The sequence below is a fragment of the Oryzias latipes genome, chromosome 20 (genome assembly GCF_002234675.1).
Source record: "Oryzias latipes chromosome 20, ASM223467v1".
NCBI lineage: Eukaryota > Metazoa > Chordata > Actinopteri > Beloniformes > Adrianichthyidae > Oryzias > Oryzias latipes.
The window spans coordinates 4,359,156-4,431,244 of record NC_019878.2 but is presented as its reverse complement, the minus strand read 5'-3'; the positions used below and the strand labels follow the sequence as shown (position 1 = coordinate 4,431,244).

General features: G+C 41.4%; 1 protein-coding gene across 1 annotated transcript; it reads right to left on the bottom strand.

Annotated features, from left to right (window-relative positions):
- Positions 1 to 22,690: 22,690 nt before the first annotated feature.
- LOC101169984 (melanoma receptor tyrosine-protein kinase) lies at positions 22,691 to 65,057 on the bottom strand. The gene is made up of 27 exons (XM_023950106.1): positions 64,850 to 65,057; positions 43,773 to 43,924; positions 42,031 to 42,235; positions 40,690 to 40,824; positions 40,544 to 40,612; positions 38,558 to 38,679; positions 38,233 to 38,374; positions 37,894 to 38,007; positions 37,702 to 37,828; positions 36,734 to 36,807; positions 36,255 to 36,348; positions 35,558 to 35,751; positions 35,356 to 35,488; positions 34,991 to 35,081; positions 33,491 to 33,648; positions 33,370 to 33,402; positions 29,884 to 30,028; positions 29,660 to 29,782; positions 29,489 to 29,587; positions 28,869 to 29,054; positions 28,371 to 28,526; positions 26,628 to 26,703; positions 26,295 to 26,441; positions 26,096 to 26,193; positions 24,706 to 24,849; positions 24,385 to 24,478; positions 22,691 to 24,150 (listed from the first exon to the last, which is right to left on the bottom strand). Exons 1-27 carry the CDS (start codon positions 64,980 to 64,982, stop codon positions 23,819 to 23,821), a joined length of 3,576 nt encoding a protein of 1,191 aa, XP_023805874.1. The 5' UTR covers positions 64,983 to 65,057; the 3' UTR covers positions 22,691 to 23,818.
- Between the last annotated feature and the right edge of the window lie 7,032 nt (positions 65,058 to 72,089).

Here is a 72,089-nt window from a genome sequence, read left to right as displayed (position 1 = left end):
CACGAAACACAACTGCGATTCACGAAACACAACAGCAAATCATGAAACACAACAGCAAATCACGAAACACAACAGCAAATCACGAAACAACAGCAAATCACGAAACACAACAGCAAATCATGAAACACAACAGCAAATCACGAAACACAACAGCAAATCACGAAACACAACAGCAAATCACGAAACACAACAGCAAATCACGAAACACAACAGCAAACTACGGAACAAATGACAGAGTCCTGAAACACAAAAGCAATTTTGGGTGAAAACTAACAAATACTGAATTACAAAAACAATCTCGATACAAATGAACAAATCCAGAAACACAACAAGGAAAGTGGAGAAACGGCGTCTAACTGAAACGGAACATCCTGAATCCCGGAAGTGACGTAATATAAAACTAATTGTGTATTATTTTTTACATTTCCTTATTACTGTCTTTTTTATGTGGACATTTTCAATACATGAGACAATCCAAAAGCATTTCTTCAATTGTATTAGTACAATAACACTTCTGCTATCCTAGGCACTTTAACATTGGGAGTTGGGTCATCTAGACCCACTAGACAGTCCTCTGAACCTTTTTTCTTCAACGATTTGTGATCTTCACTGGTGTCCATGGATTATATGAAATCTTTCCGTCTTTATCCACCTTTGACATGGTAGGAATAACGCATCAATGTAAGGGTGGGGTCATCTAAGACAGTGTTTTTCAACCTTTTTTGAGCCACGGCACACTTTAACCTTGACAAAAATCCCGCGGCACACCAGCATCCCAAAAAAAAAAAAAAAGCAGAAACTCATAGTCTGTTTTGATCTACAGCCCCCCCCCCCCCCCCCCCCCCGACAATCTGACGTGCATTTTTGTGATAATTGTGGCAGAAAAAGCAGGAAGTTGCAGATGTTTTTCTAAAAGATGTAATAAAAGTTAAGTTACATACAAACTGTATGTTCGTTGTGTTTTCAAGACGCTGTCCCTTTAAGCCAATGCATCATGGGAGATGTAGTGTGAAAACTGCGAGAAAACGGCAGAAAGACTCGCGTCTCTGAGCTTCATGGTTTTGTTCACTTGTTCCACGGTCTGATACCGGATTCTGTGGAAAGTTACACCGCTAAAGACGAGCTTTAGCTGGTATTTTTGTCGGAACTGACTGAGTTATGAGCTAAATTGGAACAAGGAAGTGGAGACTTTAACCACTTCTGATTGGTCAGACTGATGACATGTGATTAAGCCTTCAAGAATGATTGGTGGAGTCGTGGAGACAGTAAAAGCTGCGGGACTTTTCCTTACACAGTTATAGCTGCAGCTATTTCGCGTTACCGTCATTCTTATCAAAATGTCTTTAATAGAATCAAATAAACACAACGAAAAAAGTATTTTATGATCGTTTATATTCCTAACTACTCAGTGTTTTATCAGGACCTGTTTGGATGAACAAAGAGCTGATTTCCTGGAGATGGGAAATGTTTTTAGATCAGTTAATGAGGGCAATTTTCCACGGCACACTTGACCATCTCCCACGGCACACTAGTGTGCCGCGGCACACTGGTTGAAAAACACTGATCTAAGATAGCACAAGGGATAAAAATTACAACAACTTTTAAGAAGGTAAAGTTTTTGCTTTTCCGGTATTAAGGGTATTCCCTCTCCGTTAAGACCACTCTAGCAAGAATGCTTCAGGACTGTTTCATGTATTTAAAATGTCCACAGAAAGAAAACAGTAATTAATAACATTTAAAAAATCATACACAATTGATTTGCTGTTGTGTTTCATGATTTGCTGTTGTGTTTCGTGATTTGCTGTTGTGTCTCAGTTCTTGCTGTTGTGTTTCATGATTTGCTGTTGTGTTTCCGTATTTGCTGTTGTGTTTCCGTATTTGCTGTTGTGTTTCATGATTTGCTGTTGTGTTTCATGATTTGCTGTTGTGTTTCATGATTTGCTGTTGTGTTTCATGATTTGCTATTGTGTTTCAGTATTTGCTGTTGTGTTCCGTGATTTGCTGTTGTGTTTCAGTATTTGCTGTTGTGTTTCAGTATTTGCTGTTGTGTTTCAGTATTTGCTGTTGTGTTTCGTGATTTGTTCATTTGTACTGGGATTTGCTGTTGCTGTATCTTAAATGTAAGCGGGTCTTGCACCTCTCGGCCACCGTACTTTGCGGACCACTTCAGGTTGTAAAGTCAATGCTATTAGATTTAACCGATACATAACAGTAATCATAGCAGGTCAGTGACATTGTCTTTACCTGAGGAAACAGTGGAGCGTTTTTTCCTGGTTGATAAGAAGAAGCTTGGTTGAGTTTTTTTCCCAAGCAAACATCACAACCTGCCTTTTAGACCCAATTTCCACTTCTGTTTTAAAAATGGATTCTTTGAGCCTGAGGCTCTAAACATAGTTAACTGCTCTCTACAGACGGCTGTCTTCCCTTCTGCCTGTAAGATGGCGGTGGTGAGGCCCCTTCTGAAGAAGAGTAGCCTGGATCCAAATATTATGGACAATTACAGACCTGTATCCAACTTACCCTTTTTAGGTGAAATTATTGAAAAACTTGTTTTTACTCAATTACATGACTTTTTAAATGAGCATAACATTCTTGAAAAGTGCTAATCTGGTTGAAGGACAAATCACAGTATTGAGATGGACCTCTTAAAGATTTTATTCTAACTGACCTCAAAAATATTTCGGACTCGCAGAAACTGTGTTCTGGTGCTACTCGATCTTTCATACGGTAGATCACCAGACTTAATTAGACAGACTTAGGAGTCGGGTCGGCCGCTCAGGAACTGCTCTTAACTGGTTTCATTCCTATCTCACAGATCAACATTTTTATGTAAGTATGAAAACATGCTCCTCAAGAATCCAAAGGTCGATTCTAGGTCCAATACTTTTTAATTTATATATGTTGCCTCTTGGGGAGGTCATCAGGAGACACGGCGTTGACTTTCACAGCTATGCTGACGATACACAGCTTTACATTGCCATGTCTCCTGATGACCTTGAACCTATAAACACTCTTTTAAACTGTATTTTAGATGTAAACTTGTGAATGGCATAAAACTTCCTACAGATCAACCGGGACAATACTGAAGTTTAATCATTGGTGCTGAAGACAAGAGAGAGATGATTCTACCCAAACTCAGGAATTTGAAATCCTTCAATGTGTGAGAAACCTGGGGGTTCTTTTTGACTCAGAGCTAAATTTTAATCCTCACATTAGAAACGTTGTGAAAACAGGATTTTATCATCTCAAAATCATTGCCAGAGTCCACCCGTTCCTCTCTCTTGCAGCACAGAGGTGCTGATGCATGCTTTTATTTTCAGTCGTTTAGATTATTGTAATGCCCTGCTCTCTGGTTTACCCAAAAAGTCTCTTTTAAATCTACAACTATTGCAGAACTCAGCGGCACAAGTTCTGGCGAGGAACAGAGGGCGGGAACATATTACACCGGTTTTAAAATCATTGCATTGGCTGCCTGTGTGTTTCAGGATTGATTTTAAAATTCTTTTAATGGTTTGTAAATGTTTTTATGGTCTTGGGCCTTCTTATTTAAATGATATTCTTTTAAAGTATGAGCCCTCGCGGACCCTGAGGTCCTCCGGTGCTGGCCTCTTGGTTGTCCCTAAGGTGAGGACCAAGACTTATGGTGAGGCTTCATTCTGCCATTACGGTCCTCGCCTGTGGAACAGTCTGCCGGAGAACCTCAGAGCCGCAGAAACTCTAGCGGATTTTAAGAAGAGGCTTAAGACCCACCTTTTACAAGACTTTTGCAATTGCTTAATTATTTTACTCATCATCTATTTATTAATTTATCTATATTCTTTACCTAATTTTTTTTTTACTTGTATAAGGACTATTATTATTACTATTATTTTCATATACTACCCTTTTCTTATTATTATTACATTCAAAATATAACCATTTAAGGTTATGTTTTAATAATTTATAATGTTTTTTTAATGTATTTATTTGTTAATTTTTAATATTATTGCTATATTTTATTATTGTTGTTATTTTATTATTATTTATATTCTGATGTTTCTTACTCCAGTGTTTCCTCTTGGGGATCCATTGTTCTACTAGCTCCGCCCTGTAGGGGGTGCTGTTTCCGGGTCATTCTCATTAGGCCAGCCAGATCTGTGGTCTAATAGCCGAGTTGGCCCAAAGCTGCTGTGTTGGGCGGGCGCTGTGGCAATGACCCTCTTGGTCAGGATGGGCCTTGGAATGAATGGATTATATTGTTTCAGCACAGCAGTAAAGACGCAGAATGTTTCTTTAAGCTGTAAATCGCATGTTCTGTTCAGAGTTATATTGGGGGAACTGGGTGGGTGGAGGGAGGAATCTGGTGAGGAATCGGTGCCAAATGTGTGTGATTTTCCTGTGTTAATTAATTTTCATGTTTTATGACAATTTTGTTTGCTTTTATGTAAAGCGCTTTATTTAATCAACTGGTATGAAAGGCGCTAAATTAAGTTGGAGTTCAATGGAACAATGGAGCTTCAGCTCAGCTGGCTGTGTGGAGATGTTGCATGGGGGTTCTCTCATGACTAAAGGCCCGTACACACGAATATTCGCCAGGCGTTATTCGCCAGCGTTTTTCGCCACGTTTTTTGTGTTCACACCCAGGCGATTTTCGCTGACGATGAGCCGAGCGAACATGCAATTTCATTCCCTGACATTAGATGGCGCTTAATGTAAAACAGAAATACTCCTGTACACAAGGTGGCGCTGCGCAACTTTATGCTTCTTAAAGTCGCTTTTCACTCAGAAGAAGAGAGCAAGTATTTACGCGCTTGTCAGAATCAAACAAAGAAAACATGAAGATATCACGCACCAGTAGCTCCAATTGGTGCTTGGTTCGGGGATATTTTCGAATGTCCGTCATTATTTCTTCGCGGCAGTGTAGACGCTACTTGGCGTCTATCTTCTTCGCTGGTATATGTGCTCAGAAAGGCAGTTTTGTGTTTGAGCGCCCCCAAGTTGTGTTTTACTGTAACTTCAGAAGCTCCAGACGTGTGCAAAAGCGCCATTCTCATTGGTCGTACAGTTTTCGACGCTGCGCGTCAAACCAAAAAAATGAACCCGAGGCGTTTTTTAAAAAGTGATGCTTTGACGCGTGGCATTTTTTCGCATCTATGTGCACACTCACATTGGTGCCCTTTATTTAGTCACGAGGCGTTAAACGTCGACGAAAATCGCGCGCGAAATTCGTCCCGGTGTGTACGGGCCTTAAGGGCAATGGTCTGTGTAATAAAGACTGGGTCTTTGTCTTTAGAACGCAACAGACCACAGGCTTATGCTCCAGCCTGCTCTCTCCTGTGAAAATAGTGCCCTGGGGCCTCATTTATAAAACTTTGCGGATTTGCGTCAGAAGTGGCATACGGATGAAACATAGGACGTGCGTACGCAAAAAAAAGGCAAAAAGGCACTTGAGTGGCAAACGTTTGCAGACGCCGTAAATGCTGTAGCCTCACAACCTCGGACCGTGGCCGAAATAAAAAAGAAATGGTCGGACATCAAAGTCGATGCAAAAAAACGTCTGGCGCTGCATCGTCAGAGTGTGTCTGCCACGGGGGGGGGGGGGGGGGGGAGACGACACCGGAGCTGACCCCTCTTGATGAGAGACTGGCGGCAATAAGTGGGAAATCCCTTAAGTGGAGTTGTGACTGAGGCGCAGGGGGAGCACCGACGCGCTAGATGCACCGGGTGACACCCCCCCAAAAGCCCGCAACCCCCCCACAAGCCCGTCCAACAGGACGGCTCGAGGAAGTCGGAACCGGCTCATAAGCCACTCGTCCTCGTTTGCCAGCAAGTCTTCTTGCTGTCTAAAGATGCGTTCACTCCGGATTCTTCCATTTACCGCATCTTCTAAGAGCGCCGGATCAGCCATTGTGCTTCATTACGCATTGTGATGGGGCATTTTATTTCCCTCCATTTAATTACATCTGACAAGCTACAGATGTCGGTAATAATCGACTTGGAAATGGGAAATTGATCAGCGCAAATGTAATTTCTTGTTGCTTTCTGAATGGTTGAGACATATGCCATACATGGTTTTATCAAGAATAAAACAAACTAAAGGCAAATGCATGAATACCATAATTCTGTAGTTTATGAAGAAATGTTTTACTATGAAAACAACTTTCCCTAGTGGACAATTAATGCATCTCTCTCCATCTATCCATCTGTCTGTCTAATTGCACCTATATCTGCTCCGCCAGACGGACACATTGACGGGAATATCAGTTTTGTACATTATTTCGTTCTGTTAACTATATTATTTATGAAAATGAATTGCACAACATGCCAATATTGCAGAACATATTTCACTTTTCTTTTTGCAGATAAGTGTTCATTTGAATTTCTGTTGTAATTTTCGTTTGATTTTTTTTTAATTTGTTTCACTGCTGATCGATCAAACGGGTGTTCGTGTGGGCTGTTAATTGTAAGACTTTCTTTGTGAAGTCTTCATGTTATTTATGAGAGGCAGTATTGTCATTTTCACTTTCACGTGTTTCTTCCTTCTGCCGACGGTGTCGCCGTTTCTCATTTCACCCGTTTTTGTGCGTACGCCTGGGTCAGAGCTTGCGTGTTATTTTTATTTTATATTTATATTTTATTTATATATTTATATTTATATAAATATATATTTATTTATATTATTTATTTATTTATATATTTATATAAATATATATTTATATATTTATATTTATATTTTATAAATATTAACTACTGCGTAGAGAGTGGCGTACGCCTTCTTTTGTGCGTACGCAACGCTTATAAATGAGGCCCCAGATCCTTAATCTCCTCCCGCTGGTGGACTCCTGGATTCCTTCTAGTCCATAGATTGAAACAGGCAAACCAGGGTTTGAGATATTAAGTTTCTGCTGTTCATGATCCTGTCATTGTAAGGATCCAACCACAGTGTTTACAGTCTGAGTTTGGATGTCTCAGGTCCCGAAGCAGCTTTTGCTTTTATGCATCTTAAACTCTGTTTCTTCTCACGTCTGAAGGTTTCTTCAATCTCCTTTGTGAGTCACTTGGCTTTAGACGTGTTGGTTCAGGCATGTGCACCGTGTGACGGCCTGTTGGGGATGCGGCCTGATGAAGCCTGCTGACTGGCTGACAGAAGAACTCTGAGCTTGCTGAGGCATCGGAGTAGTTGTTGGATGTTCTCATCCTTTCTCCAGCCTCACAGCATTCTTCTTCTGTGGTTTCATTACCGTTTCCCACAAGGTTACGATCCTGAGCTTGTCACAGAAGCGTGCTGGCGATCAATCCGTAAAACCTGCAGAAGAAACCCAAGCCAGGCGCCTGTTTCAAACTGTTGTGACCTGAACTGAACCATCCCACTCTTACATGGGGGGAAGGGTTCAATTCAGGTCAGCTTCAGACTCTCCTCTGAGTTTCTGTTGTTTTCTTTTGGGTCCTCAGAACATTTTGTCTTAAAGCAACTCCTCTTTGTGGTGCTTCGCAGACAGTGTTTGTTTCTCCTCATCTCTCCATCATTTAGGGTTTGCGGTTGTTTTGTGTCTCTGCCGTTGTTTTGTATCACCATGAGGTCATGCAGAAAATGAGCCGCATGGCAGAGAAACCAGAAACCAGGTGAGGCTGAGGGATGTGAGCAGAAAGCAGAAGGGGGGATGCTGGAGTAAAGACAGAGGTTCTGTTTTCTCATTTTCAAACCCCTTTGAGACAACACATGGGGGCGTTCCCAACCATCAAACCACAGACTGATGGACCACGAACAACAAACACACACATAAGATTTCTTCCAAACTGTGGTCTTAAAATGATGTCCTCTAATCAAAGCCGCATTCTGCACATTTACACTCCTCTGCTTCAGCCAGGCCTTTTCCACGACTGCAGATCATCCACTCAGCAGCCTGCTTGTGTTGTAGGTTGGGATTTGTTAGGATGTTGATCACATTTCTGTAAAAGAGCTGCTGAATGTGAGTTCTATCAGATGAAGAGGATGTGGTGAAAAACTAAAACATCCAAAAGCAGACCAGAAACAGAAATGAAAGCCGTCGATTTTGATTATGTTCCTTTTAAAAACACAGCCTCCATGAAGGTAACTGCCCCTCTTTTCTGCACCTCATCTTAGTGGTTTTGTTTGATCTTGGTAATGACCGGCCCACGCATAAGTGGCTAACACATGGTCCAAGGAACTTATGCTATATGGGACATTTGAGGCACTCCATATTGAATTAACATTAATAGTCCTCAATGGTATGTTGGGGTCATGAATACAGCGGGGCGTGGCCTCACAATGGGCCTCTTAATTTGTTCCCACTTACCTAGAACAGGGTGAAGCCAGGCTAGTTCTTAAAGCAGAATGTGCCTCAGGATGGGCCCCACACATGGAGCCAACATGGTTTTCAGACACCTCTGTGGAGTCAACACAGCCATTGTGGAGTCCACAGAGACTCTCACACTGTTTTCTCATCTTCTTCACTTTTGGCAGTGGGAGAGAAGACATCTTTCTCTGTTTGGGTCTTGCTGAAGGAATGAAGAAAAGCTGGATCAGTAGATGATGGAAAGAGCTACACAGAGGAACTGCATGAAGACGCAGCTAAACCACCATTCTCTTGTTTTAAAGCTGCTGTTGGAGGTTTGCTGGTTTCTGTTGAGATACCCTGCAGAACGACACACATGTTTTATTTTTTTCTGTTTTTATAAAATGTCTTTGGCTTAGTGTTTGGAAGAAATATTGGATTTTGGTTTTTAACTCTCAAGCTATGTTCATACCGCCCTCAACAATGCTAAAGCAGCCACTTGTAAGGAAAAGTCTATATAAACGTGCCTGAATGCAGGTTTTGGGCATCCTCGTTAAAAACTCTCACCACTGTTTTCTTGCTCTAAGTACAAAACGTGCAGCCAGTGAAAGAAAACCAATTAAACCAGTTGAACTTTGGCCAATCATGGACTCAGATTAGGCAGTGACATATGAATGTGGGCCCCTTTAATTCACAGAAGTGCCAACCGTTTGAAAATTAATCATGAAGGAAACATCAATTTCGGTTTGTGCTCGGACAGAATTCTATGACACTAAGTCTTTCTTGTATCAGAATAGAGGTGTGACAGAAAAAGCCTGGAGCAAGATTCATCAGATTTGTTCTACTTTTAAATTTCACACCAAACCTCTTCCAACTGTTGCAAAAGAAAAAGAAGTCCCTCCCTGCTTGTCCTCAGTGTACACCATGGGCGAAATGCACATTTAAAGAATTTCCCCATCGTGGGATTAATACAATCTGTCTGTCTGTCTATGAACTTGAACAGGTGTCACATGTGTATAGCGTATAGCTTTAGATGTGACAATTGAAGAAAACATCGAAGTTCCATCTACAGGTACCACTGTAGTGAGACTTCTTCATACTTCAGCCTCAGGTCTTCACTAAACTCTCCGTTATTATCTCACAAAGACTCCTGGGGGTCATCTTGATAACTTTTGATGAAATTTCCAGGAATTTCAATTCTCTCCACCATTGGCTTTTAGAGTTTCATTATAATTTCATGTAAATGAGCTGTTGGCACTAAATTGTTCTCTGATTCTCAGGTGACGGTTTATCTGCATGTGGGCTTGGGCGTCGTCCAGATCTCTGCAACAGAGTATCTGTTCCACTGTCACGTGTGTTGCCGCACGCCGGCTGGCTGCATTAGGGGGTCTGAGCTGAGATTTATGTGCTGGAGGTTTGGGTCTGGAGCTTTGGGAAGAACCAGAACCAGTATTGCAAGCAGGCAGGACTTTCAGAGTTCAGGACAGCAACGTTCCTCTGACAACAGTGGAGGTGAAGTGGAGCAACTTCAATCAATCAATCAATCAAACTTTATTTATAAAATAGCGCTTCTCGTGCATTTGTGCAGCTTGAAGCGCTTTAACATTAAAAACAGGAAACACACAATATTACAGTAAAAACCCAACCCACCCTTCACCCTCTCCTCCGTTAAAACATATGACCCCTACCTACAATGAATAATGATTATGTAACTGTCAAAAATAAATAAATAAAAAATAAAAGAAAGAAAAAAGTAAATAAACAAACAAGTAAGGCTTGGCTCTGCTGTGAGGAAACAGTATTTGGGAATCTCTTCATACCAGCAGCCAACTTGGCCATGGGAGCATTGTCACAGTGCCCACCCAGACTGGGACAACAACGGGGTCCACTTCACAGCCGTGAGGCTACAAAGTTAGACTCCAGCCCCAGCAAGGGCGACAACCGCTGCAACAACCACCGACCAAGCCGGCAAGCTCTGGAGGAAAACATCCCCACAAGAAACTCTGGGGCTAAAATCATGATAAGATACTAAAATTAAAGACATAAGATGTATATAAAAACATAAAATTGAGAATCTTCTTCTTTCTCTTTCGGCTTTTCCCATCAGGGGTCGCCACAGCGAATCATCGTTTTCCACCACACACAAAAACATAAAATTGAGAATAAGATGCATAAAATGAAAATAAATACATAAAATAGCATATACTAAAACTAATAGAACAAATTAGCAGTTAAAATCAACTGAAAGCTAAATTAAAAAGGTGGGTCTTAAGCCTCTTCTTAAAAACCTCTAGACTCTGCGGCTCTGAGGTTCTCCGGCAGACTGTTCCACAGGCGAGGACCGTAATGGCAGAACGAAGCCTCACCATAAGTCTTGGTCCTCACCTTAGGGACAACTAAGAAGCCACCACCGGAGGACCTCAGGGTCCGCGAGGGCTTATATTTTAAAAGAATATCATTTGAATAAGAAGGCCCAAGACCATAAAAACATTTACAAACCATTAAAAGAATTTTAAAATCAATCCTGAAACACACAGGCAGCCAATGCAGTGATTTTAAAACCGGTGTAATATGTTCCCGCCCTCTGGTCTTCGTCAGAACTCGTGCTGCTGAGTTCTGCAATAGTTGTATATTTGAAAGAGACTTTTTGGGTAAACCAGAGAGCAGGGCATTACAATAATCTAAACGACTGAAAATAAAAGCATGCATCAGCACCTCTGTGCTGGCAAGAGAGAGGAACGGGTGGACTCTGGCAATGATTTTGAGATGATAAAATCCTGTCTCAACGACATTTTTAATGTGTGCGATAAAATTTAGCTCAGATTCAAAAAGTATGCCCAGGTTTCTCACACATTGAGAAGGTTTAAAATAATGAAGATGTGGTAAAATCATCTCTCTCTTGTCTTCAGAACCCATGATTAGAACTTCAGTTTTGTCCTGGTTGAGCTGTAAGAAGTTTTCTGCCATCCATAACTTTAAATCTAAAATACAGTTAAAAAGAGTATTAACAGGTTCAAGGTCATCAGGATACACGGCGATGTAAAGCTGTGTATCATCAGCATAGCTGTAAAAATCAACGTCGTGTCTGCTGATGACATCTCCAAGAGGCAACACATATACATTAAACAGTATTGGCCCTAAAATTGACCCTTGGGGAACCCCACAACTTATTTCATGGATTCCTGAAGAGCACATATCCATACGTACATAAAGACAAGTGTCGATCTGTAAGGTGAGAGTAAAACCACTTACAGTTTTCTCCATTGGTTTGGCTCATTTCTTGAAACAGAAATTACATTCTCAAAACAACATGGACAAACCTCCAAACCACTTTGCAATTGTTCACAACAGAATGGAATTTCTCATTAGTTTCATCAAATTGCAAATATCTTAGTACATGTCTCAATGTCTCAGTACATCTTTCAATCTCAAAAGTACAGGTAGCCTTCGTTTAGCACAATTTCCAAGTGAATAGATCTTGTTGATCTAAACTGATTGTTGATTCTCAGTCTAATGGTTGTTCACTCCAAAATGAGTCAGCATCATTTCATTGTGTAAGTCATCACATGCACAATAGTCTGTTCAATTGTCAAAATTAGGCAAGAACATATACCATGAATACGATATATGAATCCCTTGGAACATTTGATACATTTATTACAGCAATTGACAGTCAGGTGAAACTAGAACTTGACTAACGAAGGAGGATGTCCCAGGCCAGCGAGGGGGCAATATAACTATGTGTGCTGCCATATCTGAGAATGGTGAGGCCACTCACATCCCCAGTCTTGGCCCATACAATACACAGAAGCTCCTCATCTTCTTGGACCGCCTTCATTTTGATTTGATCCCTGAAACTGAGAGAGATCTCGTAGGGCCTCACCTACCATTATATGTTATTGAATGGGACAATGTGAATTTCCACCATGGCCCCGCTCATCAGGGCCTGGTTCACTACTCATCCAAGGATGGTCATAGTGTTCCTACCACCTTACTCTCCTTTTTTCAATCCTATTGAGGAGTTTTTCTCCGCTTGGAGGTGGAGAGTGTATGAGCATCGGGCTCAAGATCAGAAGTCCCTGCTCCATGCAATGGATGCTGCGTGTGATGATATTACAGGAGATCAGTGTAGGGGATGGTTGCCACATGCTGCCGTTTCTTCCCTCATTGCATCGCAAGGGAGAATATAGTCTGTGATGTGGACGAGAATCTGTGGCCAGACAGAAAGCAGCGTGAGGACGGCCAGCAGGGTGAGGATGATGGCCAGGAGAGGGAGGGCGAGGACAGCAACCAGTGAAGAACTGTTAGTTGTGAAACTTAAGCATTATTTACAGCACTGTAAGTTGCATATCATTTTCCTTGTTTTTTGTTTGTGTTTAAATTATAAAGTTACTTTATGTGTGAATGATAATGACTAGAATTTCCTTGGCAGTATGAGTGCAACGTGTGCTGTTACTGTAAACCTAAGAGGCTACTCTTATCCTAAAATCCTTTTTCTTTTTTTCAGTTTTATACAAAATTGTATATTAGCTATACAAAAACAGTACAGTTACCATTGTCAATAAAGGACTGAGCTATGACTGAAAGGTGGACATGAGGGATATTTCAATGGTCCTCTGCTATAGTGACAAAACATCTAATCATTTTAACTTGCGGTGCTTACACAATGCCAAAGGGACAAAGTATTTTGGAGGCACTGACTGTTTAAACGATAAGGAAATTTAGTTTTGACACAGGAGGGAATTGTTTTGGGAGAGATATGAGCTTTTGCAGGTGAACCATGGTGTTGTGCCGAACCATCCACATTATTTTGACAAAAGCACCAAGAGTATTGAGAACGTCCGGTCTGCTTCAAGGAATGAGCCAAAGCAATTGAGAAGGATCTTTGCCATTTTCGTGGCACTGACTCTTTACATGGGAAAGGAATTTAGTTTTGAAGCATGAGTGAACAGTTTTGGGAGATATATTAGATTTTGCAAGTGAGCTATAGTGTTTGCTAAACCGTAAGACTGTTTTGCCAAATGATCTTAGAGTTTTCAGAATGTAATTTCTGTTTCAAGAAATGAGCCCAACCAATGGAGGAAAAACTAAGAACATTTCCAGAGAGGCTCACTAGACTCCTAAGTCTGTCTAATAAAATCTGGTGATCTACTGTATCAAAAGAGGCACTAAGATCCAGTAGCACCTGAACAGAAATTTTCTGTGAGTCGTAGTTTAATCTAAGATCATTAACGATCTTTAAAAGAGCCGTCTCTGTACTATGGTTTGACCTAAAACCAGACTGATATTTCTCCAAAAAAAAATTGGTAATTAAAGACTCATGCAGTTGAGTAGCGACACTTTTTTCTATAATTTTACTTAAAAATGGTAAGTTGGATACGGGTCTGTAGTTTTCCAGAGTTTTCGGGTCTAAATGACCCTTCTTCAGAAGGGGCCTCACCACCGCCGTCTTACAGGCAGAGGGGAAGACCCCCGTCTGAAGAGAGCAGTTTACTATGTTTAAAAGCTCTGACTCAAGAATCCATAAAATCTTTTAAAAAGTGAAGTGGGAATGGGATCTAAAAGGCAGGTTGTAGTGTTTACTTGGGATACAACTCGACCAAGCATCTCCGCATCAACCAGGACAAAACTCCCCAGTGTTTCTTCTGGTAAAAACGATGCTGTTGATCTGTTCAAACCAGTGTAATGCATGGATGAAATGTTTGATTTTATAGCATTGGTTTTACCCATGAAGTGGTCTGCAAAGTCCTCACATGCAGCATCAGATGATGGCATGGAGGACTTGTTGAAGTCTTTGTTTATTAAAATATCAATTGTTTTAAAAATAAATTTGGGGTTGTTTTTATTTTCTGAAATGATTTTTGAAAAATAGGAGGTTCTGGCTCGTTTAACTGAGTTATTGTAAATTTTAAATTGTTATTTTAAAATGTCTTTATGAATTATTAATTTCGTCTTCCTGTATCTCCTCTCTGCCCTCCTGCAATTCTGCTTCAGACCCTTAATGTCAGTAGTCTTCCATGGGATTTTAGGAGTGGTTCTTAATGTTTTTGTTTTAAATGGAGCCACTGCATCTATGGAAGATTGGCAAAACTGAGAGGGACAGAGCCCCCCTGCCCAGTCTGAAGGCTCTAACATGAGCTCACATGTTGCTGGCGTCTTATATGTTACACATGTACCTTCTTGAATCTGTAAAAGTTACATCTCCTGGTTCCCAAAGCTTTTGTCGGCACAACCATCCAGCCATGTGTTTCTCATTAGCAGAGTGAGTCAGTGCTCAAGTCTGTGCTTTACAGGATGAATGAACAACAAAGTCTAGATTGGCGTCGAGTCAAGGCTGAGGGACTTATTATTGAAGCAAAGACAAAGTGAAGGAGTCATCCAACTTGGAACCAAGAAGATTGCCCTCCAAGTTACAGATTTCCCAAGTTCCTTTATGTAAAGCACGGGTGTTGAACTGCAGAGCCGCGATAGCTTGTTTTCCAAATAATTCTGCCCTTGGAGCTTCTTACTGGCAGAACGTACCTGATCCAGGCAGTAGGAAGAGGAGAGATACCTAAAAAAAAAAAAAACAGCAGGATACCTGAGGGCAGGAGTTCCACACCTCTGATGTAAAGGTTCAGTGGAAACACTGAGCGGGTTCTGGGACTCATCCAGGACTTGCTTCATTGAAGGATGAAACCATTCTTCATTATAGCTGCTTTGGTAGGATTAGGTTTAAACTTCTGTGGGTTTGCCTACTTTTTCCTGTTCTGTTATCACAATTGATTTTAGGTATTTTGGCGGTTTCTGAAGGGTATGCTGAGCCTTTATGAACCTCTATTTCTAGAACTGTGATCTGTTTTCTGTAGACTTTGTCACTTTTGTTTGTCACAACGTAAATACTTTTTCTTACTATTTTTTTCTTCTAACTGTGCACAAACCCTGTGTGTAACTAACAAGTTTGCCAGGAGATCAAGCTGCAACATGTTCACATCCCACAGGTTTGCGGTGCCATCTGCTGGTGACTTTCTGAACTACAAGCTGTCAAATCACCAATAAAACAGTAAAACCTGGGCTGGCCAGATTTGGTGACGTGAAAATGTGTGAGGGCCAATCATTTGGCCTGAATTCTTTGATCACTTATAATATTAAATGCAAATGAGCTAGTTAAAAAATGTATTACATTGGGATACTTATATTCCTTCTCATAGTGCCCAATAAAAATACATTTTTACCAAAATAATGAAGTACCATCAGCTGTAACACACCTAGGTGTGTGAAATCTGTTATCTGCATTTGACCCATCCCCTGGGGGAGTGGTGAGCTGCAGACACAGTCGAGCTCAGGAACCATTTGGTGGCTTAATCCCCAATCCAACCCCTTAATGCTGAGTGTGAAACAGGGAGGCATTGGGTCCCATTTTTAGAGTCTTTGGTATGACTTTGGCCTGGATTTGAACACCCGACCTTCCAGTCACAGGGAGGACACTCTACCACAAGGCCACTGAGCTGGCCTTGTGACTGTGAATATCATATTTAAAGACCAGATGTAAAATGAAGAAAAGGTCTGTCTAGAATTCAAAAACATTCAGTCTGGTTTCTGATGAAATGTTACTCAGTATTGAAGACCCAATCAGATGAAAATGCTGTTTTTAACATGTTCTTGTGCCATTTTCTCATAATGTATAAAATAAATGTATATTTTAAAAAAAAGTTCAAACTGCATTTCTGAGTATTTCTTTATTAATATCATTGGAAATCAGAAGCAAATGAAAAAATGCCATTTGAAAAAGATCACAGTTGTGACGTACAACCTATAATCAGCGGGCTACAAGCTCCCTCTCTGCTCTATTCTGATGCCTCCACTGTCAGACAAATATGTCCATAAACGTCTTTGTTTTCCTCGTCCTCGTCTGACCTGGAATGTGGATCAGAACTGTACAACTGTGTAGCTCCAAAATTGCTCACCATTTTTTTTGCACTGACAATGTTAGATTGGGGTTGTGAGGAGCTGTAAGCTTGTGGGAGAAAGTATAAACAGATGGATGAGAGGAAGGGAAACAGGCTTAATTCACACCAACAGTTCCGCCCACAACTCAGAGGTGAATTTTAAATTAAATCCTGCCGCTCTGCAGATACTCTGTCCTAGAAAACGACATAAGTTATTAGAGTTTGGCTAAAAACCATATTTGAAAGACCACTGGGAATGCTTTTACAATAGATAATCGGAGTGGGACTTTTAAATATTCACTGTAAACTTCCATGTTAAAGACAGCACTCAGTGCTGTCCACAGGGGAAGCTGGCTAGCGCTGCTCAGACGCTCTGCTGCCCGGTGGCTGCCCGGTTAGCAAGCCAGCCCACTGAGTTCCCACTCAAGCCAATGTGGGCAAACACAGGTGGGGCCACCATGGAAAATGCGGACAAACCCATCTGGGGCCCACATTTTCTGCCCACTTTCTAAACTATTTGGGGCCCTCTTGTCCTTGCTGATGGGACATGTCCTTCATCATCAGAAAAATGTTATAAGAACATGGTAAAAATGAGATTTTCATTGGAGTGAGTCTTTAAATTCTGTGTTCAATGTAGATCTGAAAAGCTTCTGTGTAATTTTGGTTGTTCGTACATGTTTCTTGATCATATTTGGGTTATGAAATGTTCATTTAATGACAGGAAGTCAATTTCCTGTCGCTCCTGGCAGAATGAGAATGCTGAGGTCAGATCAGGCTGTGGAAACTGCCTTTTTGAGATGTTTTTTTCTATATTTGGTGATTGCATGTACAGAATTTCAGAGTTTGGGTACTTTACAGTAGGCACCAGTTTGCTTTTGAAAGAAATATGGATTGATGAAATTAAAAAACTAAGAGGAATTTGTCAAACACTCCATAAAGAGCAGAAGCACACAAAAATCAGGATCTTTTCAAGAACAGGCGGACTCTGATTCAGATGTGACTTTTCCCCATAGAGACACCTTGTTTATCTCACCGTCAATCTCCTTCTCCACAGATGGAAATCATTTATTTTAAAATAAAGCTGCAGTTTCTTTCTGATGATGATGGGGAGTTGCATCCTTCTCTAGCAGTTTCTCCTTTTCGCTGTCGTGATTCTCTTGGTTTGAAACAAAAAAGCCACCGTTCCGCGGATTAAAATTCTGGCTTCTTCTGTAAAAAAGTTCTAGTGAATCCATTTGGGGAGCAAGCAGCTGAAAGGATTTGTAGAAAAATGTTTTGCTTTAATTTTTTCCCTTTTTGAATGCTTCAAACAAAGTTTATTGTGGAGGAGAGGCTAGATAGCTTGAGATGAGATCTTTGTGATGTTGATTGATGAAGTGAACTGGAACTTTTAGGAAAATCAATAGCAAACCTGTTAGCTGGCCTGATACAAGACCAGTGAAGGATACAGAGCTGATGGGTGATGATCCCAGGACTCACATCTTTCCTGAAGCCTTGGGTTTTGAGGTTAAGTTCTCTACAGTAAAGCGAGTTTAGAAAATTGATGGATCGATGTTCTTCACAGCTGAGGATGATCTTGGGATTCTTCATGTGGCTCTGCTTCCCAGAAAAACTGGAAGACAACATACGGAATTTGTCAGCGTCCATCTGCTGTCTGACCCTCTGTCAACAGGAAAACTGATCCAGGTCTTTGAGCCGGAGGGGGAAAAGAGTCTTCAGAAAAGCTGACAGCCTCCAGGCCTTTATTCTAAACAAAACTCCCTGAAATGAGCTGTTTTTTGTCAAAGCAGTGTTTCATGTATCTCTCTTTTGCTGAGTCACAAAGCAAATTTGCCATTTCTGACAGGGAACTAAGAAGAGAAGAACCTATTTTAGAGAGGGAAACCAAACCTCTGCCCAGAAAGAAGTGGTTGAACTTCAGAGATGAGGCCAGATCAGAACTTGGAGTCTATCAGTCTGAGCAAAAGAAGTTCATTCATTAACCAGATGTTTCATTCGGCCAGCTTTACAATTCTAATGTCAGATAAAGCAATCTTTGCACAGAAGTTTAAATAAATCGGAGAATTAACCGACCTGGGAGGAAGTCCTGAGCTGACAGACATTCATTAATTAGAAACTGCTTTTCCCCACAGCAGCACACAAGCATGTCAATCCCACCTCACCAAGGCAGCTTCCATGGGATTTTCTTTCCATAGGACATAGAGGACACAGACAGCTGTTCTTCCTGAATCTGTTTCTGCTGGATTTCTCTTCATTCTTTTCCATTAAGAGGAGGTTTTTCTCGGCACAGTTATCCACTTTCATGATCACTATGAGGGATCATTTGTACACAGAGTGCAACTATTATTTTGGATATTGACAAATTTACAACCCAAAAACACGAGTCTACCTATGACCAGCAAAGAGCCTGAGCTGCAGTTTTATGAGTGATGGAGTGAAAAGTCTCCTTAAAGAGACCTCTAAAAGGTCTCCTTATAGTGGTGTGCAAGGCTTTCTCTGCTAGTCTTTATTCACCTCTGATTCTCCAGTTAGAGGTAAACGGTTTTAGACTGAGAACTGAAAATGGAGGACAGAACTTCACAACTTTGTGTCAGTGAAGGTTCTCCTTTTTCCAGGTAATGTCTGAAGTGGATGAAAGGTAAAATGTTTAAAGGCAGTAGATGTCATTTGGTTCACAACTTCTTTTAGACAGTTTACAGAAACTCAGCCTGTAAGAAAGGCAGAAAGAGTTCAGTTAGAATGATCGTTTTAAATGAATTCTGTTTGGCCTGTGTGAGGGATCGAGCGGCCAAAGAGGAAAACAGAAGTTTATCAAAAAATGAAAGTTTTAATTTTTCTCAAAAAATGTAAAAAGATGAACAAACCAGGGGCCTCATTTATAAAACTTTGCGTAGGATTTGTGTCAGAAGTGGCGTACGGATGAAACATAGGACGTGCGTACGCACAGAAATATTCGGATTTATAAAACCGTGCGCACGCATATCCTACGCATCTTTCCCTTAATAAATCACAACCGATTCTAAATGCAGCGCAGCTTTTGCGGCTTCATGACACGCCCATAGTTGCCCATAAATAGTCCGTGAAACGCCCACAAATGAATATTCATTGATTGCGAAATCATGGCAAACACAGAGAGGAAATCAAAAAAACGTAACTTCACTTAATGTGAAGTAGAAGTTATCGTTGGCGAGGTGAAAAAGAGGAGAAAAATGTTGTTTGGAGGGCACAGTGTGGGCATTACTAATGCCAAAAAGGCACGTGAGTGGCAAACGGTGGCAGACGCCGTAAATGCTGTAGCCTCACAACCTCGGACCGTGGCCGAAATAAAAAAGAAATGGTTGGACATCAAAGTCGAGGCGAAAAAACTTCTAGCGCTCCATCGCCAGAGTGTGTCTGCCACGGGTGGGGGACAGGGGACACCGGAGCTGACCCTTGATGAGAGACTGGCGGCTATTATTGGGGAACCCCTATTAAGTGGAGTGGTGACTGAGGCGGAGGGGGGCGCCGACGCACCAGGTGACACAGGTAAGAGAAATAATTAAAATGAATGCAGTCAAGTCACATGTATGCAGGCTACACAATTACAGTTTATTATTATAGAACAATTTTATTTTAGTTGCTGGGTGTTCCAGCGGGGCCAGTGGTTACGATGCTGCAGCTGAGCAGCCGTCTGGACCCAGCGTCTCCACGGCACGCGGCTCTCAACCCTCCAGCAGTGGACATGTCCTCACCGATGCAGTCCTTGAAATGCAGAGGGAAGTCATTACGTCAATCAGAGAGGTGGCCAAGGAGTTGAAATAAACTGCACTATGACGGAATTCTTGAATAAATAATATTTTCCTCACCTCTTGTTGTTCTTTACAAGCGACGCATCACTTCCAAACGCTGGTGCACAGCAGCAGCATTTGGCTCAAATGCGTGGGGATGGGGTTCAGGGTCGGGGCCAACACAGCAATCGGCGCCAGGGGTGTAGAGGCACGTTTTTAAGCTGTGCCACATTGTGTAGCACAGCACATGCCGGCACGATTTGGCACACACTGTCACTTTCACGTGTTTCTTCCATCTGCCGACGGTGTCGCCGTTTCTCATTTCACCCGTTTTTGTGCGTACGCCTGGGTCAGAGCTTGCGTGAAGGACCGCACACCCCTTCTTTTGTGCGTACGCAAGGTTTATAAATGAGGCCCCAGGCCCTTAATAGAGGTCAACAGAAAATAGCGAACGAGTTCGCCTTTCAGGCAGCCAAACGCTGCAGCCCCCCCTTTAGGGCGGTAGTTAATTAACTTCTTTCATTCGTTCATTCTCTTTCTTATCGCAGCGCTGCATTCCTCGCCCCACCCTCCTCCCCGGCTTCCACCTGTGGGCTCCATTCGGGGTTTTTTACCCTAAAGTTTATGGAAATTATCTCATGGAATTGTACGGAGCCTCATGGCAATCAAAGTTTGTGAATGCCAACTAAGATGTAAATTAAGTATGTGAAAATAAATGTATTCTACTGCAAGAGTTTGTCTGACTGAAACATAATTAACTCAGGCAATAACTTTAACTTAACCAACTGAACAGACCAAGTAACACAAACAAACTGACCTAACCAAAGACACAACAGGGGAACATATATAGTGGCTGATCAGACCACTTGAGAAACATGGGGGGGGGGGAACTAACATGACTACACAGACATTTAACAAAGACTACAAAAGACAAGACTAAACACAAAACTTGGTCTCTTAGTGGAAAAGAAAAATCAAAAGTAGAACCAAATGAATAATAACATACAGATGCAAAGCAAATAAACATTAAATAAGTCCATTAGTTTCTCCCCTGGAGGCTTCTGTCGATGGCGGCTGCCCAATTGTCTGACTGGAGTATTTAAAGGCTGTGAAGACTTGACCTCCTTTGCCAGTCCTCACAGCACAGCTCCAGGAGCAGAACCTCGGCCACACCCGTAGCGACCGGTAGCACCCTCAGCACTGGCAACTCAAAAAACGGGTGACATTAATTACACAAACCAAAATGAGTAAACTAAACAAATGTACATGTGCTACAAATTATTGAAAACAGATGATAAATGTATATTTTAACTCAAAGAAATGTGTGCATTTATTGAAAAATAAAGAATCTGAAATAATAAAATTAAAAAGAAAGTGTGCGATGTTGGGGGGAGGTTACCACCATTTTGTTGTGGGTATGGCAGGGTATGCTGCCATCACAGCCTGGTTGATAAATCCACCTACAGAGCTTTGTTGGCTCCGCTGGCAGTGGAGTATTTTTTGGTTCACTCAGACAAACAATGAGTGAGGAGCAGAGTGTGGTTTATGATCCTGTACAGCTCCCTGCCTGCAGCACCTTCGGGTGATCAGAAACCTGCTTCCCACCTCATGGTGGCTTTTTACGCAGCGTCACCCAGCAGATTTTCCAGAGTATCTGCTAAAGGGCTATTATTCCTGTTTATGAATTCCAACCATGAAATCTTCTTGACCCCAGAGATAAAAATAAAATACAAAAACACATCTTTTGTTTTAGAAGTTCCTTTGTGTTTGTATTAAAGACGATACTTTAAATATTTGTCTAATTTTGATTTAAAATAAAATGTTTGAATGTCCTTTTCTGATGGAAATGTTGGGTTGAGGGTGGTGGGAATAAAAAACCGGGAGGTTCATGTTCAGGGCTTTGCTGGGACGCGTGTGTCAACATTCATGCCAAAGACTGTTCTTTAATTTCACAGAACTGGATGAGTTCTCTTCTCAAACTTCTATCTTTTCCATTAAGTTTTCTCTCATCAACTTCACACCCAGAGACTGAATCCAACATTCATCACTTCTTCTTGTTGTACACATCTCTAGTCTGAGACTGATGTTCTTTAACCTGCACATAACTAACAGGGGGTGCTGCTGTCTTTCTATTTCTTTCTTTTAATTAAATAGTATTCTTGTTCTTTAGCATTTTATTAATTCCTTTATTTGAATTTTTACGTCAAGTGTGGTTCTGGGGCTTACTAAGCATTTCTTCTTCTGTTTTCTGAGCTTCATCTTGGAGTGGGAGGGTTTTATTTTATCTGTTCACAAACCCCTTGAGCATTAGTGTTTTGTTTTGATATACCACAAGTGCCTTTTAAATAAAGGTTTGATTCAGTCTGGAAATCCCCAATAATCAGAAGCGTCTGAGCAGCTTGATGTTCTCATGATGGAGTCCCAGAATCTGCCACAGGATTAGGGTGGAACGTCTCCTCCGGCTTTACTCGTTCATACATGAACGAGGCTCTGGATTGTGGGCGTGGCCTCTCTGCTCTGAAGAACTAGAACCAAACCATTTTTATGAGGAAAAATCAAATATTATTGTCTGTGCCTTAGAGACAGGCTGTTTTTGCATATTTTGACTTATGAATCCTTCCGAACCTGATCCTGTTTGAAACACAAAAGCATGTGATGTGTCAGAAATGGGGGGGAGGGGTTGTCAACTGTGTACCATGAAAATGAATGACCAGCAGACAATGATGCACACACAGCTTTTATACATTCAAATCAGCAGCAAACACAAATTAGCAAGACGTTTGGCTCATTCTTGTCAAGTAAGTCGCAGTTAAAACCTGTTAGACCCCCATAAAAGTTCAACTAGGATGCTACATACGGACACACAAACCAAAGTCAGGGACCTGAAGAAGAGTCTGATGCTAGGTTCTGGTGACAGAGCTTCATAATTTACACAAACAACCAGAACACAAATGCTGTTCATCATCTTCACCTGAGGATCAGATTCATGGTTGGGGCGAGGGGTCTAGGAGGGATATTAGCAAAAACAGTGAACACTTAAAAACATTACACTGACAGTATCTTCTTTAAACATTCAAACTCAGTGCTTTTAGTTGTCTATTTACAGTGTTAAGGAGGTGCCTGTGGCATTGTGGAGGTACGAAGTCTGCACAGAACCAGCAGGGGGCGCTGCTGTCTGCTTGAACTCCTAACAGAAGAGGTCTGGCTAAACTTTAACCCCCAAAGATGAGAACCAACAGTTTTATTTTCACAGTTTGACTTGGATTACCATCCACAGTTTTCAAACATGATGCTCCAATGGATACATACGGTCTTGATTGGAGACTGGAGGTGTACAGCTTGTTGCAGTGCGACAGCTCCAGAGTAACATCTGTGGAAAGGCCGCGCTCCCCAGCATTAGCACTGTGAAACCACTTCTGTCCCTCAAACCAGATGTTTTTTCAAACGTGCCTCTGCTTTTGTGCCTTGTGTTTGTGGTAGGCAGGTGCTTTATGTGGATTCATCAAGTGAAGGACATGTTCCAGCACTGTGAGAAAGAAGCTGCAGAATGGATGGTCGAGCTGGTCCAGTATGAGCCTGCAGTCTGCATGAAACCTCCTCAAATCCGATTCCACGTTAGCAGAGACGGAACTGAGGGTCTGAGCTGGGTTCTTTGGGTCCCACCCATCAAATATCTTGATTTAATGTTATGGTTCTGGACTAAAGGCAGTCGGGTTTCCACTTCAGACTCAACAAGACAACATTTGCCTAAAATGACTGACAGAAAAAAACGTGGATTTAAATACGGAGCTGCCTGAATAAAGTAAACCATAGCTTGGCCCTGCAAACAGTTGCACACCGCTGCCCCCTAGCGTACAGGGGCACACTGTGCAGCACTAAGTCCCAAGTACTCAAGGTTCTCTGCTGCAGGAAGGAACAGACTGTTTCCCAATGATGCAGTGCCTGTGGGGGAAAGGAAGGCAGCCTGGTAGTCTGGGTTTTCAAGGCTGTCACTGGCCTGCAGGGGGCGCTGAACTTTTGTTGTGTTTAGGTATTGAGGTCCTGAGGGCTCCAAATTTTCTGGTGAGAGGTGAAGTGAGGCAGTGCTGCTAGCCAGGCTCAGATCCTCATAGTTGGGATTCAGAACCTCCGACAACCTGCTGCTCCTGCTGGTTTCACTGACACTCTGGTTCATGTATTCTGGAAGGAAAAACAAATGTTGACCTAAGTGAAGAGTTGTGTTTGACTGTCAATAATGTCTGAGAATTTGAGACCAAATTTCTGCTAAGATAGTTTTTTCATTCTCCTTTGAAGATTTCATTACAACCCGTATATTTCATTCAGCTTTCCATCTCTTTTGCTCTATTAATAGGAGATTTATTCACTCATTTATCTTGACAAACTTGTCAATATGTGTTACATGTTTGGAGTTACCATGGCCGAAAATGTCATCCTTATCCAGCCCACTCTGGGTGGGGTCAGTAATGTATCGCAGAGCCCCGCTGTTCTCTCTGACCAGATGACCATTCTGTATATGAAGAAGAGATGATGTTCAAACAAAGTCATGTGTGGCACATATATGTAAAGATCATTTTTTTTCAGTTTAAACTAATGAAGAGTTTCTCCACGAAGCACCAGTTCATACAGCGCAGACAATGTTAACATTTTACAAACAAGTTTCTGTGAATGTTGTGAAGTTGTCATAGCAGTTAAAGAAAAAAAAAAGAAAAAGATATGATAAATGAATGTTTATACCGTTGCACCGCATGGATGGCTGTCAGGGGGAATCAGGCGTTTGTTTGGTAGCAGGTATTCATCTGCATCAGCTATTTCCTCCATGTCATCTGAGCTCAGCAGGCGGGAGAAAAACCTGGAGTCTGACGGACTCGGCAAATCTCCCTACAACACACACCGAGTCACATGTCAACACACCAAGCACCCACCAGGAATGCAAATATTTGGGCCTACAACACACATCAGGTCACACTTGAACCTGTGTCCTTCTACATCACAAGTCAACATCCTTTACCACACACCAGTTCACTCTATAACACACACCATCATCCTACAAAACACACAAAGTCATCCAACAACACACACAACTTCACCAAAAGAAGAGATGCAGATGATGACCTTTTAAAGATTTTCAATGACCTTTCTAGATCAGCAACAGTTGACCACCAGGTCTTTTCATGGATAACAACAACAATTCACCAAGAAAAACCAAAAAGCACTATTGCTTTCAAATAGTTGTCAAAAATGCCAAGAACCACCAAAATCCACCAATTTCAACATCTGCCAATAGGTACTTTAACCTGTGTTAAAGCTTGTACCATCGTCATTTCAATGTTTCATGTAGAGTTTGGATTTATATGTTTATCATACTATTGCCATTATGTGAGGGATGGTTGGTACTTGTTATAGTGTCCTGTCAGACACGTCTATGTCTTTCTGGGATTAATAGAAATGTTTTAATTCCATTTTCTTTGTACTGCCTTCATATGTCCAACTCCAAACCTTGAGGTCCATTGTCATGCTGGTTTCCCAATAGCCCTTTACATGTTTATATTGTTAGAACACACCTGATCCAGGTAATCAGCAGGTAGGGCAGGAGATACAGGGAAATAAGCACACCATCAGCCCTTATGAAGCAGGAATCTGAATTACAAATCGACATTGGTGCTAAAATAATCATTTTAACCTTTTTTGTCAGTCGAAGCAGAAGGACTTATAGCATTTCTGAGTTATTTCTGTATTCATTTCCTTTTATAACAAATGTCCTGACTAACCTGCGAGTGGTTATCACTAATGCCATTAAAGAAAAAGCAAGCCATGACTCAATACTGTGAAGCATATTTCCCTGAGGTTTTCTTCTAAAAACATTTGTTTGAATTATTAGATAAGTTATACTCAGTCATTAAAAAGTGGGTTTGGATCCAAAACTTCAGAGATATTGTCAAAACGTTTCTATTAAAGCCTCACAGAAGGAAGGTTTTGCATAATCAACCTTTAAATACTATTCACAAAAGGTTCTTTTCTTCAACTGTACATGGAATTTCTTTATTTTTAGGGCTTCAACCTGTTAAAAACTCTTGAGTAGAAAATGAAATATGTTCTAATCCAGCAGCTGATCATCACTAGTTACCCTGATGACGAGGTATCTGGATGGGTCACGAGCCATTTGAGAGAACTCCATGATCAGCTCTTTAAACTTGGGACGACTAGATGGGTCAATCATCCAGCCTGTAGAAAAAAAGGACTTTAACTTCAGATGACGGTTTCTTCAGACATTAGCAGTCAATCAAACACTAAGATGGACAGTTAAGGATGCCTGGTTTTCATACATTTAACCATTATCATGTAGACGTCAATGGTGCAAATCGGTGGCTGAGGCAGACGCTCTCCCCTTTCCAGCACTGTGGCGATCTCACTGGCCGCGATGCCGTCATAGGGTTTGGAACCAAATGTCATCAGCTCCCAAACAGTCACCCCTGCAGACCATCAATGGTTACAAAAACTCCATTAGGAAAAAATAACATAGTCCAACACGACACCACTAACAGAATTGAATGAATGGAATTAGGAGCTACAACTACGCAGACGGGGAAATGAGAGCTACAGAAGTAACCTCCTCCTTGCAGAGCTAGTAAAAGTATTCTTAGTTTTAATCATCTCACCATAGCTCCACACGTCGCTCTGATGAGTGTAGGTCCACTGTAGGATTGACTCTAAGGCCATCCACTTTATGGGAACCTGAGAAGGAAACAAGATCCACACAAAGGAGCATGAAGGGCCAGAAAGTGTGTTCATTTGCAAATCCCTTAAACACCAAACAGTTGAAAAAGAAGACCTATACTTTCACCGGCCACTTTTTAAGGCACAGCTGTCAAACACATTTTTAATGGACATGGTATAGACGATCTGCTGCAGTTCAAACCAAGCATCAGAATGAGAAAGAAATATAAACTAATATAAAAGCTTCATCGAATTGGTCAGCAATGTGAAGGGCAAATGTATAAAGGGATTCATTCAATTCATTCAATTATTTATTCGATTCTTATGGTTCAAGTGGCCATAAGATTGTTTTAGCACATTTAAGGTTTACCATTTATTGCGATTTTCGCTGTCTTTTGCGATATGGATGATGCACAGCTTGAAATCGCGATAACAATAAATTTGGGATTTATTGTGCAGGCCTACCAACAACCATCTCCAGGGTTTACAGAGAATGGTCCAAAAAAGAGAAAATATCCAGTGAGCAACAAATCTGTGGGCAGAAATGCCTACTTTATGCCAGAGGTCAGTTGAAAAGGACCAGACTGGTTCCAGCTGATTGAAAGATAACAGGAACTCAAAGAACAACTGGTTCCAATTGAGGTCAGAAGAGCATCTCTTAACGCACAAGTGTAACCTTGAGGCAGATGGGCTACAGCAGGAGGAGAACAAACAGGGTGTCACTTCTGTCACCTAAAAACAGGAATTTGAGGCTATAATTCACACAGCCTCACCAAAAACTGGACAATAGAAGATTGGAAAACGTTATTGGTCTGATGAGTCTCCATTACTGCTGCCACATTCGGATGGTAGGATCAGAAATTGGCATCAACAGCATAAAGCATGGATCCATCCTGGCTTGTATCAATGGTTCAGGCTGGTAGTGGTTGTATAATAGTGTGGGTGACACTTTTGACCCCTTAGTACCAATTGAGCATAGTTCTAACACCACAGGTTACCTGAGTATTGTTGTTGACCATTTCCATCCCTGTATGACTACAGGGTACCATCTTCTGATGGCTACTTCCAGCAGGATAAGGCGCCATGTCATAAAGCTGGAATCATCTCAGACTGGTTTCTAGAACATGACAATGAGTTCACTGGACTCAATTGGCCTCCACAGTCACCAGATCTCAGCCCAAAAAAGCATCTTTGGAATGTGGTGTATAAGGGGACTGGCATCATGGATGTTCAACCAACAAATCTGCAGCAATTGTGTGATGCTGTCATGTCAATATGGACCAAACTCTCTGAGTAATGTTTCCAGTACCATGTTAAATCTATAGCACCAAGGATTAAGGCAGTTCTGAAGGCAAAAAGGGGGTCCAACCCAGTACTAGCAAGGTGGACCCAATAAAGTGGCCGGTGAGCCTAGATTCCCTAAGAAACTAAAGTGAATTTTCCTTTCTGAAGCCTCAAGGTTATAAAAGCACTATAACAGGGGTGCCCAATTCCAGGCATCGAGGGCTGGTGTCCTTCATGTTTTCCAACCAACCTGCCATTGAAGCTCCTTATTGGCTAAACACACCTGATCGATCCAGGTAATGAGCAGCAGATAAGACAGGATTTCTGGAAAACCATCAGAAGGCCTGCCTCTGAGGCCTGGATTTGGGCACCTCTGCGCTATAATTTCAAATAATGTGCACCTTTCCTCCATCTGCATGGTATTCTTTCTCATCAGCTGTCAGCAGCTTGGCCAGGCCAAAGTCTGTGATCTTAATATGGTTTGGATTTTTCAGCAGGACGTTCCTTGCTGCCAGATCTCGATGCACAAGGTGGCGCTCCTCCAGGTAGTTCATGCCCTGCAAGGACAAGATTTTTAGCAGAGGTTAAAGAATTGAAAAATAAAACAGGAAACATGAAGGAAAACTAAAAAGAACTCTTGTTTTCACTTCTGAGGACATTTTCAGCAACACTAAAGCTGCTGAACAAAGGTAATCCAGCATGAGCCTCCATGACCTTGTATTATTGGTTTTCCCAGCATTCATATGTTCTAACGAGACCTTTGAACAGACTGAGGAGATTAACTATGCTTTACCGCACACACAGCGTATACATATGTGCACACACACGCGGACACACACTGACGGGCTTTGGCTGAGCTTCTGCCTCAGGCACAGCCGTGGAGCCTGATTTTGGCTCACCTTGGCGATCTGGACACACCAGTTGAGCAGCCACTGGGCACAGATGCGGTCCTTGTGCTGCCGGACATAGTCCAGCAAACAGCCGTACGGCATCAACTGAGTCACAAGCTGAACGGAGGATGTCAGGCAGATGCCAAGCAGACGACACACGTGAGGGTGATCCACGCTCGCCATCACATACGCCTCCTGTACAGATTTATGTTAGTCATTATTAGGGGTACCTTTATGAATACGCTCAATGAGCAAATAAGTCCATCAAGTATAATCACAGAGTAGACATTAGCAGAGACGCTAGCTGTAAGAGTGACTCTGACCGGACGTTGTACTAAATGAAAATGTTGGTGGTGGGTTTAAAGCTGTCTGAGTTTGTGTCTGATAATGCTGGAGTTTTCTGAGTTGTTGCTTTGAATGTTCCAGGTGTAGTGTCTGAGACCCTGATATTACAAATCCTCCAAGTCCTTGAAGGCCACTGTCCTGCTTCTTCTTAACAAAAGAACGAATGACTGGCAAAATCAGAAGACATTTGGAGACTGAGCAGAAGGAAATCCTGGGGACCTAAGATCTACTGTTGTGAGACTTTTGTCGAAAAGAAGCTTGATCTGACTTAAAAAGTCACTCACATCTAGGACTTCTTGATTTGCTTTGGGTGATGTGGCCTCTCGAAGGACTTTGATGGCAACTGGGATCCTAACGTTCTCCCCCTCGGGAACCCACAGACCCTAAGACACAGACACAGGCAAAGTCAAGACTGGAGTAGAATCAAAATCATCAACGACTGAACCCAACCCTACCTTGAAGACTGTCCCAAATGCACCTGAGCCGAGCACCCTGACCTTCTTGAACTCTGTCTCCTTCAGGATCCTCAGCAGCGCCTGGTTGGGAGCTTGACCACTTGGAGTTAGAGGTTCCACCAGCTGCAGCACATTAGGTTAGTGTTTGATCAAATTTAGGGTTTCCTCTTCCCACACCTCTTATTGTCAAAAATCTTTTCAAAACCATCAAAATGTTGTCCTACCTCCTTCTCCTGCAACAAGCGCCGTAAAGTCCTCTTCTTCTTAATTCGCTGCCGGCGCACATACACAAGGACAAACAGTAAGACGATTACTGCGACCAGAAGCCCGCTGACCACGCCCACTGCCAGAGAGGAGTGTGTAGTGGTTCTGAGAAGACACAAACAGAAAAGGACCTTCTTTTAATTTCTTTTTATTGTTTATCATTTCAAACAAATTTTGAACTTGCAGTTTTTTCCCCGATGTTTCAGTACATTTTAGATGAACTGTTTTTTCTTTCTTTTTCTACTTATTTGTTAAATTCTCTTCATTTACTGGTCTGTCTCAGCTTCCAGGAGGCTTTGGGGAACAAAATTAAGAGTCAATACATTTTCAGTTATACGTGTTGGGAATTTTTATTTTAGACACTCAAGTTGAATATGTGATCTGTGTACCTCTAAAGATACTGTTTGGTTATGTTTTAAGTGACAAATGTTAAATCAAAACTTTACTGACAGTATCTGTTTTCAGTTGTTTTGCTAAGGAAGCTCTTCATATTGAATGAACCAAAAAAACTAAGAAGATTATTGTCTGTCCAGTTCTTCTGCAAAGCTTAACAATAAAAACGTATCCTATTTGATTAGGTAATAAAAAGTTTCTTAAAAAAATACTAGTACTTTAACTGTTTTCTTGACAGTCGATTGGATAGATCATCTTCTGCCACTGCCCCTACTCTCAAATTGATCCCAATTTTGAATAACCTAATGAAATCCTTGAACTTAGCTGACATCTGGAGGCATCAACATCCAGCAGGTCAGCAGTACTCATTCTTCTCACAGGTATATGGCGGTTTCTCTAGGATTGACTACTTTCTGGTTGACGCTAGGTTAATATCTAATGTTGCTTCTTCAGTGTATAATCCTATATTAATCTCTGATCATTCCCCTCTCAGTGCAAAATTAATTTCAAGTTACACAAACAAATGTATAACTGGAAGTTTAACCCTGCGCTGAACTCGGACAAATCCTTCTTGGAACACATTTCCACATTTCCGATTTTCTAAAATTTAATGATAATGGCATGATGTCGGATTCTACGTTGTGGGAAGCATTTAAAGCTGTAATTAGAGGTGACATTATTTTGTATCAATCATTTAATAAAAAAGTTAGACAAAAACGATTGTGTGAAATTGAGACACAACTTCCTTTGCTGGAAGAATCATACCGTAATTCTAAATCTGCAACAGTCTTAAACGATATTTTGAAAGCTAAACATGAATATGGCCATATTCTCGGTGAACGGGTTGGTGATTATATATGCAAACTTAAACAAAAACAGTTTGATGATAAAAAAAATACTCGTAACATTTTTACAGCAATGTAAAAATAATTTAATCTTCAAATCAAATACATAGCTGGGACACTGACTTGGAAGCATCTATTGGATGAGCAGTAAGCTCTTAATAATAGGGCAGCATGCTTATTCATCATCCTTACGTGGAGAATTGTCAAATGTGTGCAGCTCAGATATTTAGACAGAGACTGTAAAATGTGTAATTTTTTATTGCATCATTTATTGATCTGTCACTGAGCTTCTACAAATCATTCCACTGTTGTAATGACTTGTTTCTTTGTTTTACAAAGTCATGTGTTATTATTCCTGTAATAACATCACTAGATAAAGGAGAATCTTCACAGCCATATCTTTCGTAAAACTTTATTTAAAAAAAATGATGGTACACACGAGCTAAACTTCATTCTCAAAAATCCTAAACAATTTTATAATTGATAAAGTGAAGAGGAGGTTTCATCACTGATTGGGTGAGATCAGCCTCCAGAAAATTTTCATTCACCTGTTGGATGCAACCAATGAAAGAAAGCTACATTAGAATAACATTTAATAACAACGATTAATAATGTGCTCCAGATGTTTTCTCCATAAAGCACATCAGCACAAAGAGTATGAAACATTGTTTAGTTGCACAAAGATGTGTTTCTCTCCTGTAACACAATACAGTGGTTCAGACGTGTGATGACTGTCTGTCTGTGCTATGTCCTCAGCGCAGAACAACACAGCTAGGCTTCCAACACAGCTAAAGCAATACTTAATATATCAACTAGACTTAATGAATGAGCACAGGCCGTGTGCTTTCAATATTTCTGTTGGTGTCAATCATTCCAACAAGAATTCCTGTACTGACTCAAACGTAGAAGTCACAAGTCATACAATTTCGTCATAATGAGCACAATCTGGCAAACACCTAATAGCTAGAAGTAGCAGTAATATGAGCTAACAACAGACAGTTCCCAATAAGCTGGAACACAGCTGAAAAAGAAAAAAAACACAAGCTTACAGTGTTTGTGTCTCGTTTGGGAGCCGTTTATGTTGATGTGAGGACAATGGACAGCCTTTGGGCAAAGTGCTTTGGGCCTTCGAGGAAAGTAGAAAAGCGCTACACAAGCATGCGCCAGTTACCATTTACAATGAACGGAGGATTTGGGGCGAGTGATCATTCTCCTGGAAAAACTCTCCAATGTGCCTTTGACAGTAACTGTAGCATGGACAGCCTCTAGCAGGCTGGGACTCGTCTATGTTTCCTTCACTGGCTCCTCTGTGCCATCCGGAGCCAAATTCCTGATTCCTTTTACGATTCGATGAATACTTTTTTCAAAGTCTCGTTCCCAAACAGGTTCTTATATTACTTGGAAAAATATTTTCAAATAATTAGTACTTGGCAATAACTGATGGTGATTGTTTCATAGCTAAATCATGCATTTTTACAAGAAAACTAACAAAATGTTTTTTTCTTAAAAAAACAAGAAATAATTTTAAAAGAATTAAGTTAATGGTGAACTGAAGCACGTAGAGTCCAGTTCAATCTTGAAATACACATGGATTGGAATCTTTGAAAAAGTGTTTGTATATGTTTTTGTTGAAGGGTGAAACACATTTTGTGCTACATTTAATACACTTACCATATTGGTGTTGAAGTGATTTGAGAGGTACATGGCGCTCAATCAAAAGTCTGTTAGTTTTTTTCCACATGTTGGGTGTTATTGTAATGTGTGTTGGACTTAAGCTTTGTCTAAATTCTCTCCCTACTCCAAAAGAATGTATAGTGCGGGGCTATCTAGTGCCCTGGTATTTAAAAAGCAATTCAGACACAACGCTACTTTACCTTTTTTTTTAACTTTTTTTTCAAGATTTTTATACATTTTTTCGTTTTTGTTGTTTAGTTATACACAAATCATATATTGAAACAGAAATTTGGCCCAAAGCTCGAGGTTTGGACCGAACCGTGGGAAAGTGAACAGTTGCATCCCAAGTTAGGTCAAACTGCTGTATAATGATAATGCAAGTTTTAGTTGAAATTTTCAAACAGTTGAATGTTATTGTCTCATAGCTGTGACTCAAAAACACCCACTGAGGCAAACAAAGGCAAACGGTGCAGTTTGTGTCAGTCACTGTTTCATAAAGGAGTAATTTAGCTGCTGAGTAAAAATGTGTATCACCTCGAGCACCCCGACAGTCCTGGTCCAGAACACCTGCAGAGAAAGGCCAAAGAAGTGTGACTCTGGTTTCTTTGGGCTGCCAGTCACACTCGTGTGACAAAGACACCGGCTTGCATCCTACCCCTGAGAGCAGTTCTGATGGCACAGCTGGCACTGGCCATTCTGATCAGCATATTTCCAAATCAACATGTTTTCGTCATCAAGAACTCCATGGGGGCACATCCGTACGCAGTGGGAACCATCCTTAAAGTGGGCACACTGGGAACACTGGTCTGGCCCCTTCAGAGGAGAGAAAAAAGCTGGTAACTGATGGATTTGTTATTTGTTATTTTCAGCCCCCTGAGAAAAGAAAAAATCAATAAATATATAGACCTTTTTAAGGTCTGAATGTAAGCCAAAAAGCTGATGAAAATAGAGACTGTGGTTGTTTCTAAAGGTCCAGACAGCAGATCTCGACAGATAATTTTTCCTCTCTATTCCATGATCGGTACAAATAACTAAACCTCACTGAGAGTAGGGTCAGACCTGGATTATTATGGGCAATATGAACACAAGACAGGGACCGCAGCATAACTGTGTTTAACAGGATGTAAAGCAGATCTCTCTCAAGCTGAGGCGGGGACTTTGACTGGATCGCTGCAGCTCCTTAGTTCTTCACTCTTAGAGTTAAACACATGAGATGGGCTCATAGTGAAGCAATCTGATTGCAGAGTGCAGAGCAAACCCTCATTAACAGCCCTCAACACAGTTTGGAGTGGCTATGGCTTATGCCTTGGGGACAGCTCCCCCTACGGGTGGATACGAGTTGTCTGTGGGTGAAAAATGAACGAACTTAAACAGAGTAAGTAGGTGGCCCACAGGACATTTCAAAGTTGTGGACCATCCGGTGAACCCGTTGAGTGAAAATGTTCATGCACATTTTTTTTCAACAGGCATGCTGCAGGCAACAGGTCAAAGTTAACATTTGAACAAATTTAAGTGTGAAGTAGGTGAGACGCAGGTGTGTCGAATAAACTTTTCATTTTTTCTACCCCCCAAATCCTGCAGATTGCATAAGGAGCCCGTTAATCTTGTTCAAGTTATGAGTCCGCATTCCTTTTGTGTAGCCTGACTGTTAGAAATGAGGAATTTAGACACTCAGAGTGTAGTTTGTGTGGACATCCTACGAGCACTTAGGTTTCCCCAGCATACCAAATGCGTGCAGCATTTGTGGTCAGTAAGAAACTACTTACTAACAACTAGAGTGTGGCGTAAGGACACCACAGAATCACCTGTACGTCATAAGTCATCATTCTTAAAAATACTTAACAATACACTTACAACTCACACAAAACAATGGTACATTCCATTTCCATGACGTTACTTGAGGTGGCCGTACAGGCCTCAAGGGAGCTCCAAGACACACCTGCGCTCCCTTTAAGATGCAGCCCCTCCTGTCTATAACCCTCTACAATGGGACAACCCAAAAATATCAGTGGGTATTTATGTGCTCAAATGTCTCCTCTTTGGTCTCACGTGTTCATGAACTTGGTGCCACAGGTCCTGATGCATCATAACTATGATGTTTGTTGAGGTGCAGTGTTAATGAACTTTAGCTGAGAAGGGTATGAATGGGACTGACCGGTCCGTGGCAGGTCTGGGTCCCAGTCATCACCAAACATTCTGGGTGACACTCGACACAGCTGCCTTCCACCTCCACCTCCCGAGGTTCACTGCACAAAGTTGTGTGTGGTTTGGGACAGACATTATTTTCGGTGTTGAAATATTATCGGTAAATGTTTAAAATGTCAAGAATTCTATGCTTTAAAAAAATGCTTTTGGAACATTTGGTGTAACGAGAATATAAGCCATCAAATGTCAAACATCATTTAATGGTATAAAACTGCAAAAAAAAGAAATTAAACTATAGAAACAGCAAAGTCTGTCAAATGATTAAATAAAATGAGATGAAATAATAAATAAATTAAAAAAATTAAACTCCCTCACCCCTGTAGCAAGTTGCAGCGCTCCACACAGTGCTGCTTGCGGTTAAAGTACTGGCAGGACAGACACATGTTGGTGCCTGGACCCCAGCAGCCCTTGCTCGAGCACTGCTGGTCACAGGTTTGATTCTGCCCTTCTGTAGGAAAACATATGAAAGCTCTTGTATTTCTGCCACAAGGGAAACAGAGAAAGATTCTGGACTCACCGCACACGTCCACTGGGGGAGTTTGATCCACTATTTGTGTTTTGTCTCTGAAAAGGTAGGACCAGTTCATGGCTTTGGAGTAACACAGCAGTTTGTTGTCCTTCAGGCGCACGTTCCCGGCACTCAGCTCCTTCAGGGACCGCAGGCCTAACCAATGCAGGTTATCGGCACCCACCACCACAAAGCTGTATTTACTGAAAGAAAGATATGGTTAACTGTCTAAGTGGGGATTAAACCTATGGGTCCATCTATCCATCCATCCATCCATCCATCCATCCATCCATCCATCCAACAATCCATCCATCCATCCATCCATCCTTTTCCCAAACCCACTTATTTCCGAACATTTTGGGATCACTGCAATCCAGTTACTAAAGAGTTAAAGTGGAGTTCATCCTGGACAAGTCACCAGTCCATTGCAGGGCAACACAGAGACACACAACCAAACACACATTCACGCCTAATTGTTTCTATTGATTTCTATTGTTTCTATTCATTCTATTGTTTCTACAATAGAATCACCAATTATTCTTCTGGGCATGTTTATAGACTGTGGGAGGAAGGCGGAGTTCCAGGAGAAAAGCCACACAGTGCAGTGTGGTCGCATCCGTGAGGGCAAACAAACAGGAAGTCAAGTTTTGGGAACAAAGTTTGTTTGACAAATTTTATCTTATCTCTGGTATGGGCAGTCACTCACTTCACAAACAGGGACCTCCCTCTGATGATCTCCAGGTTTTCGAACACAGACAGAGACGTCATGTTCTCTGGCCAGGTCTGGATCAAGAGGTGCCCTGAATGACACAAGCGCTGAGGTGACCCTCACTTTTAACACACAAAACAGTTCTTAGAAATGCTGTTAGTACTGAAAACACTACAGGAAAATCTGAACTTGGGAACAAGAAGGACCAATCTGCTAAAAAACTAGCACGTTTGTGAATTTTACAGCTATTCCCCTTTATCTTCATGCCAAACTTTTCTTAGTTTGAATGGGAGGCACATTTTTGAAGTTCAAAACAAGGGATGGATGTGTCCATGGCTATTTGACTGCTAAAAATCAAGCAGAATGACTCACAGAAACTGACATTTTTAAATCCAACTGGCAAAGAGGAATCTGATTCTATTCACTGTTGTTAAACCCCCCAGCAATCCTACAGATGTACAGTCTTGAGAGCTTACCTGTGATTTCCTTCACTGTCCTGAAGTATTCCAGCTTCTTAGGGTCCATGGGTGGGATGTTGTAGTGCTGATCTCTACAAAAGAAATTCAGATTGACTCCCATGTTCAGATCTGGAACCCATTTGCTTAAATATTAAGTAAAAGATGAAGAAATTTGAGTTACAGTGGTTTCTAGCACAACAAGTACCCCACAGAATGAACAATCTACATAACAGGTGCGACAGCAAACAGCTGCGTGCCTCACAGAACAAATTTACATCAAATAACACACGGTGCAAATTTTCCGTTTGAAAAATGACTCAATTTAACCATTTGGGTTTTCTGTGAGTCATAACATGTTTAATCCCATTTCAGGGCCATTTTTCCCCTTGTTTTGATGGTTTTTTGGTGTAATTCCTGCTTGTTTTGGTAAGCGTTTCTACTAGTGTCCTTAGCACTGCTATGCCTATTTTTTCCTGATTTCCTTAATTTTTGGCAAAAAGGTGAAATGAATTACGTGATTTTCAAAGTCCATGGACCAAGAAAATGCCATGCACTCTTAAAAATACTTGGGTTATTTCTTCAACCCAGTTATTTTTTGGTTACTTATTGGAGCAATGCAAATTCTTTTGGGTTGTACTGGTTTAATTTAACCCAATATATGTTTTTTTTTTCTTGAGGTACAATAACCCAGCAAAACGTTAGTTGGGTTGGATTAAAACTCCCATCTTGGGTTATTTTGAACTATGTGTGTGAAAAATCCTGCTCCGCTGCAAGAACTAGCAATGTTCCTCTTTTTTCTATTGAATAATAGTTGATCTCTTATAAACTGTCCCTAACCTTCACAAGCATCTTAAGCCTGCTTCACTTCACGACCCTGGTTTTACTGAATAAGTTGAGGTGCACAGAAACTCCCTGGAATAGATGCACACCTGCTACCTGAACAACATTTTGTTATTTTCAAATTTGTGATTCTGTCAAAGTCTTACCCCGAAAAGGAAGATTTGAGGAAAACGATGTCTCCATTGATCTTTGTGCAATTCCTAAAAGATTCGATGTTTGAAGAGTTGACAGCGATTGTGTTGGTGAGTCTACCAACGCCGACTCCATCACAGGCTGCAAAAAGAAGGAGCCGTGCTCAGCTTTCTCGTCATGAATCAGTTGTGTTTGTGGGTTTCTACCTTTAGGACAAGGCCCTTCGCATCTTTTGCAGCGTTGGACTCCATTCTCCTCCACCTCATATGTGTTGGGGCTGCAGGCCCGGACACATGAGCCCTCAGTCACCACGTAATTGTCTACAGAGGTGACACCAACAGTCAAAATGCAGCTGAGAGCTGAGTCACAAACAGGCGCTTTAATCCTTAGGGTAACACAAAAGAATGATGGTCCAAAATCTTTGAACAACAAACATTTCTAGGTAAATTGACTCATTCCTGGCTAATATTGTATCTTAATGTAGACATTCAGCAGATATTTATCAGACATTGGTGTCTTTAAAGGAAAATATGCAAAGTTCATACGTGGGCAGGCCTTAACACACGTTGCTCCAAAGCTGTACTTGGCGTTGGGGTTTTCGACCACCTGCTGGCTTTTGTGGTTATAGAGGTTTAAAGGAGGACAGGAGTCCTTACAGATACCATCATCATTAAAGTTTTTGCAGGCCTGCAAAAAAGTAAAAAGCAAAGAGGTTCTGTCCTTAAAAATGAAAAGAAAACATCTCAAAATAAAGAGTTTCACGGTTCTGGATGCTTTAAATCTACTGTAGGTTGCAAAGTGTTGGACTTGTCAGGTTACAGTACAGCCACATATGCAGATTATGGTTAATGCAGAATTGCTGAAGCTCACCAGGCAGTCAGTGGCTAGAGGTCCAGTGCAGCCTGCAGCACAGTGTTGGTTACAACAGTCCAAGGGTTTGGGGCCGCTACACCTCCCGGGCCCACACTGCTCAGCACACACTAGCTTGGTGACTAGCCGACAAAAAACACACATTGCATTAAATTATACTGAAGTTTCTATCAGATCAGAAAACTCTTGACAAGTTCACTCCTCCACCACCTGTGGTGGTGTGATGTGATGTGTTTGATGTGTATCCTCTATATGGCTGAAATTCTTATCGCTGAGGTAGACCTTACTCCCCAAGAAAGTCCATTTCTGTTCATTAAATTGCTATGTGTATTAACTGACAAAGCTACAGCTCCTGGTCTTTAGTGAAGGAAGGAACATGGGGGGACCAGTTCACACAGCATACTGCATGTTCAAGAGCCCATGTTCAGCACATTCTTGAAAGCACATCACATGACCGGTGTGTACCTAGCACAACCCTGACAAGTCCATATCCATGGCTTCTTCTTTTCCTTTGAGCTTTTCCCTTCAGGGGTTCGTTACAGCCAATTAGCTTCCTCCATCTAACCCTGTCTTCTGCATCCTCTCTTCTAACACCATACCTTCATCATAGTGGTAGGTTTAGGGGCTGTCATCTGGACTTAGTTTTTAAAGTTAGAAGACGTTTCACCTCTTATCCAAAAGGCTTTGTCAATTCTTAATTAGGTGGTAAAAGCTGGTATTTATGCGCTCATGGGGAAGGAGTCAGACCTGAAAGAGAATTACAATGAACAGTATACAGGAGAAACCAAACAACCTCTGCACAAGTGGCTTTACCAACATCGCAGAGCCAACCCAAGTGGACCTGAGTCTGCAGTGCATCTCCACCTGAAGGCCACAAACCACTCGTTCGAGGACAGTGAAGCCTGAATTCTAGTCTGAGAGAAAGGATGGTTTGAGTGATGAGTGAAAGGAGCTATCTTTGTCAAGAAGGATAAACCTTCTCTTAATAAGAATGGTGGTCTCAGGTTTACTCTTCCATCCATCTACGGCAGTGTTCTGAAACTCAAACAAACCGAACCAGTTTCACCTGGGTTGTTAACAGCTGAAAGAGATGACCAGTTTGGGAAGGGAGTCACTGGCTCCCCAACCCCCAGCTAAGGACAAAGGACTCTTAACAACCCGAAATCATGTAGGCTAAGTTGACAATACCATCCAGTTTCAGGTATGACTCCCCCCCCCCCATGAGCGCATATATACAAGCTCTTTTACCAGCTAATTCAGAATTGACAAAGCCTCTTGGATAAGAGGTGAAACGTCTTCTAACATTAAAAACTAAGTCCAGATGACAGCCCCTTAACCTACTACTATGATGGAATTGACCTGGATGAATGAGAGTCTTCATAGACACCATACCTTCATGCCTTTGTTCACTGCATCCATAACCCGGGCCTTGACTGATCCGGTATGGTTATTATAGGTCTTATTTGCACATTTGGTTTGGCAAAATTTCTCGTTGGATGCCCTTCCTGACACAACCTTCTGTATTTATCCAGAATTCAGACCGGGACATTGAGACCCTGGTTTGGACCCCCTCATGGCTACATAAAATCCACTATAATTGCATTCTGTTATATCCCTGCTGAGAGTCTCAGTCTTAGATGTGCTATACTCATCCCAGCAGCAGACTCCTCCAGAGAGAGCCAGTGGTCATGTCTCAAAGAAACCCACAAGGAACACTTCATCTGCCAACAGCAGAGAAGGAGTTCTGAGGCTCACAGACACAATCTGCCTCCATCTGGAAACAATAGGTAGTGCATTCCATATAAAGGGATACATAGCATCGGTGATAAGAGTTTCTTCAAGAGTGTTCTTGTATTCAGAATTTCTGTGACTTCCTCTGATTGCTTTGTTAACAGAAAATAGCACAGACCTCAAGAGTTAACTCTGTTAGGAGAGCTCGGGCTAATTGATTCAAAAAATGTTTAAAATGCAGAGACTGAGGTTTACATTTTTGACAGTGATCCGGTCCCGCTGCCCAACATGAGTCGTTGACACACCCGGGGTCACACCTCTCACCTGCAGACACACAGAGCAACAATCATGCAGCGGGTCATGCGGCGCTCAGATGCTAAAACCTTTTTTCATCTTCTTACAATCTCGCTTGTAGTCGTCAAACTTCAGAAGCACGCTGAAATTTCTGGCTTTGTCAACGATGTCCCACCACTGGATTTTCTCCATGTTACACAAAAGAGGATTGTTGGTTACCTTCACCCCTCCATTTAAAATCTCTGCAATGGAGCAGAAAGTAAGTCATTGAGTTTAGTCAGAAACACTGATGTCAAAGTTTAAGAGATGGTCCAACTAAAGGTTGGTCCCACCTAATGCAGAAGCACATTAGGCACCATGTGATGCACAGCTTGACCTACACTTCAGGAGTCTAATGTCCTCATTTCTAACAGTCACTTATGTGAACGGCACTAACAGGCAGTGTGCAGGATTTGGGGAGATTGAAAAGTAAAAAAATCTGTGCGACACGTCTGCCTCTCACGTACTTCACCCTCACTTACCCTGTGTGTTGTATAAGTGTTCCCTACGATCTGTCACTTGCAGCATGCCCATAGAAAAAAGCGTGGATGAACATTTTCTCTCTACGGGCTCAACGAACGGTTTACAACCTTAATATTTCATGCGGGCCATTTCAGGTTTGCCCGTTTTTCTCCCGCATACAGCCCATATCTACCCGTAAGAGATGTTTTGACAAGGGCTTTAGGAAAAAGAAAAACCTGGCCAAGATAACCTTCTCAGAATATGTTATCTGAATTTTCTACAGTGCATGAGTAAACATGCTTGTTTGTACAGAATCATTTTGTTCTACTAAATTGAAATTTTAACAAAAATACAAGTCAGACATGATACGTTGTTTATTGTTGGCTATCAAATAAAAGTGTGACGCGTCCTTTTCTATCGTTGCGTGTTCCTATCCGTGTAAAGTGATGCTTCACTCTGTTTTGCAGAGCGTCATTTCTGGGACTTCTGGGAAGCTCCGTGTCCGGGTCGGCCACATGCAGCAGGAAACAAAGAGCGCCTAATGCAGGAATGGAAACAACAGGAGCCTCACATGCCTGTATTTGCCCATGAGAAAAGGCAGAAACTGGCAGGCAACCAACCTCTAACTGCTGGTTTGAGTTTCTTCTTTGTGTCTTGCTCTGAAAAATGAAACTTTTTGCTCAGACTATCAGCTGTATGTTTTTAATTTCTGAAGGATAGATTTTCCTGAGCTGACAGCCAGAGCCTGGATCTGCCTCACTGCCAGAGGTTTCATGCACTGTGAAGCAAGAAAACCCCTCATTCCCAGGTTTTCTTGAACTGCTTCCTGCATCAACATGACATAACTCCCCTCTCTGCCGGCCCGTGAACTACCCGCATGCTCTCTCACCGCTGGGAAACTTGCCCCCCGCCCCGAATGAGTGAATGTGTGCACAAGCAGCACCCACCGGTCAGGCGGCTGAGCTGCAGCTGCCGCAGGCCGCTGGTGTATCTGGGCGCTCCAGTAATGTTGTTGCTGTGGTAGTTGGACATCACAAGCAGAGCAAACTTGTCGTAGAGGTTTTGTCCTCGGATCAGCCTTAGATTGACCAGCGGGACGGTCGCCACATCGTTCATGGCGATCAGAACGTAGCCCCCAACTTCCTGGATTGACTGAAAACACAATCGATCATCATTTAGAGGGAACTCTTTACACAGTAAACTGAACAGTAAACAGTCAACTCAAAGTGCTTTTACAAGTTAAAACCAATCCAATTGTATGAAACCATTCCAGTTCTATTGCCAAGAAGAGTAAACAGAGAACTCAACAGACAGAACCCTAAAGTAAAGTGTTAGAAGACAGAAGAAAATCTGCAGCAACGAGGAACCTAAAAGATCATGAATTGGATGAAAAGAACTCCCTGAAATCCAGCTCCCCTCAGTATGGTTGTTGGATCCATGAGCAGTTCAGTCAATCAGACAATCAATCCTCGAGGCACATAGATTGTGTTCCTCAAACGCCTAATTTGCACAGATTCTGAGCAAAGTGCAGGAATGTGAGCTCTGCTCTTCTCCTTTCAGTAAACTTTCCATAAACTCTCACTCCAGAAGTTGATATTTCAGAACTGGTTTCACCCTGAAGTGTCCTTAAACGACCTTCAGAGAATAGAATCTAACTTTGCGCCATTTTCTTCCCTGAAAGAAGATGTGTCAGTGAAAGAGTCTGACTTCAGCAGAATCTGCAACAGTCATCTGCAGAGGAGCAGCTGACTGTTTACTCTAGAACAGAGAAACTGTCAGAACAGTCAACGTCACTTTTCTCTTTCTGCAGTTAACAGTCATGCAGCTTCGGGTGTTGCAGGCAAACCAGCAGCAGAAGTCTTTGTTCAAACCTGCTTCTTTCCACCTCACCTGTGCTGTTTATTTTGCCCTACTTTCTCCATTTTTCATGGGTGAGTTATCACAAAGACTCCACCCGGCACGTATTCCAGATTTATTCAGTTTGCACGCTTCATCTGATCTTTCCTTTTGGAACCTGCACCTTTGCAAATCCACACTTTAACATGATGAAAATGGTGTTTTTAACATGTATTTGCTGCATTTTTCTGATGATGGAGGACATATGTTGAGAAAATCAAGCTGAAAATTGCGTTGCGAGTATTTTCTTTATTCAAATTGTTGCGAAACAGATGCAAAAAGGCAGTTTAAAAAAGATCGTATTTGTTATGTAAAACATACACTGGACAGGCCACAAGTTCATTGATCTGAGCTCTCAGGAACGAGAAGGGGAAGGGTGGCGGGGTTGCTCCATGCCAACAGTCCTGCTCACAACACAGAGGTGAATTTCTAATGAACTCCTGCCACTCTACAGAAACTAGGTTCTGGAAAACGACACAGTTTTGGGCATTTTGGCCAAACGCAGCATCATTAAAATTAAGAGACCAATGGGAACACTTTTACAATAGATCAAAAGATTATTGGAATGGGACTTTGATAAACAGTGACAATAACGATTTCATTGTTATCAATTCCAGTTTTGCTTGGATTGATAATTTTACGTCTTTGTGTAGTCTTTAGATGGTCTCAGTTGTGAACTGGTTCTTCATTACTAAACCAAAAAGGCATCATCAGACCTTTCTAGATCTGTCGTAAAAGGAAAGTTGAAACTATTCATAAACTGTGACTCTCTTCAGGGCAACGATGGACCCACCTGCAGGAAGGACAGGTCCTGGTTTTCCAGAGTGTACGTGATCTCCAGGTTCTCCAGAACCACAGAGCAGTTGGAGTACATCCTCACCATGCTTTCGTAATGGTATTCCCGAGTTCCCAGCAGAGTCAGGAGGTTACTCGTCCCCTGGCATACTGAAACACACACAGATGGAGGGTCAGCCGCAGTTCTTCTGAAGCCCACTAGGAGCTGCTGTTTTCTGGTGCACTGGAGCTGCTGTGACATTTCTGAAAACCTTATTGAAACCACAGAGAGAAAATTAAAGAATCAGCAACATTTTGAGTATAAAATTACAGAAAAAGTTTACATGTAAAAATATTACATAGCCAGAGAAAAGAAAAAGTATATAAAGTTTAACTGAACAAAAAAACAAAACAAAAAAAAATGTTTTGAGACAAGGAGAAGAATGAGAAGAATGAAGATTGTTTTTTTTTTTGGTTTAGATACTGCAAGTTTTATCTGTGAGTTATTTTGTTTTAAAAAGCAGAACTCAGATGACTTTTTATGAAAAACAACACAATTTAACAGGAGAAATGGTTGTAACGACCTCAACGTAGATCCAGGATAGGAAGTGTACAGTGCCAACCTAATTCTCACCGTTGACTGCAGCAGGTTGACCTGCTGTTGCTCTAAAAGCTGCTGAGTCAAAAAACATAATGCACAGCTGAGCACCTAGAAAAGTAACAAGGGAGGGACCTAAAGCTGTGACGCATCCAGCAGACATAGAACAAACGAGTCGGACGGCGATAGCAGGAATGAAGACCAGCAGGAACACTCTGCTGTCCTCCGCAGAGGTAGGAGACACACTTCCTGAACACATCTGCACATCTGAGGCGCAATGGAATGCAGACTTTGGAGCTCAAACTAAAGAGAGACTTTCCTGATAATTTAACTAAAAACACCTTCTTACAAGACTTAAGGACACGAGTCGTTGTACATGGTAACAACAGAGACAAAAAGAATGATGGAAATGACTGGGAGCAGCGACACTAAATGTTCAGTGAGATATAGAGAACTAGGAGGAAGAGTTTAGAGAAAATGTATGGAAAGACCACGCCCAAATGAGATCCACCCAGATAATTTCTACATAGGAGAATTTCCTAAGAGCGTCTCATTTTTAAATTAAATTAAAACAAAAATTTCATGGATACATCTTAGTAACAACAGGATGGATTGAATACAACTACTCAAAACCCACTCCAATAAAAAATGTTTTTTTGGTGTTTTAACATATTCTTGTAGAATTTTTCTCATGATGGAGGAAATGCAATAAATTACTAAAGTATTGGCTCACCTGCCTTGACCAACATATGAACGGAAGTGTCCTCCCATTCCTAACCCAGTTCAGTATGATGTCAGTCCACCTTTTGCAGCTGTTACAGCTTCAACACTTCTGGGAAGACTGTCCACAAGGTTGAGGAGTGTGTTCATAGGAATTTTTGACCATTCTTTCAAAAGTGCATTGGTGAGATCACAGACTGATTTTGGTGGAGAAGGTCTGGCTCTCAGTCTCCGCTCTAATTCATCCCAAAGGTGTTGTATGGGGTTCAGGTCAGGACTCTGTGCAGGCCAGTCCAGTTCATCCACACCAGACTCAGTCATGTTAGAAGAGGAAGGGCCCGCTCCAAACAGTTCTCACATGGTTGGGAGCATGGAATTGTCCAAAATGTTTAGGCCATGGAAACCCATTCCATGAAGCTCTGCATACTGTACTTCTGCTAATATAAAGGTCACATGAAGTTTGAAGCTCTGTAGCAATTGAATCAGTTAATTCAAAAGGGGCCCAATCCACAATTTTACAAAATAGAGATATAATATGTTCTATGGTCTTCAAGGGAAAAGCTATCTGATTATGTGCAAAAAAGTCCCAAGTCCGTTGTGACGGATTGACTATGCTTGACAATTAAAATGCATTAAGTCCAAATTCCTGAATTGGGCCTCTCTTGCATGGGTTTTCCTTTATCCCAGCACTAGTTATCCAATAGGGCAGCACCCCTGTTTAATTCAAGAAGGGCCCAAGTCCAGAGACTTTAGATTGCTAGTCCTCTGAAATTATAAAAGTGAAGTGCTTCATATTTTAGCATTTGTAAGCTATGAACTGGTGCTAAATCTGGGTAAAGTATTAATCATTTGGTGTAGCCTCCCTTTATGCTATGCAATTAAAATCATTTCCTGGAAAAACAAACCTCTTGGACTTGGGCCCCTTTTGAACTAACCGGTTCAATTGACTGTGCAGAAAGTCGATGGCCTCTTTGCACTATGCGCTTCAGCATCCGCTGACCCCTCTCCATCAGTTTACATGGCCTACCACTTGGTGGCTGAGTTGCTGTTGTTCCCAAACTCTTCCATTTTGTTCTGATAGAGCTGACAGTTGATTGTGGAATATTTAGGAACGAGGACATTTCACCACGGTTTTTTTTGCAGAGGTGGCATCCTATGACAGTTTCATGCTGGAATTCACTGAGCTATTAAGAGCCTCCCATTCTTTCACAAATGTTTGTAAAAACAGTCTGCGTGGCTGAGTATTTGGATGGATGAGTTAATACTTTTGGTAATATAGTGTAGATAAAGAATATTAATCTAAAATTGTATTGCTGAGTATTTCTTTATTCAAATTATTTTGAATCAGGTTCAGACAAAAAATGCTGCTTAAAAAGGTTTGCGATTGTGACATAGTAGCGTAATCAGTGGCTCACCTACTCCCTGCTCCGCTCCCTTCTGATGCTTCCACTTGCTGACATACTTTGGCTGCAGTGGGGGATACCAAACCCAGAAAAATGGCCGCTCCTGCTTATGGTTTCTGAAGCTACGGCCCCAGAATGTATGAACCCAACTGCTGATGCATTAAGGTGCATTAAGTTCAGACTAACACAATCTGCAGTAACAGTTCATTAAAGCAGAATCTCTTATCTTCTTGCTGTCTCCTTTGTACATTTCTGAGCATAGTGTTTAAAAAAAGAAAATGAGCTTTCACTGAGCGGAAGACTTTTTTCACAGTTAGTCAACAATTTCTTCTTTTTCTTTGTTTCTTGTTTTGTACTCTCATGCATCAAGGGTTTGTGGATAACAGTTGTCCCACACACGCCACTTCTTTTGTTTGGTTCTTTCCCCAAATCAAGGTTGTACACATTACGTTCAAATTATGTCTACAGTACACCGCCTTGCGATCCTCTCCTGTAGCTTCTTCTCTGCTAACTTCCTATCAGTGATCGTCCTGCCTCTGCAGGCGGGAGCTGAGGAAATTGTTGGGTGTTTTGCTGCAGAGTTGCACGAATGCACTTGTGTTCCTCCGAACTGCAGCTTCGTGTTTGTGCAGAAGAAGCACAGTAAACACGCGCAGTCATGTTACATAATACTGAATGTGAAAGCTGCAAAAACAACTGCAGTGACACCATTGTACCTGTGAGCATGAGAGAAGGGGATTTGTTGACACATGCAAACACACGCATGCACAGACACACACTGAAGTTGTTTGCACAAGAACTGGTTTCTTGGATGACATTCTCGGTTGTCGTCAGTGAGCTCCACGGGAAAAGAGGCCGTTTGTGTGAAAAGGTGTCAAAGATTTTTTTCTTCCCTAGTAGTTCAAAAATAGTTAAAACGACTTTAATTCCTCTTCAGGCATTACTGGCTCAGGACAAGTAAACATGAAGTGTATCTTCTTTTAGGCTTAGAACATTCCACTCAAACTTTGATCTGTGTGGCCCAACGCTGCTTTTTCTGAGTTTCAAAATATTGACATGCAGCTCTGGACTCTTTTCTACCAATCATTTCTGGTTATTTCCATGACCAAAGGTCCGAGTTCCCACAGACCTCCATGTGTTTCCTGCAGGATACCCTTTTTGAAGTCCCACCAAGGCCACCGGGATCATCAACGAGTCCCAACGGAGACTCTGGCAGAATCTGTTCGACAGACTATGATGCTCACTCAGGCAGTCTGGCAGACATCACTCAAACAAAAGAAAGCCAGCAAGCCGTCAGACGGAAGCACATAAAACCATTGTTGTTGTTTTTTTGTAAGAGGTTAAATCTCAGCAGTCGCTGCTTTCTCATCTTTGGCACCTACCTTTTCTGGTTTATTTTCTTTTCTTTTTGTCTCGTTTTTTTTAAATCATTTTATTATGATTGTAGGTAATAACTTTTGTTTTTACACATTTCCTTTTTATTTTGTTTCATGTTTTTCGTAATAGTCCTTTGGTTTCTGGAATGTTCTTTAATTTTTAAAATGTATCATATTTATTATTTGTTTAACTTTTTCAATTGATCTTTAATATGTTTTTGCATCCAGTGATTTGTTGATGTGATTTGTACATCAGGGCCACCGTACATCAATGATGCTGAGAACAGACATGGTTTGAGGCTACCTTTATATGACTGGAAATAAACATTTGGTAGCTGATATTCATACAGAACAAAGACTCTCAATGTATTTATTGTTGCCACTAATAATTTTTGTCATTGGTGATTTAACATCTTACAGCTTGAATACATTTTACAACTGCAGTGGACATTTTTGCCAACCAAATGACTGAAAAATGCAGAAAGCTGCCTAAAAGTGATGCTGACAAAAAAAAGCTTCATTTAGTCTTTGTGCAAAGGACTCATCTGTATGTCTCTGTGAAAAAAAGAAAATAACCGCAGCACCAGCAGCTGTGGACTCAAACCTGTGGAGCTTTTGAGGTCCCCCATGTGGCCTTGAATCCACCTGCAAGGCTGCAAGTCGCTTGCCGACACACTGAACTTCCCACAAACCACAAACAAATCAGGGTGCAAACAAACACCAAGGGAGGGGATCTGCTAAATCCTCTACATCCCTCTCTCCAACGCAGCACCACCAGGGGACGGAAGACTCTGCTTTGGCTCAAATTAGTTTTTGGTTGACAGAGAAGGAAAGTTTCCAGCTCCATCATCCATCAGATGAAGGCTGCTGTAGCGGCATGTGGGCGGGCTGCGGTTGGACAAACACTGGTGAATTATCAGGGTCGCGGCGCCCTGTTTCCCATGTCGTCTGCCTCTCAAGGTTCAAAAATTTATCCTTTTTTGCAAAGATAGAAATCAGTGCAGAAAACTGACAAATAAATCAACAACAGTTCAAAACAAACTTAACACTAAATAGAGCGAAAACCAAAACAAACAGATGCAAAAGATGCAAACACACCTTGAGGGATTGCGGCCAAGTAATTATGAAGTTTAACTGTTCTTCAGCTAAATCCTGCTTTTAAGCACACAGAATACTAAGCTGTTCAGATTTAATAGGGATTTTAGATATGAAAAAAAAAACATTCACAATGGAAATGTCCGTGTTTAAATTATGCCTACTCGACTGTTCTGCAGGGAATAAAGGTTTTCCAGCAAAAGTGACACAAAAGAAACTTTATTTTTAAATGAAGTTCAAAATTGTCATAATAAACCTACAGAAAAGCTGGATTTTACTCATGGGGAGGGGAGGAAAGTTATCAATCGTTAATGAAGAGTTGTTTATTTTAGAAATTTGGAGCCAACAAGCGAAATTTTTGTGTTTTTACTATTAGTTTAAGGAAGTGGTGATAAAAAAGCATTTTGGCTCTTGATGATTTGTGTCCAAAAGGATTAGGAAGAGAGTTTAGACATAGAATCAGTAGTCAGATAAAGTGCAGTGTCATCGCCATAGAAGTGGAATTAAATTTTTCTTAAGAATATTACCAAGTATAAGTATAAATGATAAAAAGTAAGACGCCCAGGACAGACAGATTTTTCCTCTCAGCTTTGCCATTGCATTGCAGACCCAACGTTTTCTTTATGTTCCATAACGGTAATGTTCTTCCTCTGCTGTAGGGGCTATGAAGCAGAGCAGGAAGGGAGGGAAGCTCCTCATTTCTGATCAAATTTCACCTTTCAGGCAAACTGTTCACAACAGGAATGAAGGAAAACAACTGAAAAAGATTCTCTAGAGGTCAGAGGTTGAGACTGTGTCAATCAATCCTGCAGGTCTGAAACTATTTCCTGCTTTTAGTCTGAGTGACAGAATCTTTTGTTCGATGATTAAGTCTGGTCATATTTACGAAACTTATGACTGGTCTCACAAATGAGAAGTGAAGCAGCGAGGTGATTCTTGATAACCAGAATGGTGTAAATGTTCAGGCTCCTGGATCTGCTCTGAATTGCAGGGAGCGTGTCGTGTGAGCGCTCAGGAACCAGTCGACCTTTCATCAGAATCTCTGACTGTTGCCACTGGAAGCCTTTTCCTGTAAAGCTGAGATTTGCGGCAGTTCATGTCTGCCGGTAACTCGATCCGAGCGCGCCTTCAGGGATGGCAGCATTACAGCTGGGAACTCTCTGGTTGGTTCTGCTCCACTGCAGACAGTTCCAGCTGATGGACACTCCAGGAGCTCCACAGAACGTCTCCTATTCACAATCAGAGCAGCGGCCAATCACGGCTCAGAGAGCAGCGACGACTTTATCTGTTTCACAACTCAGAGAGATGAGGATATAAGATGAGGAGACACCGGCATGCACATTGTGTCTTACTTCACTGCAACACTGGTGTTTTGCAGGACTCAGAGGATTGTTCAGTGTGTGTGTGCGGAGGGGGGGGGGGGGGGGGTGAATTAGCTGTAATAAGACAGCGTTTGCTGTTTGCTCTTAAATCCTCGCTTCTCTCTATAATTCCCATCAGGACTGAGGCTGCTTGTCCTCTTGTTTACATTCTGTTGTCCAATCAGCTGCCTGAACACTGGACTTTTAGACCCCTGGTTTAGGTATGCAGCACAAGCTGCTGAAAGTATGCAAACGTTTCTTTAAAACACCTGACACGGTTCTGTGGGTTTGGCCTGGCTGTCATGTCATCATCTTGGGGGCGGACTTTTTTTTGTGCATGAGAGGGTAAACTATTGGCCAAATGTGGCAGAAAGAAAGAAAATAAAAATAATAATGCTGTGCCCAAACATACTAGCTCCAGAAAAAGTAAAGGTTTAGTAGGTGTTGGAGGCCATGCAGGTTTTAACCCAAATGTTTTTGGCATAAAGTGGCGTTAGTGGTGTAAAGGTCATGGAGCAGGGGCTCCAGAGGCGAGATGCAGATCTGCTGAATGCTCTCAATCCCACACTGCAAACTATTTAATCCTTGCAAAGATTTCAAACCACGTTTTTAGACATTCAAGATATTTTACCAGGTTTGACATTTTTTCTCTTCTCTTGGCCCTAAACCTTTCCGAATATTTTTAAGATCAGTACCGTTGAGGTTTTTTTTTTGTCTTAGGAGGAGCTAGGATCTAGAAATAAAGTTACTATTATTAAAATGAGTCAAAATCCTTTTGTTCCATTAACATAACATTTAAGACTTAAAAAACTTCAATTGCACTGTAATGTTTGGTGCACTATTATTTTTGTCACTTTTATCGAGATAAATGACATTTAGTTTCATAAAAACTCAAAAAATACAAACATATTTTTTGGAGAAATCTTTTATTATCATTGGGCCGTTTAACTTTCAATCAAATTCTTTCAATTTTATCTGGCCTTTTTAGCTTTTATTTTTAAATGCTTGTGAGGAACTCCTTGTTTGGATATCTGATCATATGATTTCTTGTTAAGTAAACACGACTTGATGCTTAGACAGATCATTTTAATGATATTCCTCTTAACATTAGTGTTCTTTTGCTTTTGTTTGCGGTGTACAGTGGAAAGACGAGCAGAGGGAGTGGAGAAAAGAAGAAAAGAGAAGCTGAAGACGATCTCAGTGTGAGGATAAATAGAGTTGAAGGAGATCAGGGAAATGGGAAAGGGGCAAATTGAGTGATGTTTTCTGTCAAGGGGGTTTAAAATATTGTTTGGGCAGCAGAGTTCTGATCCAGTTAAAGCTCACAGATGTAGGAGGCTGAAATCATTCGACCAGATGAGCCTCACAAACTCAGGAGCTTGGATTATCTCAACAATGTTTTTCCAACCTCTGCAGATAGTTGACCCATCTGATGACCCTCAGTCGAACAAAGAGCCGGCTCCATCGCAGTTTAAATACATAGAATTGCCCATTGACACCCTGCCCCCCCCCCCCCCCCCCCCTCCATTAGAGAGGATAAATGATCTATGACAAAAGCACAGACACTGAACTTGTTCGTCACGTTCAGGCTGATGGGTTTACAAAAACAGAAATATTGATCTGTATTCAGAGGCATTTATAAAAGGAAATACTCTAAAAGGAAGTCTGGGAAATGAACTGGACCTAAAAAAGCCCAAGAGAAATCCATTTTAAAGCTTTGACTAGTAAAATGTGAAGGTTTTATCAGAAAGAAGCCAGGCTGATGCATCTTAAACCTGAATATGAAGCTTCAGAAAGGTTGAAACTGTTGCTGAAGATGAACTCCTCAAATGTTCAGGGGGGAACAGTGATGCTGCATCTCCATGAAACAGTGTAAAGACATTCCTTGGATCATCTTTGAACATCTGACTTCAACAGCTATGAACCACATGAAGAGACATGCACTTCCAGGTTCCTGCTCTGAAAATCCAAACCTAGAAGAAAACCTTCTGAATGTTAGAACATCTCGCAGCATCGCAGCCTTCCTCTGTCAGAGCGGAGTTTTTCTTTCTATTTCCTTCCTGTAGCATGTAAGAACTTCATCATTCACTCCTGATCATACCCGGAGGAGCATCTGTCTCCAGTAAACCATCTCTGGTAAGAAAAAGTGGGTCAGGTTCTGAAGTCAGGAAGATGTTCAGATATGACACCTAATTGTTCTGCTTGACAACAGGAGAAAAAAAGCCTCCGTGGAGATCCGTCACCTATAGTGGAACAAAGAGATGCTTTCACAGTTTGACCTGCTGTCTGTTTGCCTGCAGCTCCAACCAAAATCTGTCACTCAACTAAAATCAATGAAAACGTTTTACGCCAATGCTTGAAAACTATTGTTGAGTGCTTTGATTGATTATGGGGAATTAGCAGCAGACCAGACAAACGGATGGAGGGCTGAGAGACAAACCACTACTCTGAATTCTCAAATGAACACAGCCTCTTCTTCTTCTGCGGCGCAAAAAAATATCAAATTTTAATCTTTGGATTTTGGTTGAATTCAACAACTGAGAAATCAGCGGAGCTGCTGCAGAAACCACAGTGTTCTTTTAGAGACAATGAAAATGGTGTTTTGGTGTTTTTAACATGTTCTCGCAAATTGCATTTCTGAGTATTTCTTTATTTAAATCATTAAGAATTAGGAAAATGGTATTTGAAAAAGATCGTATTTATACGTGTCCGTCTTTGTTTTTCTCGTCTGAGCTGGATTCTGGCTTAAAACTTTCCGGCTGTTTAGCTCCAATATTGCTGACTATTTTACTTGCTGACTACTATGTTAGGTCGGGTTTGTGAGGAACTGTAAGCTAGCAAAAGAGCATGTAAATAGATGGGTGATGGGAAGAGGGGCGCCAACGGTCCTGCTCACTACACATAGGTGAAGTTCTAATGAACTCCTGCTGCTCTGCAGAAACTATATCCTAGAAATCAACACAGGTTTTTTAAATTCAGGCTAAAAATGGCAGCATCATAATAAATGAACCACTGGGAACAGTTTTATAATAGATCAAAAGACGATCAGAGTGGGACTAAAAAGAGACTTTCTTTGGATTTTGATGAAAGAAAATACTTCCTGAGCTGAAATGTTGCAGCTTTGACCTTTTGTTGATCCTTGACTTCAACCCAAAGACTTCTGCTCTCTAACTGCACATCGGAGCATAACCAGTTTGTAGAGTTTGCGGAGAAGAACCAGCCCTGGACTCAGGCAGACGCTCACTTGAGTCCGTGTTCACCTGCCCAAACACGTCAGCCAAATTCTGACATTCGTCCCACTTTCCATGCCGAGCCACAGGGATCTTCAGATTGTTTCCCTTTTGCAGCCTCTGAAATGTTTCAGCCAAATGAAAATGAGGTTGGAGATCAGCTGCATTTGATTTCACATTGGTTTTACTTTCCCTGTGTTTTAGTACATGCTTGCTACCTATGTGCACACTCCAGCAACCCTGACCCCTGCATCCTCAGGTCGCCTGCATGGCACAACCCTGCAGAAACCTGATCCAGAAAGTCAAATCTGACTAGAACGTCCTGAACAGACGTGTTCTCAGCCAGATACTAATCACTAAATCTACTCTGCACTCATGCTGGTGCGTGTGCACGTGTGAGTCCTGCCCACGGCGGCGTTCTCAGGTCAGAGCGTGACTGTGCTTGTCTGTCAGACTCTAAACGCCGCACTCTCTTTGAAGGAAAATTCCAGAAACGAGTTATTCTTCCCTGACGGTTAACCGCGCTCTGACAGGGCAGGGGGCGAGTCCTGCTCCTGCATTCGCTGCTGCAGTCTGAATGAAATCCTCCTGACTGGGAGTTTGTGCGGCTGGGAGGCGTCTGGAGACCTGCAAAGATGTCCGACAGTCATCATGATGCTGAAATCTGTCCCTCCTTCATCTGTTTTGCTTTCAAACACGCTGCTATCAGGAGAAAAGCAAAGACTGACGCAAACCACCGGAGGAAAAAATCAAATCACACTCTTTGGGGGTTCTTTTGTCCAAAATGGGCTATCAAAAGGAAATTGGAGTAAGAAGTGGTTAGTATATATGGTAAAATGTCGAATAACTTCCTGGCTGGTCGACTTTTATACAACTTCAATGTCAAGAATCCAAATGTTTTGACAAAACATTCACCATTTCTGCAGTCAGTCAGAGAAAAACATGAAATAATGGACTTCAATTGAACTTTACTAACAACCACTTTTGTTTTGCTCAGATATTAAGAACAAGAAAAGAAAAACAGGAAAGTGAAAAAAGCACAAATAATGAAACACTACAGGAGTTCTACTTTAAAAGTGAAAATTGCTCTTGTTTTTTTTCTTTTCATGAATTTAAGTTAGTTAAAATGAAAGCAAATCTCTATGTCAAACATAATAAAGAAAAGATTTTTTAAAAATCTGTTCTAGTATATTTTCTAATTATTAATAAAACATTAAGAACTAAATCAAATATCACCTAAGATGACTCTGTTTTTCTAATTGTGTATTAAAAGGAACAACAGTAAGTTTTCCTTCCAAAGACAAATGATCTGTTATTTATATTAATTTAACAAAAAGCTCTGTTGTTCTTCTGCCTCATTCTGTCTTGCCAGCACAGCTTCACGTCAAATCTGAACACAAAATAAACCAAATAAATGACCTATCAAAAAAAAGGAAGGAGATGGAATAATGTAAATAACAATAATAATAATAAGCTTGACATTATTAGCATACGCTGAGTAAAGTAAAGGAATAATCAACGCCACTTCGCTCGGGATTGCACAATCTTTCGTGGGGCAGAGCTCGCAGCCCTGCGCTAAATGAAACAGGAAATACACAAAATAAAGTGATTTTTGAAGATTGAAAAGATTAGAATCCAACTTACATACATATATTGCATTTATGGTTTTGTGAACACATATTTATTTTTATTATCAGTAGACTTGGGCTGGGCGATAAAATGTAACAGCAGCACTACAGAGCTGGTGTTTCACCAAAGACTGTGACCTGTTAGATGTTGTTTCCCTCATGAGAGCACTACAGCTTTAACGTCAATGATATATAATACCAATGATCAAAAACATGACACTGTTTCCAGGCTATTTTGGCTATGATTTCATATAAAATTAAATCTGCTTTTGTTTTCTCAGCATCTTTAAATTTGAGTTTATATTTAAATGACAATAAATACGTGTTCACACCGCTTATAAATTACTTTTTTGCAATTTCATTTTCTTAAAAAAAACAGAAGGCATAAGGTATTTCTGTGTAAAACAGTGTTAAAATTTGTTATAATATGTTTAGCTGGTACATTTTTTTTTTCTACAAAATACAGGGTAAACTGTGAGTAAAGACTGCAAATTGTGCAGAAGGCATGTTCCTTCTAAAACTGGAAATACCACCAACCTTTTTTACCACAAAGCATTTTCAATCTCAGACTGAAATAAATGATGATTCTCCAGCGAAAACCACAGAGGTCAGACCTGCACAGCAGTCGAAACTACCAGAAGAAATTCTGACAGTTGGATTTTAGTTCCTAGCTTATTCACAGGATGTTGATAAAAATGGCACTTTTATGTTTGTTATGTAAAAAAAAAACATCAGAATGTATTTGTATAATTAATGTTTTGTTTTTAAATGGAACTGATAAGTTTAGTGTTCTGCTTCATTTGTGTTCTCTTTTGAAACTTGAAAGCTTTTCTTTAATCGTGTCCATTAAGTGCATCTGTTATGTTTAAAGGATGATAGGAAATAAATATTTAAATCAAAACAATTGGCTGACGATAACACTTTTCTCTTATGAGCCACATTTTTATTTTGGTTTACATCAAGATATGTACTGAAATGAAAAAACGATATCATGATATAAAATATTCTGTATCACCGAGCTAGGCCTGCACAATATAACGCCAATTTATCGTTATGGCAATATCCAGCTCTGCATATCGCAAAAGACGGCAAAAATCGCAATAAATTGTGAACCTTAAATGTGTTCAAACAATCTTAAGGCAGCTTGAAGCATTTAACAATTCAAATACATCTCTTTATGGATTTGACCAATCAGATAGACGCCTTCAAGTTGTTGATCAATCGGATGGAGGCCTAATATGTTAGATGTTTGTCACCTATGTCGGCGAGGGTCATTTAGAGTATAATTTTTAAACTGTTGCAGTGAAATGGGAGTTATGTTTTTGGTTATTTTGCTATTTGCTTATTTACTGCAAATTATATCGTTATCGCAATATTAATCTCTAATATCGCACATCACGAGTTTTCCTCATATCATGCAGCTGTACACCCAGCCCTACAGTATAGTTTCTACATCTTATGATGGCAGGTGAGGAAGACAACAGATGAAGCACTGCCTGTCTCCTGCCTCTCCCACACCGCACTTCCCTGATTATCAAGAATTTTAACCAGCAACTAAAAGCTTCAGAACCATTTCCAAACCCCCCTAAATGATGTCCATCCACCTAAAGCAATTTTTGCCCACAAATTCAGAATAAAAACCGCACTATTGAGCTGAAAACCGCCCAGTCTGGCAATGCTGCTTCTGTTCACTGACTTGGACTTTCCATTGTCTGGAACATATGTGGTGCAGAAGGCTGGGGGAGGACCAAGCAATTTTACCTGATCAAACTCATGCCAGTTCTGTGATTTGGGATATTTTTTCTAGGTAGGCAATGGTAAGTCTGCCCCATACACAGAGCTGATGTCATGTTTTCCTTTCTGTTCTTTTCCTCTCCTTTGTTCATGGAAAGTTTTTCTGCATTCACACTGCAGTGAACCAAACTAGAGTTCATCTGCAAGTTCTGAAATAAACCAGAGTTCGGGTGAGCTTTTACAGCTCTAGAATCAAGAGGACCAGAGAAAACAATGAAGAGCATCATGATTTAAGTAGAGACCATTCACTGTTCCTGTTGGAATAATCAAAATCCTTTATCCTGAAAAGAAGAACAAACCTATCAGAACAGATGCTGTCATCTCCAAGGGTGGCTCAGATGATGCAGATGCAATCAGAGGTCCACAATGAAGGTTTGTCAACAGATATTCTTTGTTAGTGAAAGCCAAATGGAGCTGCAGTTCTCCCGACACGGCAGAGGTGACTCCACACACCCGGATCAGGCGGGGCGCCCGGCTGCACAACGGCCCGGTTAATCTGGCAAACACTTCTTTAGCTCCCCTATTGACATTCCTCAGATTCCAGCTCAGAAAATCCCACGAGCTGCATCTGACAGCTGAGCCAAACCTGCCGGCTGCTGCAGAACCCGGGCCGATCAAACATGCTCCTTCCACTGGTCTCATGAAGGTCGTGGTCACACCAAAACCCCAGAAAAAACACCAATGTACAGGTTCATGTTCGCATCAATAGAACCATAAGGTTATCAAGACCCGCCTCCTACGATCCAATGAACACCCAGAACCAACCCTGCAGACCTCGACTCTGAGGCTCTGCTAATTATGCTAACGCCATTGCCATGGTAACCACGGGACATTAGCTAGGCTTTTCTGCCCGATTGTAAAGAAACAAAAGACGCTGGGGAACTTCAAGGAGTCAAAAACACTGGGAACCTCACACACACAAACACACACTATGCACACATACTAACACACACACTACAACTCTTGAAGACACACACGCAGATCAATACACACACACTTACAGAGACACACACACCAAGTCTATTACACACAAACACGTAAATAGTATCACACAAACTTTCTCCCACACCAAATTACGCGAACACGAACGCACACAGACTAACACAGAAATACACACACACCACTTTACCAAGACACCACACACATACATTAAGAAGACTATCACACAGACACCAATTTAAGCAGGCACACACACACACAGACTAACACAGAAATAAACACACACGCCAAAGACACCACACACATTAATACACACACATACATTAAGAAAACACACACCAATTTAAGCAGACACACACGCATGCAGATTTACACACAAACACATCAACCTACACAGACTCACACATGCATACAGATGCACACACACACACTTACAAACACAGACGTACAGACACACACTCACAGCCTTGGCGGAGGGCTCTGCAGTTCTGTAGTCACAACACTGAGTGTTGATGTTTGCTGCAGCTGAAGCCGTGAACTCTGAAGAGCTCTGTTGTCTTTCCTGGAGCCACAAACCCATCTGCCTTATAGGAGAGCCGAACAGCTCTTCCTGATCTACACCTGAAGCTCAGCGTAGCACAAAGCATTCTGGGTAACAGGGTACTGCACGCCAATAAATAATCTGCACAGATAAAAGACATAAAACACTAAAAAAACCTTCACGATTTAAAATAACCTTTTTTTTTTACCAACCTGACAGAGGATTTAAGAATTTCTGCACAAGAGTTCTGCTGAAGTAGTTTGTTCATCACAGGTGAGTTCAGAGCAGCGGTTTAAGACTGAAACCATGGCCTCAGAGCGCCCTTACACCAGACAATTCAGGGTGTCCCTGAGTAAATGTGTGGTGGGTTTGTCTTCTATAGGGGGCTCTGCCCTGTGCTCAGACATAACTAACAGAACTATGCCAAGAAAGCTCGTAGAGGTGGACCAGAACCTGGTCCAGTGGACTCTAATAATACTCCTTGGATCTGGTAGGATCCCTAAACCTGACAGGAAACAATTGTGCAAAACTGTAACATCGGTTATGTAACGTGTTATCTGTCAGTCACTCAAAGCAAATGATGGTAACAGCTGACTACACCTTTCATTCCTGAGTAAATCCTAAAGTAAAAACAATTACCAAATGTTGCTTCCTCCAATGACCAGTCGAGGCCGAGTCTAAAAGCAACAAACTTCAAATCACATTCACATTCAAAGCTGGTTTGTTTGTTGTTGTTTTGTTTTTATTGACTCTTGGTAGAACCTGACAAATGGCTCACTTTATTTGGGCCATTTTCAACATATTGCTGAGGTGGGCGGAGTCAGGCTTCATTTATTGACAATCCTGTGGATGATGTCAGCAAAGATCCAACTGAAATGAGGATTTCTGCTCAGAATAGATGCCGGTGTCACTTCTTCAAGTCGGCAGCTCCATTCATGTTTATGTTTAGGTCACCATGTGTTGTTTATTGGTTGGTCTGGTTGGTTTTAATCCCAACTTTTTGTCCTTTCAAATCACGCACCTCCTCGTGGTTTTCAGATTAACATCATAAAGATGTTGGCAGAGACCAGAATTTATTCCAGCATGTCTTGTATTTCCTGCTCTTCTGCTCTGCGCTATTGAACGGGTGTTAAGGTGTGCCCTACCTCTGAACCTTCACTCAGCTAAACAACAAACTCCTTCATCTGTTTTGTTTTTGCCTGTTAAAGACATAATAAAATGTGTTCTGGTTTGAGGGGATTTCTTTCTGTGACTTAGGTTCTGCTGATCTCAGTTCTTCTTCTTCATTTGTCCTTTTGAAACTTTCACATCTTCAACAAGTTCAGTGAATAATCACAACATCAAATTGGCAGATTGTTTATAGGAGAACCTCAGGATGAACTTTTTAACCTCTGGGGTCTCTTTAAGACCTATTTGACCTTTGTGGGACTTCTGTAACACAAGCTGGAAAAAGCTCAATAGATCTTCTTGAATATGTACGGAGACCTTGGGAGTTCCTCAAAGACCTTCTGAATGATCACTAAACCCTTCTGTGGGATAAAGGAAAGCTGCAGCTCAGCCTCTGAAGAAGTAGGGTAAGGCAGTGTTTCCTTACCCTGCTTCTCAGCACACTATCCAGCACACGCTGCATAATAACATAAGAACTATTGGCTGTTGATGAGTTTGTGCTTTAGTCACATGGACCCGTACTGTATTTTAAGATTATAGGCTTACCAAATGGTTTACCTTTACCTTACCTTACAGGTATGCCCATTTTTAGCCTGCAGACAGCCCGTATCATATGCATAGCTGTGATGAAGCCCCAAATCAGGTGTGTTTGAGCAGAGTGGCATTACCAAAATGTAAAACAGAGTTGGGAAACACCTTCTCAAGGTCCTACTCATAGCACAAAAATTTGGTGGTGCTGACAACACCGCACGCCATTGATTGCTTACTGATTTGAGCGCCACTTAAAACTAAATTGTCATCGCCCAGTTGAGGTGATAATAACACTATCCAATTGTAGCGGGATGAAACTCATTTGCTTTCAGGTAAATTAAACCATTGCAGTTTTCCTTTTTGTCTTTCACGCTGCATACTTTAAGTCGGGACTCCACTCCACATTCTCTTTTCTTTGCAGAAAAAATATATTGTAGAACAGTTGACGTCACATCAGTCTCTGTTGCCTCTGTGACACCGCAACTGACTTGTTCTTGGATTCAGGGGCTGGTGCCACAGCACCCCCTTTTCAAATTGGCAGGGGCCAGTGGAACGCCAGCAGGTACCAAAGAGCCGTCCTGTGGGGCCGGATAGATTCTGGCAAGGTGCATTTTGCTGTGGGTGCACCTTAAAACGCAGCAACTTTAACCCTTGAGGTCCCAAGTTCTGTTATTGCTGTCCAACCTGCTGCCGATCAGCTGGATCAGGTGTGTTCACAGCTTACTGAGAACATATGGTTCCAACATGGCGACCAACTTATCACGGAAAAATGGCGACTGAATTGACTTCATTAGGTTGGAACCAGAAGCAAGGCTTTTCCATGGATGAAGTCACACAGAATTCGTCCTGTTAGATAATATACAGTCAATGGTGCCTCCATGTTTCTAAAAGTTAGGGGAAGTTGGACCCTCGACATTAACCTGCAGGCAGTTTGTGCAACAAGACAAGAGTCTACTTAAGGCAAAACTTCTCAGTCAACAGAATCCTGCTCATAATTAAATAGTTGTCAACACAAAGAGAGGGCAGTCAGCTGTTTTCACTTAGAGCTGAAACACACACACTCAAAGACACACACACAGGTTCAGATTGGAGGGTGAACATTGAGTTCAGCGTTTCTCACCACTTATTCTCTTGTTTTTTATTATTTAGCAGCCTGGTGAATTCAACATTCATCCAGATGTCATTATTCACTTGTCCCTCATCATTCCCAGGAGGCTTTTCTAATTTCCACAAACAAGCAGAAGGAGGCTGCAGAAAACAGATGATCAGGAATGTCAGAGCAGCAGGACTACCTCTACCTGCTTTCACAGGTCCTGAAGGGAGGTTTTTAGGATGCATTACTGCTCCACTGACCAGTAAAGAGTTCAACTCTGTGGACTTTCATCTTGAACTGAATCACTTTTTTTTAAAGATTTTCAATTTAGACAAAGCCTGGAAATTCTTCATCGCTCCTGGCTGAACCAGCCAAAATTCTGAATCCATTTGATTTTGTTTTACTCTAATGATTTAATCAGGCTCTAATTTAATACAAAACAATGGCAATATACTTTTTGTGTGGAGGTTCCACTATAAAATTAATGTTGTTTGGCTAAAAAAAAGCTTTCAGTTCTTCTTTTGACTTCTCCAGTCAAACTATTCTAAATTTAAGTAACAGAAAGACCTTTTTCCTGAAGGAAATGCAATAAATCAATATATTAATATGATCAAAATCAATATATCAACTAAACATGAATTTTTTTTTATTTCAGTCCTTTACCTTCACCTCAAAAGTATTGATTTTAGATCAATCCTTGAAGAGAATTCTCTGCAGTCGCAGGATGCTGCATTTAAATGATCTTTTACACATTTTTTACATTTTGTATACAGTTTTAGCGGCAACTATATGTTAAAATAAAAAAGAATTTATAAATGTTATTAAAATGATTTGCAAATGGCTAAGATAACTGTTAGTCTTTTGACCTGCTTTTATTTTGAAAATGTCAAAATAGGGAGACTTGATGCTTTGAAATACCCTTAAGCCTTTGGGTTTTTTAAGGCTCTGTACATAACAAAAGTGTTACATTTCTAATTATACCCCTATCAATAGTATCATAAACTGACATTCTTTTAAACCCCCCACCCCCACCCCAACAGAGTCTTTTCCTCTCTGTCAGTCAAAAGACGTCAAAACAAATTATATTTATTAGCCATCATCTGCATCTCCACTGATGACAGGATGATCTCAGTCTTTGGGTTTGGAGTTAACTGATGTCCGAACCGAAAAGGAGACCTGCTGTGTTTTTACACTCGGTTTTAATCTGCAGTTTGTCTTTGGGAGTGTAGCAATATGCTCACTAAAACACTGTGTTATCGATGCTATTCAGGGGTGAGGTCATAATCAGCAACCATCAACAGCAGCACATTACTTTAATGATCAAAGTTTAGCTTCAATCTGAGGTCAATAATCCAAACTTTATGATTTCATGAACAAAATATTTTGGTGGGTGGATGGATGGATGCATGGGTGGGTGGACGGACTGACTGATTGATTGATTGATTGATTGATTGATTGATTGATTGATTGATTGATTGATTGATTGATTGATTGATTGGTTGGTTGGTTGATTGGTTGGTTGGTTGATTGATTGATCCCTCACTTTGCGGAAATCAGACAGGTCCAAACTTAATTGATGGAACAATGCGAACACGTTAATTTATGAGCCTCCAGTAAAGAACAAGGACTCGTCCTCATCTACTGTCATCAAACTCACAGATCATCAGATAATAGGAAGCAGAAAATTATTTGTTCTGCTGACAATTTTGGTGGTTGACCACCTGATCCAGTATGTGCCGGCCGGACCCCCGTCATCTGAATCCAGGCTTTTGTCAAACATGTCCAAACATGGAGAAACTGCATTCAGCTTCTATGCTCCACAGATCTGGAACAGACTTCCTGAAAGCCTCAGATCATCTGAAGCACTAGTTTGTATTCAAAGGTTTACATCTGCACTGTCATTTTAAGCTTAATTAAAATTTATTTCATTTCTTTACATTTTTATTTTAATAATTCTTGAATGAAAGTGGTGATAGATAATTAAATCTAATAAAACACTTTAAAATACTTTAAAAGATTATTGAAAGCATTAGAGGAGGGTTGTTTTTAATCCTGTTATTTTTTTATGTGTATTCTTAATGTTATTGTTGTTTGTGTTTAAATCTATTAAATTATATATACTTCTAAAAAAAGTTAAAGTTTCTGTAATCCTTAACGTTTTATTAATCATAGAGGCGCAACTTTGTGATGAGACTTTATAGTTGCTGATTGGAGACACAAATGAGGCCCTTTTGGGTGCAAGTGTGTCACATGACACACAATGTTTGTGTAAACGCAGCTGAACTTTAGTAGTTTTTCCTGCCATGTCATGTATTTTCGGTGTAGCTGACTGAAGATCTATCATAAGACACTGGGGAACAACTGTGGGAACACAGTTGTCCGCGTCGTCCACAAATGCAGCATGCGTCAGAAAAGGCATGAGGGGTTCAGGTAAACATGATCCAGACAGAAAGACATGTTAATCCTCATAGTGCCAAACATTTAAAAAACAAATATTTGATATCAGGACACTTTGGTCATGAAAAATCAACAGAAAAATGTCCTAATAAATGTTTAAAACCTGTTTGTAATTTAGCATTTTCATTTTATTTGTGAGGACAAAATGTTCAGTTTTGTATACATTATTAGGTAAAAAATCTGAATTACGGTATTTCTTTATCAGTCAGATTGTCACTACTGGATTGACTCTGACACAGAGTCAAATCAATACAACATTAACGACTTATATTTACATTTTCCTCTCTAAAATCTATATGCGTTCTGTTGAGCATCTAAGTTAGTTTTTCCCACAGAGACCTCCACAAAGTCCTGCTGATCCACCAGAGCGGAGACTTTCTCTGTGGTCTCCTCTGATGGGACTCTGACTTGCGTCTGACGAAAGTCATTTGCACTGCAGCCGCTGACAGACCTGCTCCTGATGAGCTCACCTTTTCGTTTCCTACGAATGTTTGCTTTTTGTGATCCCAACAGGCTGAGCTTCTGATGTAAATATGCTGATGGCCTGAGGGGCAGAGTGTCAACACTTACAGGAATCTCCTGTAAAACACACTAATCATCAATGGGTCCTCTGAGGAGCATCCTGTATTTTAGAAAATACAGGAATCCACAACTTCAACATTCAACTGAGAGCTAAAACACTTTTTACTGGTGTGAGGCTGAAACTTCCTGAAAAACTGGTTTCAAATGTCAGGAGTTTCAACAAATCTGAACTTAGGGCTTTAAAGAGTTTGAACGTTTTCATTTATTTATTTTATTTACATTTTGTGTGAAATCCTGAGGGAGCAGATTCTTCATTTCTGTCTTTTCTTCTCAGAATCTAATTTATAGTCTTCATAGTTGAAAAATCTGTGACACTATTTATTGAGGATGAACAGATCATTGTAGAGTCTGCTGCCCCTGATAACATCTAAACCATGTATAGAATAAACCCTTTCTGGTTCTGGAAGAACTGCAGGTGTTTTACTTTAGCACAGCCTTTTCTGACATCCACAAATAAAAGTTCACAGTTGGTCAAAAAAAAAAAAAGCCTTTGACTCCTGAAACCAGCAGCAGAGCTGAAAGCGCCAGGAGAGCAGTGCTCTGGCTCTGCGCGTCCTCTCCCTCCCAGGGTTCAGTCCTACCTCTGCGGCCATCTCCGGCTCCTACGGGGCGGCTGAGGCCGAGCAGCAGCAGCGGCGGCAGCAGCAGCAGCGGCGGCAGCAGCAGCAGCAGCGGCGGCAGCAGCGTCCGAGCTCCCCGGGGCAGCAGCTCCATGCGCACTCTGGTTCCTGACGCTCTGCTGTGGATCCGCAGAGCTCCGTCTCCTTTGCGCTCCGTGGCTGAATGAGGGCGCTGCGCTCACAAGCACGCGCGGACGCACACACCCACCCCTCCCACTGTTTGGTTCTCCACACCCTCCGAAAGAATATCATTAATAATGATTCCATGAGCAGAAAAACAAACGAAAGCAGAATCAGCGCTGATCTTTTTTCTTCATAAAGCTTTTTGTTTTAGGATGAATTCATGAAAAGTTTCAAAACCAGAGATCACAGACTGATCTGCATTTAAATATCCTTTTTTAAAGACCCACTTGGATGAAAATTGTGTTTTTGATGTGTTTTACACGTTCTCGAAGCATTTTTCTAATTATAGAGGTCATATAATACAAATATGCTGGACAGGCCACCAGCTCCCTGCTCCTCTTCATTCTAATGCATCCACTTTCAGACAAATAGATCCATGGACGTCTTTGTGTTCCTCGTCTCAGCAGGAATCTGGTTCAGAACTGTACAGCTGGATAGCTCCAATATTGCTCCCTTTTGTTGCATGGCTGGTGTTAGCTCGGGGCTGTAGGGTAGCGGGAGAGAGCATAAACACAGAGCTCTCAGCAACAGGTGAAGGGTGGGGGGTGGGGGGGGGGTCTGTACCAACAGCGTCGCGCTAAACAGAGATAAATATCTGAAAAACTACTTTCATTCTGAAGAAACTGTGTCCTAGAAAACAACACAGGCTTTTTTAATTGAGGCTTAAAACAGCATAATCATAATTAAATTACCACGGGGAACGCTTTTAGAATAGATCAAAAGATGATCGTAGAGGTTCTCACAATGACATCAGCTCATTCGTGACCGCACTGATCTTCAGGAGCAGTCTAATCCCAACCCTGCTTTTCCCAACAGTATTTCTTCTGAAACACAAACAAATTCTCATCTACCGATAACATTATGCAGTTTTCAAGGCAAACTTTCAGATGTATTAGCCCTGAGCACCAAAGCATCCTGGGTTTTAGGGAGTGGAGCGTGCCGGTCGGACCACTCTGACTGAAGACCAAATATGTAGAGAACATCCAGGTCATTGTCTAGTCGGTGCCATGGATGCTCCTCTGAGCCCTGCTTTAAATTAGGCCAAATGAGATTGGACACATTACTAGAATCAGCTGACTGAGTTTTGGTGAAATGTATCATCATGACATTTTACAGAATATCATCACAAACATGCCTTAATAGTCCTAAAAGCGTGTTTTATATGTCAACAAACAATCCGTCTGTCATTTAGATCAGCTCCTTCAGTGACACCATAGACGCAAATCAACAACGTTGAACTGCCTAACTGTGTTGTGCTGCTTATTTCCTCATTTTTCTGTCCAGATCTTGCAGCTGAACATCTTCAGATGGTTGGAAGCTGATCTCTGCAGCCAGTAAATCTCGTCATGTTTTCAGCCAGTGATGTTTTCGTGACCTTCATCTTTATTTTTCTATCAGTTCCTGCGAAAAGGGCAACACAAAAGGAACTCTAAAACCCAACTTGCTCATCCTGAGTCACACAAATCTGTAAACAGTCACAGGGTCCTGTGATGTGAAGCAGCTGCTGGCCTTCGTGCTGCTGGCCTTCACAGAGAAGATGACACCCCCACGGCCACATTGAAGACAAACAAACAGGAACATTTCTGCAAACATCACAGTCTTTACTCAGGCTCGTCTCAGCCTCCGAAATGTTTCAGCAGCTAATCAGGGCAAAGTCCCACTCCGATCATCTCTTGATCTTGTCAAAGTATTCCCAGTGTTTTGTTTTAATAATGAATTTGATGTTTTTAGCCAAAATAAAATGAAAAAACTGTGTGGTTTTCTTGGACATAGTTTCTGCAGTGCGGTAGTTGTTCATCAGAAATTCACCTCTGAGTTGTTGGTAAAAGGGTTGGCGTGGAGTAAGCCAGCCTTCCTATCCCAACATCCATCTGTTAACACTCTCTCCCGTTAGCTTACAGCCCCTCACGACCCCAACCTAACATTACTGGTGCAACAAATACGGTAAGAAATACTGGAGCTATCCAGCTGTACAGTTTAGATCCAGATTCCAGCTCAGACAAGGAAAACAAAGACATTCATGGATATATTTGTCTGCAGGTGCATCGGAATGGAGCGGAGCAGGAAGCTTGTGGCCCACTGACTGTAGCAGCTACGTCACTGCAACAGGCTTTTTCAGATTGCATTTTTTTCTGATTCACAAAGATTTGAAGAAAGGAATCATCAAAAATGCAGTTTAAGCTTGATTTTCTTTATGTATGCCGTTCATCATCAGAAAAATGCCATAATGTTAAAAACGCCAAAAACATGATTTCCATAAGAGTGGGTCTTTAAATTCATCATCACCAATGCAGAGCTCATGGCCTCCATGCCGCGGCACACTGACAGAGTAATTCGTGCTAACCGACGCCTAACCAAAAAAAAAGTAAAAAAGAAAGATAAATCCAAAAAGCCCCAAACTTGATCTGAAAACATCTTTTTTTTATTTTCAAGTGGGATGTTTCACTTATCTGAAACAACAAAGTTTAAGCTTCAAAATTACGTAAAAGTCTGGAAAGATTTTAAGTCTATGTGTCAGTTATTCCAATTGTAAAACAAGTTTCATTTTTAGAAAAGTTTGACAAAAATTACAACCATTTTTTGTGATATTCTAATATTTTCAGACGTGGAAGGCTCGGGATTCCTCTGTAATTAAAAACAGCCTCTTGTAATCACCAAAATGGCTCATCCAGAGGGAGTGAAATTGTCCTTGATGTACAGAGAGACGTTTGACCCTAGACAGGATCTTCAGAAACTCAGGGTGGAACTTCACAGTGCCCCAGGATCTTCCCCCTATGTGGGATTATTTGAAAAGTGATTTGCTTGCATATTTTGCTTTTAACTCTTCATCTAATGTTGCATTTCTGCCATTAAAATAATTTCAGTCTTAAACTGTGAAACTAAAATTATATTTATGACCCAAAACATGAAAATATTCTTCTGTTGATGTTTTTAACTGAATTCCTTTTCTCTCTATTCAGCAAGATGTCATGATCGTGGGCCTCTCCACCTTGGCAGCTCATCTCAGCAGTGCAATCAGCTCCTTTCCTCCACCTATGTGCCTGTCTTCATAGTAATAGCTGCATTACTTCAGTCAGTGTCAGGTCGTCTTTTCCTCTGTACTGTTGCCAAACTGAGCTGCCTTCCCCACCACCATACTGATTGTTGTTGACAGATTTTCCAAGATGGTGCCTTTTATTCCACTGTCTAAGGTGCCTTCTGCCAAGGAGATGGCTGATGTTCTCATCCAGCATGTTTTCGGGCTTCGAAAAGCCCTATTGGCTAAACACATCGGATCCAGGTAATCAGCAGCAGATAAGGCAGGATTTCTGGAAAATTAGCAGGAGGTTGGCCCTCGAGGCCTGGATTTGGGCACCCCTGGTCTAGAGAATAAAAAGGTGGCTCCTCGTTTTGTGGGACCTTTTCAAGTTGCCAAAGTGATCAATCCTGTGGCGGTGAGACTCCCCAAAGCTCAGAGTGCATCCCACCTCCCAAGTTTCTAAAGTCAAGGCTGTAAATGAGTATGATCTTGTTCCTCCTCCCAGAACCCCTCCACCTGTCCGGATCATTGACAGCGGCCCTGCTTATAATGTTAAATGGCTACTAAAGTTTTAAAGATGAGGGTGTGGCTATAGTATGTGGTAGACTGGGAGGGCTGTGCTCCAGAACGGTCCTGGGAGCACGCTTGCTTTATCCTGGGTCTGGACCTTATTGCCCAGTTCTTTTGGGACCATTGGTGTCTGGAGACGCCCGTTAAAGAGGAGGTACTGACAGGACCCTGGGCCTGCTGCTGGCCTATGACCGTTTGGCTCCCAGATGCTCCTTTTCCTGTCCTACCTGAGTCCCAAACTAAACAGTTTTTTTGTGCTTGGACCTGTTCATTTTCTTGGGATACATATCATAGAAGCAGGTAATCATATACTGGAGGACTTTAATCAGTTCTGGGCTCTTTTTCTCTTGTTAAAGTCTCTGTGTGTTTTACGATCACATTGCTGCTGCTCCTCATTTCTTCCCCATCTTCATCTGGTTTGTTTGTTAGGTAGTTATTGAACCGAACCCGGTGGTCCAGTTGTTTTTCTGTTTACTGTTACTCTATAATTTTGGGATGAATTTTCTTTCATTTTTCCCCCTCTTGTTTTGGTTCTTCTCCTTAAACAGATGTCCATCAACAAAGCTGCAAATTAAACACATTGTATATTCAGCTTTCAGACACATTTGAGCTTTTTGTCTTTGTGCGTTCATGGGTTCACTGACTTCTCACACAATGCAACATTTTCTGCATTCATAATTAATATGCACTCTCTGCATTTGTTTTTCTAGAATGGCGTGTTTTGGTCCAGCTAAGCAGGAAAAAGCTTTAATGGATTCTCTGGTTCTTTGTCTTTCATATCAGCTGACAGCGGGTTGCCGGGCAGAAAATCCTCCTCCTGCAATGCAAAGGCAGGTGTGGTCCTTCAGGTGTTTCAAAGGTTCAAGTGATCAAACAAAAAATAATCAGTTATTGATAGTGATTCTGTCAGTTTAACATCTGAGTTTGGATGTTTCACATCCACAGCCGCACTCCAGGAAAGACAAAACTTCAGGCTTGATCAGCATGAACCTCATGGAAACAGATGCAGGAATCACATTGATCCAGAGCTTTATGATCCAAAGATCCACAGCTTTGTATGTTCATGCTCGTTACAAAGAGTGTCTTCATTTCTGAGAACAAAAGCTCTTGGAGGGGGCGGAGCTTTTGACAGTGATTTTTCGGTTTCAGTTACATCCAGCTGCTTTAATTTTCCTGTCAGGACAGTTGTGCTGCTGCAGGCCTCACGCAGAAAGGTACTGATCCTTCACCTGCCGAGAGGTTGGGGAAGGCTGCATCCAAAACTGGTGCCATGCTTTGAACAGAAATCAGGATTGAAGGGGACGGCTTTCTCCTTTTTGCCTGTTTTTCTAGTCTGTTGTGTTTGCAGGTGGGATCAGGGGAATTGACTAAGAGCTTTCAGCTGGAAATGAGAGTGTAGAGGCTGAAATCTGAGGAAATTGCAGCGCTGTGATGTCAAATAAATAATTCTACCTGAAAAGAAATGACAAATATTTTCAGGCATGTGAGCAGAGTCAGCAACATTTGATGCAGCTCTCATACCAGCTCAGGCTTGAGCAGTAGCATGACTGTGTGATTGACTCACAACAAGCTTTTACCATTCAGCTGAACTTTGAAAAATGTGTGAATTCTCCATTGTTTGTGTGTTCGGAGGAGTGGTTTGCTCCAGAGCACAGCATCAGAGCGCCTTTTTAATATAGGAGAAACATTTATGCCTCTAATGGAGATTTAACCCTTTAACGCCCATTGGTGCAAATAAGCATTAAACTACTTTGGCTCCAAAATTACCTTAGCCTAGCATCTACATGAAAGCAAAAAACATTAGTGTTTTTTTTAATTGCAGGAAATACATTACAGTACCAAAAGTATTCACTCAAGCATTGGTGTGAAGCCCGCCCCCACTGGACTCTAGAGCAGTGGAGACGCCTTCACTGGAGTGATGAATCACGCTTTTCCATTTGACAATCTGATGGACAAGTTTGGGTTTGGAGGTTGAAATGGTACTTTTAGGACCGCATTGCGCTGAGTGTGAAATATGGTGGAGAAGGAATTATGGTGTGCGGTTTGTTTTTCAGGACTTGGGCTTGGCCTCTTAGTTCCAGTGAAAGGAACTCTGAATGCTTCAGGATACCAAAACATTTTGGACAATTCCATGCTCTGAACCTTGTGGGAACAGTTTGGAGCGGGCCCTTCCTCTTCCAGCATGACTTTTCACCAGTGCCCAAAGCAAAGTCCATGTAGACATGGATGACAGAGTCTGGTGTGGATGAACTTGACTGGCCTGCACAGAGTCTTGACCTGAACCCCATAGAACACCTTTGGGATGAGTTAGAGTGGAGACTGAGAGCCAGGCCTTCTCCACCAACATCAGTGTGTGACCTCACCAATAACCTTTTTGAAGAATGGTCAGAAATTCCTACAAACTCCTCAACCTTGTGGACAGCCGTCCCAGAAGAGTTAAAGCTGTAATAGCTGCAAAAGGTGGACCAACATCATATTGAACTCTTTGGGTTAGGATGGCACTTCGGTTCAAATGTGAGTCAAGGCAGGTGAGTCAACACTTTTGGTAATATTGTGTAAATTCAGGCATCAACAGATTAAAGGTTTTTGGAGCTTTCATCCGGATGATGGTCTCAAAGGATGTAATGCAATAAAAAAACTGAAACACAACTTAAAAAATACAAAACCTGACACCTGACCATGACTACCACAAAACAAAAACGCATCGGTACTTTAGGGGTACATAGTGGTGAAGTGGTCAGTGCTGTTGCCTCACAGTGAGAAGGTCCTGGCTTGATTCTTTTTGTGCAGCTTGCATTTTCTCCTTGTGCATGTGTGGGCACTCCAGTTTCCTCTTCATATGGTTAATTGATTATTCTGAATAGCCCCCAGGTGTGAATGTGAGTGTGTCCCTGCAACAGACTAGTAATCACTCCATGGCGTACCCCACCTTCAGCCAACAGTAGCTGGGATAAGCTCCAGCAACCCCGTGACCCTGAAAGGAATTCTGTGTGCTCAGAAGATGGACTCTTGACTGAAGAAAAGGGTGAAACAATCACTGTTTACAGATGTTGTCTGGCTCCAACATGGCGGCATCCATATCCCTAAAAAATGGCGACCGAATTGACTTCATTTGGTTTGAAATAGACCATTTATAGGGGACGTCACATTAACTCAGTCCAGTTCTCAAAACCAATAAATGGCTCTGCCACATCTTCACTTTTAACCACTCACTTTTCCATAGAGCTCACCTGCAGGAGTCTTGGAAGCTCCAACTCTGTGACAGACGTTTGAAATATTCATTTTTAGTAATTGTTCCCCAAGAATCAGCTGCTTTTTAATCCTTGCTGCAACATGAAACCAACCCCTCCGTGCTCAACAGATAAGTTGCAGCTTTGGGCTGATAGTTTTATTTTTTAACCAATGGTAATTTTCATTATGGACCACAAA

Excerpts from the sequence above, each read along its gene's own strand:
- LOC101169984 (XM_023950106.1), bottom strand. The coding sequence starts at position 64,982 with ATGGAGCTGCTGCCCCGGGGAGCTCGGACGCTGCTGCCGCCGCTGCTG. Across the intron at positions 37,829-37,893 it reads CGAAGGGCCTTGTCCTAAAG|CCTGTGATGGAGTCGGCGTT; the intron begins GTAGAAACCCAC and ends TTCTTTTTGCAG. Across the intron at positions 29,588-29,659 it reads CATTTGGGACAGTCTTCAAG|GGTCTGTGGGTTCCCGAGGG; the intron begins GTAGGGTTGGGT and ends TCTGTGTCTTAG.